This window comes from Triticum aestivum, chromosome 7B, assembly GCF_018294505.1.
Source record: "Triticum aestivum cultivar Chinese Spring chromosome 7B, IWGSC CS RefSeq v2.1, whole genome shotgun sequence".
NCBI lineage: Eukaryota > Viridiplantae > Streptophyta > Magnoliopsida > Poales > Poaceae > Triticum > Triticum aestivum.
Window position 1 is genome coordinate 432819312 of NC_057813.1, and position 72089 is coordinate 432891400.

The 72089-nt window shown below is 44.2% G+C and overlaps 1 protein-coding gene and 1 long non-coding RNA gene across 2 annotated transcripts; one reads left to right on the top strand and one right to left on the bottom strand.

Annotated features, from left to right (window-relative positions):
- Nucleotides 1-29895: 29895 nt before the first annotated feature.
- LOC123158021 (metal transporter Nramp1) lies at nucleotides 29896-33159 on the top strand. The gene is made up of 11 exons (XM_044576171.1): nucleotides 29896-30196; nucleotides 30557-30744; nucleotides 30837-30877; nucleotides 30981-31059; nucleotides 31164-31268; nucleotides 31355-31464; nucleotides 31555-31736; nucleotides 31841-32084; nucleotides 32182-32418; nucleotides 32520-32615; nucleotides 32723-33159. The coding sequence occupies exons 2-11, from the start codon at nucleotides 30564-30566 to the stop codon at nucleotides 33023-33025; spliced, it is 1578 nt and encodes a 525-aa protein (XP_044432106.1). The 5' UTR covers nucleotides 29896-30196; nucleotides 30557-30563; the 3' UTR covers nucleotides 33026-33159.
- A 34311-nt stretch (nucleotides 33160-67470) lies between these two features.
- Nucleotides 67471-68597, bottom strand: LOC123162305 (uncharacterized). The gene is made up of 2 exons (XR_006481198.1): nucleotides 67716-68597; nucleotides 67471-67505 (listed from the first exon to the last, which is right to left on the bottom strand). It is a non-coding gene; the product is annotated as an uncharacterized lncRNA (long non-coding RNA).
- Between the last annotated feature and the right edge of the window lie 3492 nt (nucleotides 68598-72089).

Here is a 72089-nt window from a genome sequence, read left to right on the forward strand (position 1 = left end):
CACTGTAGGTGGTTTAACTTTTAGAAACTGGTAATCCGTCAGGTACCATTAGCCCTCACTTAAACCGCCAATTTTACCTAAACAGAAGTATCTGGTTTAACGTGCACATATGCTCTGATTGAATCTTCCGGTTTGACACCGTTGTACACATATCAATCTTGAACCGTGAATCGGCATTCTGAACTTATTTTACAGCTTGTCATCCACAATGGCCAAACAGTTCTCCTCTTGCAACTGGGTTTGTTCCCGGGTCACCAAAGAGCAGCTGACTGGGTACGTTGTGACTGGCGCTTTAGCAAAAGAGGAAACCATTCATTGGAGGGTCACAGGTACTGAATGTCCTCCTGAACCTCAAGACGGAGAGGTAATTGTGTTTGTACATCATCTGGACCGAGGGTTTAGCCCTCCCGGATCAAAGTTTTTCCGTGATGTACTTGCCAGCTTTCAACTCCACCCTAAAGATATTGGACCGAACTCTGTGTCCAACCTCTGCAACTTTCAAGTGTTTTGTGAGGTTTACCTGCAAGAAGAATTGACTGTTGAGTTGTTCATAGATTTCTTTCACTTGAACCACCATACTGAGTTCATTGACGGCCCCAATACTGAACTTGGCGGGGTATCAATTCAAAAGAGGAAAGAAGTCAATTTTCCTCATGCCAAAACATCACAGCCACCCCAAGGATTGGAACCAAACTTGGTTCTATTGTCGAGACACTGCTCCTGAAGATGAAAATCCTCTGCCGGGTTATCGTGCTCACTGACTCAGCAATGAACACCCACTGCTTCGACGGCTGACTGCTAAGGAGCGAATGAAGTATGCCATGCAGATCTCTAAGATCCGGGCTTTTATGGCCAACGGTCTAACCGGTGTCGATCTTGTCCGCTGCTGGGTTTCATGGAGTATCTTGCCTTTAAGTCGTCGTACCGGTTTAATGTGCGAGTACACAGGAGATTTGAAAGACCCCCAACGTTATATTGACATTCAATTGACTGATGACGAGATTACTAAATCCGTCAAGAAGATGTTGGATGAACCGGTAGCTGAATGCAGCAAAACTGGGCTTCGTCCATTTTGTGCTCTCAACAAACCGCCAGCTGTGAGAATTGCCTTTTTCCGTTTTAATCTGCCCTCTTTGACATTTGCTGATAGCCTTTCTATTTATCTTTGCGGAGCAATGATCCGTTTTGGAAGAGGAAATCGCAGGACAAACCGGCCAAACCATAAGACAAACCGGTGAGAGCACCTCAGGCTAAGTCCAAGATCATCAAGAGGCCTGCTAAAAAGAGAACCGCCGAGTCCTCTGATCCGCCCAAAGATGTTGATGATTCGGAACCAGAGGTAGAACTTGACTCCCTTGGTTCATTTTTCATGCATATTATTGACAACGATCATTATCAGGATGATGCGGAAGCCAGCCGCGCTGACCATGTAGAGGTAATCTCCCTTTCCTCCAATTCAGATCATGTGCCAATACAAAAACTTCGCCGTGTAGTCCGGAAAGTAAAACACTCACATCCTCTTGCTCATTTGGATCCATACTTTTCTTTGAAGACACAGCAACATGAAGCTTGTCGCACAACCCGGCATAGCGGCCAACAGGTTACTTCCTCCGGTTTACCAAATACCCCAGTTCGAAAACGCCGTCCAAAGGTCCCTTGTACTTCTAATATATCTTATCCCTTGGCGGGTTACTTCCGACACCCTCTTAATCCGTCTGATTCAAATTATCAGGGAACTTCCAACTCGTCTTTTGGCGATTCATCAACCACCCAGATGCCTCCACTCAAGACCGTTCCTGGGTAAGCACAGTAGACTTGCTTTTGTATGTTGTCCGGTTTACTATACTAATCTCTTGTACTTTACTCTTTTCAGTGACAACGCCAGGCTTAGCAAGAAAGCCAAATAGACTGTCCCAACTGATGATAACCAGAACTCTGAACAGGAGAAGACCCCTGAACCTCATGACCCGAATGCTGATGGTGTCCGAGAAGACCCAGTACCTCCGGTTCAGGATACTTTTACTGAACCGGACAAAACAAACATCTTGAATCAGTCTGCTGATCTGCCAAGCCCTGCCAAGGATGAAGATAATCCACCAAGCCCAGCCAGGGATACTAACATTCCGCCAAGCCCAGCCAAAGGTGGTGATGATGATGTTGTCATTACTGGCACTGGTCATACTGCTCCTGGCAATCCGGTTGCCTTATCAAAGCATACTGCCAAAGAAGAATTTGCTGCTATGGGTAAAAGCAAGTGGAAGATAGATTTAGCCACCTATGCTAATCTCAATGCTCACGAACTCCACTCTAGATTTCTAAACCGCCCGTACACAAGTCGTGACTGTGAAGCCAGTTTAGTCAACTTGATGAAGGAGCAATATGAGGTAAGTCTTGCTCGAACCGTCTTATAGAACTCTTACTTTGCTTCATATCAACTCCATTGTAGCCTCCAAGGACCGGTTTATCTTATGAAGATGAACCGGTACTTTAATATGAAAAACTTCAACTGTGTAGCCCCCAAGGGTCGGTTTATCTTCTTGAAGATGAACCGGTACTTTAACATGAAAAACATCAAATGTGTAGCCCCCAAGGGTCGGTTTATCTTCTTGTAGATGAACCAGTACTTCATATTGTAAAGCTTATCCTTGTTGAATTTCTTCACATCCAGTTTATCTGATCAAATAAGCATTAGCCCCCCAAGTGCCAAGATGAATACTTGTATTGAGCCTTGGGACTTAAAAAATAGCAGTTTAAGAAGAAGAAATTCTGCATTAGAAACCAAGTGCCAAGTGTATAACTTGTTATGTGCTTGGGACTTTGAAAGGATATTACCAACTTATTATCTATCTCTTACAGGCTGACTTAACCAGCAAGGATTCCCAAATCGCCGACCTCCGGGAAAACATTAAGTCCCAGCAAGCCGAAACTTTCAAAGCCAAAGATGAACTAAAGGGCGCTTCAACATCCATGGAGCAACTGAAGGATAGCTTCAAGAACGAGCGGGCAGGCTGGGAAACTGAAAAAGCCACTTTGCTGAAACGGGCTGAAGATGCTGAAGCGGCACTTAAACCGGTAGCAGAAGAGCTGAGTGGCTTAAAGCGGCAAATCAATGCGACGACTTCTGCTATCTTTGGTAGGTACTTCTTCTTTAGCTTTTTAGGAAACATCTTTGACACTGCCGGTTTAACAATAATTTCTTAAACCGTTGCAGGGAGTCGTGTTGCTCATCTTGGCTCAGATATGCGCATGAAGTTGAAGGCTGCCTACACCTTGGTAGAGCAGTTGTATACCGGCACTCAACGAGTCATCTGCGCAGCTTCTTACAACAAACCGGCCCCCACTTTGAGCAAGGACACATTGGCCAAGTTATCTATGACTCTTGCTCAACTAGAAGAGATGAAGAGATCTGCTGCAAGGGCTGGCGCTTTATCTGCACTGGCTCGGGCCAAGGCTTGGATAGTTGATCTTGATCCGGTAGACATTGGAGATGGCTATCCTAGCCAACAATAAGACGGGTCAGAATTTGACAATGAAGCCCTCAAAGCCTTGACCAAGGAGATGCGCCCGCTTGCCAGCAAGTTGGCGGATGAAGTTGACTTATCCGTCTACCGGTCCAACTATGACGCGGATAATAAGCGGATTGAGGCATCTGTCAATGAAGTGCAGAATCTTATCCCGCCAATCCATAAGCACACTTATGCCCCTGACATTGAACCGTCAGATCTTATAAGTGAAGAAGCTGTCTTCCGAGCTTTGTCTGGAATTGACTGGGCCAACATTGACTTCCAGCCAGTGGATGGGGAGGAGGAGGGTGAACCGGCGCAAGAAGATCCATCAACTTGACATCAACCTGGTGACGAGTCGTGATCCGTTAGCCGGCTTAATTTCCATAGATTGCGTTCTTTGCAACAAACAATCATTATTTTGGGCATCAAAGCGCCTTGCAATAGGCTAGTTGAGATACTTTGATATGTTGCCATCGTGCACTGCTACATGACACTGTTTGATCCGCCATGATTATTGCTATGCTTGCTGATATATCTTGGTAATTTCATGCAATCCTTGTGTCTGCATAAAAAAAATGCCCTGGCGGTTTACCACCGGACGGGTCATAATGCCCAATACAAAGCCTGGTTTATAACCAAGGCTGCAAGAATATCAAATATGAAATAGATCATACCTGTGATATGAAATCATATTGTTGGTTTACCAACTGGATTGTAGTAAGGGTGGGAACCCAAATCTTGAGTGTTGATAACTCCCACCATGCTGTGCTGGTGTATAATAAGTCATGCCGGGTTATGATAAACTCCAGATGATCATCCTGGCGACGTATAGTCAATGCCAGACCGGGTGAATAATCACCGGTTTAAAATTGAATGTGGTCTGTCAACTTGTAGTTGAAAGCCAAGCCGGGTTAACAAACACCGAGTTATGACTTATAGTCATGCCGGGTCAATAGATGCCGGTTCAACATAAAATTTTATCCAAGATTTTTTTTTGACAAAGGCAAATAAAACCGTGTAGTCGAGGCTTTTCAAGGGCTGCCAGGCCCAAATTCGAGGCTTTTCATGGGCTGCCAGGTTGCTGAGTTAAACCATTTTGCAAAGCCTTTCAAGATGGGCCTCCAACTAACCAATCGTCGTTTTAACTTTGACAAGTTCAGGGTCTGTATAGGATTGACTTGTCAAACGTTCGGCGGGTCATGCCAGGATTACCTGGATAGGAGTGGCTTACTTGATGAAGGCAGGTTAACCCGGGGTTTTAGGTGAATACACCAGGCTTCCAAGCCATGCTTGATAGCATATTACAAAGGTCCTTTCAAACTCTTTGTTGCATTGCACAAAGAGCCCCCAAGTAACTTTGTGAGCTGTGCTCAATGGGTGCCTATGTTTGAGCTGTGCATAGCAACGAGACTCTCTTTGGCCCCTTGGGTGTGAATCTCCCAAGCTATAGTGTGGCGTGATAGCCGGATTAATGAACAAAACTCCGGTTTGTCAGCTGAAGCCCCCATATAACCAAGAGATATTGGAAAAAAACAGCAGACGCCCTGCTTATAGCAAGGATGCTGGTTTATTATATTGATCATAATATATACATTGTCAAAATATGTACATAAGAGTAGCCTATGGCTCAAGTGTAGTAAGGCCGAAGGAGAGCTATGTTCCACGGCCGCCGGGTCTCCTCCTCAGATTTGCGTGAGTCTTCATGCTCTCGAACATCGATGAGGTAGTATGATCCGTTGTGCAGATTCTTGCTGACCACAAAGGGTCCTTCCCAAGGTGGGGATAACTTGTGCATATCGGTCTGATCCTGGATAAGCCGAAGCACTAAGTCGCCTTCTTGAAAGGTTCTTGTCTTAACCCGGCGGCTGTGATAACGCCGCAGGTCTTGCTGATAAACCGCCGATCGAGCCAATGCCATGTCCCGTTTTTCATCTACCAGGTCCAGTGCTTCCTGACATGCTTGCTCGTTGTCTGCTTCAACATAATTGGCAACCCGGGGCGAGTCATGACGAATATCACTTGGGAGTACCGCCTCTGCCCCGTAAACCATGAAGAAAGGTGTATACCCCGTTGATCAATTGGGGGTGGTGTTTATGCTCCATAACGCAGAAGGTAATTCTTCCACCCAACAACCCGGCGTCCTTTTCAAAGGAACCATAAGCCAGGGCTTGATACCCTTTAAGATTTCTTGATTAGCTCTCTCAGCCTGACCATTAGGCTGAGGGTGGGCCACTAATGACACATCAAGCCGGATGTGCTCTCCTTGACAGAAATCCTCAATCTCACCTTTGGAAAGGTTCGTGCCATTATCTGTGATGATGTTGTGTGGAAAACCAAAGCGGAAGATCACCTTCTTGATGAATTGAACCGCCGTGGCTGCATCACACTTGCTTACTGGCCATTGTGAATAACCATGGACTTTGAGCGCCGGACTATCTCTCTGGATAGAACTTCATCTTCTGGTAACTCGCCCTAGTTCATATACGCCAAATATGGAACCGTCCAATCCGGAATGACATGTAAAGCGGCCACCAATTGTGCCTCCGGATCAGGAATAGCCAAATCCTCCTTTGTAGGTAACTTAACAGACGGGTTATGCAGAACATCTAGAAAGGTATTGGGCGGCACCGGTTTACGCTGAGACCCCAGCCGGCTTAAAGCATCTGCTGCTTCGTTTTTGCGCTGATCAATGTGCTCAACCTGATAACCCTTGAAGTGACCAGCCACAATATCCACCTCTCGTTTGTAAGCCGCCATGAGTGGATCCTTAGAGTCCCAAGTGCCAGAAACTTGCTGAGCCACCAGATCAGAGTCTCCAAAGCATCATACACGGCTTAAGTTCATTTCCTTAGCCACGCGAAGACCATGGAGCAAGGCCTCGTACTCAGCAGCATTGTTAGTACAAGGAAACATTAAGCGGAGAACATAACGAATTTTATCACCTCGAGGGGAAGTAAGGACAACTCCAGCCCCTGAGCCCTCCAATTGCCTGGACCCGTCGAAGTGGATAGTCCAGTATGTGTTATCTGGTTTGTCTTCCGGTGCCTGCAACTCTGTCCAATCATTGATGAAGTCGACAAGCGCTTGAGACTTGATAGCTGTCCAAGGCATGTATTTCAACCCGTGCGGTCCAAGCTCAATAGCCAACTCTGCAACCTGGCCAGTTGCCTCCCTGTTCTGAATGATATCGCCCAAAGGAGCAGAACTGACCACTGTGATGGGATGGCCCTGAAAGTACTGCTTAAGCTTCCGGCTTGCCATAAAAACCCCATACACCAGCTTCTGCCAATGCGGATATCTTTGCTTTGACTCAATGAGCACTTCACTGATATAGTAAACCGGCCTTTGAACCGAATATTCCTTCCCATCTTCCTTGCGCTCGACCACAATAGCCACGCTGACAGCCCGGGCATTAGCAGCCACATATAATAACAGCGGCTCGTTGCCGACCGGAGCGGCAAGGACCGGCGGTTCAGCCAACTGCCTCTTCAAGTCCTCAAACGCCGCATCAGCAGCATTACTCCAGACAAAAGTGTCTGTTTTCTTCAACATCTGATACAGAGGGATCGCCTTCTCTCCCAAGCGGCTGATAAACCGGCTCAGGGCTGCAATTCGACCCGCCAGACGCTGAACATCATTCATACACGTCGGTTTACCCAGAGACGTAATCGCCTTCATCTTTTCTGGATTAGCCTCAATGCCCCTGTTAGACACTAGGAAACCTAAAAGCTTGCCTGCCGGAACACCGAAGATGCACTTGGCCGGATTGAGCATCATTTTATACACCCGAAGATTGTCAAAGGTCTCCTTGAAGTCTTCAATAAATGTCTCCTTCTTCCTGGACTTGACCACAATATCATCCACATAAGCATGAACATTGCGCCCAATTTGGGTATGAAGACAATTCTGCACACAGCGCTGTAAGTCGACTGGGCACTCTTGAGCCCAAAGGGCATAGAAACATAGCAGAAGGCTCCAAAGGGAGTGACGAAAGCTGTTTTCTCCTGGTCCTTAACCGCCATCTTGATCTGATGATAACCAGAATAAGCATCCAGAAAACTCAAACGCTCACAACCCGTTGTAGCATCAATGATTTGATCAATATGAGGGAGAGCAAAAGGATCCGCTGGACAAGCTTTGTTCAAGTCCGTGTAATCCACACACATGCACCAAGTGCCATTCTTCTTAAGCACTAGCACCAGATTGGCCAGCCACTCTGGATGAAAAACCTCAACGATAAACCCAGCAGCCAATAGCTGGGCTACCTCTTCACCAATGGCCTTGCGCCTTTCTTCGTTGAAACGATGAAGAAACTACTTGATCGGTTTAAACTTGGGATCAATATTGAGATTGTGCTCAGCGAGTTCCCTCGGTACACCTGGCATGTCAAAAGGCTTCCATGCAAAGATATCCCGGTTCTCACGGATGAACTCGATGAGCGCGCTTTCCTATTTCGGATCCAGATTAGTGCTGATACTAAACTGTTTGGATGAATCGCCAGGAACAAAATCAACCAGCTTAGTCTCATCAGCTGGTTTGAACTTCAGGGTTGGGTCATGCTCTGTGGTGGGCTTCTTCATAGGAGTCATATCTACCAGATCAATGTTGTCCTTGTAGAACTTCAACTCTTTTGCCGCACAAACCGACTCAGCATAAGCCGCATCACCCTCTTCACAGTCCAAGGCTATCTTCCGACTCCCATGTACCGTAATGGTCCCCTTATGACCCGGTATTTTGAGCTGCAGATAAACATAACAGGGCCTTGCCATGAACCTTGCATAAGCCGGCCGTCCAAACAGGGCGTGATACATGCTCTGGATTTTTACCACTTCAAAGGTTAAGGTTTCTGACCTGGAATCATGGTCATCTCCAAAGACTACTTCCAAATTTATCTTACCAACTGAACGTGTGCAGAACTCGAAGGTGACATACGTTCGGTACTTGATCGGTGGATCGCGAAGAAAGTTTGACTACATCAACTGTGTTGTGAAATGCTTCCGCTTACGGTCTACGAGGGTACGTAGACACACTCCCCCCTCGTTGCTATGCATCTCCTAGATAGATCTTGCGTGAGTGTAGGATTTTTTTTGAAATTACATGCTATGTTACCCAACAGTTGTATCAGAGTGAGGTCTATGCGTATGATATGCACGAGTAGAACACAAAGTGTTGTGGGCGGTGATTGTCATACTGCTCACCACCAAGGTATTATTTTGATTCAGTGGGATTGTTGGATGAAGCGGCCCAGACCAACCTTACATGACCACGTTCATGAGACCGGGTCCACCAACAGACATGCAACTAGTTTTGCGTAAAGGTGGTTGGCGGGTGTCTATTTCTCCTACTTTAGTTGAGTCGAATTTGACTGTGTCTGGTCCTTGTTGAAGGTTAAAACAACAAACTTGATAAATCTGGTTTTGATGTGTAGATAAGAACGGTTCTTGCTAGAAGCCCGTAGCAGCCACATAAAACTTGCAACAACAAAGTAGAGGACGTCTAACTTGTTTTTGCAGGGCATGTTGTGATGTGATATGGTCAAGACATGATGTGATATACATTATTATATGAGATGATCATGTTTTGTAAAGTTATCGGCAACCGGCAGGAGCCTTATGGTTGTCTCTTTATTGTATGAAATGCAAACGTATGTAATTGCTTTACTTTATCACTATGTGTTAGCGATAGTTGTAGAAGCAATAGTTAGCGAGACGACCACGACGTAATGATGGAGATCAAGGTGTCGAGGCGGTGACGATGGAGATCATGACGATGCTTTGGAGATGGAGATCAAAAGCACGAGATGATGATGGCCATATCATGTCACATATTTTGATTGCATGTGATGTTTATCTTTTATGCATCTTATTTTGCTTAGTACGGCGGTAGCATTATAAGATGATCCCTTCACTAGATTTCAAGGTAAAAGTGTTCTCCCTGAGTATGCACTGTTCCTACAGTTCGTCGTGTTGAGACACCACGTGATGATCGGGTGTGATAGACTCTACGTTCACATACAACAGGTGCAAGACAGTTTTGCACATGCGGAATACTTGGGTTAAACTTGACGGGCCTAGCATGTACAGACATGGCCTCGAAACACTGGAGACCAAAAGGTCAAACGTGAATCATATAGTAGATATGATCAACATGGAGATGTTCACCATTGATGACTACCCCATCTCATGTGATGATCGGACATGGGTTAGTTGATTTGAATAACGTATCACTTAGATAGCTTGAGGGATGTTTATTTAAGTGGAAGTCAATTAGTAATTTAATTAATTGAACTTTAATTTATCATGAACTTAGTCCTGATAGTATTTGCAAATTATGGTGTAGATCAATAGCTCGCGATGTAGCTCCCCATTTATTTTTGATATATTCCTAGAGAAAAATAAAGTTGAAAGATGATAGTAGCAATGATGCGGACTGGGTCCGTGATATGAGGATTATCCTCATTGCTGCACAGAAGAATTATGTCCTTGATGTACCGCTAGGTGACAGACCTACTGCAGGAGCAAATGCAGACGGTATGAACATTTGGCAAGCTCGATATGATGACTACTTGATAGTTTAGTGCGCCATGCTTTACGGCTTAGATCGGGGCTTCAAAGATGTTTTGAATGCCATGGAGCATATGAGATGTTCCAAGAGCTTAAATTGGTATTTCAGACTCATGCCCGTGTCGAGAGGTATGAGACCTCTGACAAGTACTTTGCCTACAAGATGGAGGAGAATAGCTCAGCTAGTGAGCATGTTCTCAGAATGTCTGGGCACTACAATCGCTTGAATCAAGTGGGAGTTAATCTTCCAGATAAGATAGTCATTGACAGAGTTCTCTAGTCACTATCACCAAGCTACTAGACCTTCGTGATGAACTATAATGTGCAAGGTATAACGAAAGATTCTCGAGCTCTTCACGATGCTGAAATCAGCGAAGGTAGAAATCAAGAAAGAGCATCAAGTGTTGATGGTTAACAAGACCACTAGTTTCAAGAAAAAGGCCAAAGGAAAAGAAAGGGAACTTGAAGAAGAATGACAAGCAAGTTTCCACTCCCGTGATGAAGCCCAAAGCTAGACCTAAGCCTGAAACTAAGTGCTTCTACTGCAAAGGAAATGGTTACTAGAAGTGGAACTGCCCCAAATACTTGGCGGATAAGAAGGATGGCAAAGTGAGCAAAGGTATATTTGATATACATGTTATTGATGTGTATTTTACTAGTGTTCATAGTAACCCCTAGGTATTTGATACCGGTTCAGTTGCTAAGATTAGTAACTTGAAACAGGAGTTGCAGAGACTAGTTAAAAGCAAGGTGACGACGTGTGTCGGAAATGATTCCAAGGTTGATATGATCGCCATCGCACACTCCCCCTACCTTTGGGATTAGTGTTGAACCTATATAAATGTTATTTGGTGTTTGTGTTGAGCATGAATATGATTAGATCATGTTAATTGCAATACAATTATTCATTTAAGTTAGAGAATAATTGTTATTCTGTTTACATGAATAAAACCTTCTATGGTCATACACCCAATGTGAATGGTTTATTGAATCTCGATCATAGTGATACACATATTCATAATATTGATGCCAAATGATGCAAAGTTGATAATGATAGTGCAACGTACTTGTGGCACTGCCGTTTAGGTCATATTTGTGTAAAGCGCATGAACAAATTCCATTCAGATGGACTTTTGGAATCATTTGATTATGAATCATTTGATACTTGCGAACCATGCCTCATGGGCAAGATGACTAAACCTCCGTTCTCCGGAACAATGGAGCGAGCCAATGACTTATTGGAAATAATACATACGGATGTATGCAGTCCGATGAGTGTTGAGGCACATGGCGGGTATCGTTATTTTCTGACCTTCACAGATGATTTGAGCAGATATGGGTATATCTACTTAATGAAACACAAGTCTGAAACATTTGAAAAGTTCAAAGAATTTCAGAGTGAAGTGGAGAATTATCGTAACAAGAAAATAAAGTTTCTATGATCTGATCGCGGAGATGGATATTTGAGTTACGAGTTTGGCCTTCATTTAAAACAATGTGGAAAAGTTTCACAACTCACGCCACCTGGAACACCACAACGTAATAGTGTGTCCGAACGTCGTAACCGTACTTTATTAGATATGGTGCGGTATATGATGTCTCTTACGGATTTACCACTATCGTTTTGGGGTTATGCATTGGAGACAACTGTATTCACGTTAAAAAGGGCACCGTCTGAATCTGTTGAGACGACACCGTATGAACTGTGGTTTGGCAAGAAACCTAAGCTGTCGTTTCTTAACAGTTTGTGGTTGCAACACTTATGTCAAAAGGCTAAAGGCTGATAAGCTTGAACCCAAATCGGAGAAGTGCGTCTTCATAGGATACCCTAAGGAAATTATTGGCTACACCTTCTACCATAGATCCGAAGGCAAGATCTTTGTTGCTAAGAATGGGACCTTTCTAGAGAAGGAGTTTCTCTCAAAAGAAGTGAGTGGAAGGAAAGTAGAACTTGATGAAGTAATCGTACCTTCTATCGAACTGGGAAGTAGATCATCACAGAAAACCATTCCCGTGATGCCTACACCAACTAGAGAGGAAGCTAATGATAATGAAACTTCAGATAAAGTTACTACTAAACCTCGTAGATCAACGAGAGCACGATCCGCAACAGAGTGGTATGGTAATCTTGTCCTGGAGGTCATGTTACTAGACCATGGTGAACCTACGAACTATGAAGAAGCTATGACGAGCCCAGATTCTGACAGATGGCTTGAGGCCATGAAAGTGCTAGTTATCGACTAGAGGGGGGGCGAATAGGTGATTTTTATGAAAGTCTTCAAAAGGTGGAAGTTTCGAAGACAAATGATAGAAAGGACCTAATTGATATGCAGCGGAAGATAAACTACAACAAGCAAGCCATAGTCAAGTATGCAATAATGTGAAAGTACAAAGACTAATAGCGGCTTAGTAGTGAGGATCAGGATGGAAGATAGTATGAAGCCAATCAGAACAAGTAGTCACACAGTGAAGTCAAACAGGCATGGTAATCAGGCAATGACTTCACACGAAGACTAACAGTAAGTAAGGAGAGTAAGAGATAGAACCAGTCACTTGTTGAAGACACAGGATTTGTTGGACCAGTTCCAGTTGCTGTGACAACTGTACGTCTGGTTAGGGAGGCTAAGATTCAACTCAGAAGACCGCGTCTTCACCTTATTCCCCTTGAGCTAAGGACACACAATCCTCGCCCAATCACTCTGGTAAGTCTTCAAGGTAGACTTCCGAACCTTCACAGACTTCGTTCACCGGCAATCCACAATGACTCTTGGATGCTCAGAACGCGACGCCTAACCGGCTGGAGGATTCACAGTCCTCAAGTGTAATAAGTCTTTAGGTCACACAGACAGAAAGACTTCAGTGATGCCTAACACTCTTTGGCTCTGGGTGTTTGGGCTTGGTCCTCGCAAGGATTTCTCTCTCTCAAAGGCTTCGAGGTGGGTTGCTCTCAAACGACAAAAGCCGTGCACTAACTCTGAGCAGCCACCAATATGGTGTAGGGGGTGGGCTATTTATAGCCACAAGGCAACCCGACCTTATATGTCCGAAATGACCCTGGGTCACTAAGGAACTGACACGTGTTCCAACAGTCAGATTTCAAACACACACGACAACTTTGCTTGGGCTACAAGAAAAGCTGACTCATCCAACTCTAGATAAGATTTGCTCTCATTGTCTTTGCTCGAAGACATAGGATTTGGGTTGAGCATCACTTCAGTCATCCGGACTTAGTTCACTTGGACCCCACTTAACAGTATGGTGGTTCCTATGACTCAACAAAGAAGAAAAAGGAAACAGCGAGACGACACAGTCTTCGTGCTCCATAGCCTTCACTCAATGTCTTGTCACGTCATAGTCTTCAATATGAATATCTTCACATACCACCATTGTCGTCAATGTCTTCATACATTTTTAGGGGTCATCTCCGGTAGGTAAACCGAATCAATGAGGGACACTACCTGCGTTATCCTGCAATTCTCACAAACGCATTAGTCCCTCAACCAACTTTGTCGTCAATACTCCAAAACCAACTAGGGGTGGCACTAGATGCACTTATAGGCCATGAAATCTAAGATATGATCCATTTATGAAAACAAAGTGTTGAATTGCCTGATAATCGGCAAGCCTTAGAGAATAAATGGATTTTCAAGAAGAAGACTGACACTGATGGTAATGTTACTGCCTACAAAGCTTGACTTGCCACAAAAAGGTTTTCGACAAGTTCAAGGAGTTTACTACGATGAGACTTTCTCACCCGTAGCGATTCTTAAGTCTGTCCAAATCATGTTAGCAATTGCCGCATTTTATGATTATGAAATATGGAAAATGGATGTCAAAAACCGCATTCCTTAATGGATTTCTGAAAGAAGAGTTGTATATGATGCAACCAGCAGGTTTTGTCGATCTAAGGGTGCTAACAAAGTGTGCAAGCTCCAGCAATCCATCTATAGACTAGTGCAAGCATCTCGGAGTTGGAATATACGCTTTGATGAGGTGATCAAAGCATATGATTTTATACAGACTTACGGTGAAGCCTGTATTTACAAGAAAGTGAATGGGAGCCCTGTAGCATTTCTGATATTATATGTGGTTGACATATTATTGATTGGAAATGATATAGAATTTTTGGATAGCATAAAAGGATACTTGAATAAGAATTTTTCAATAAAAGACCTCGGTAAAGCTACTTATGTATTGAGCATCAAGATCTTTAGAGATAGACCGAGACGCTTAATAGGACTTTCACAAAGCACACACCTTGACAAGATTTTGAAGGAGTTCAAAATGGACTAGTCAAAGAAGGAGTTCTAGCCTGTATTGTAAAATGTGAAGTTGAGTAAGACTCAAAGCCCGACAATGGTAGAAGATAGAGAGATGTAGGATCGAAAGTATGTCTAGAGGGGGGTGACTAGACTACTTGACCAAATAAAAATCTAGCCTTTTCCCAATTTTAGTTCTTGGCAGATTTTAGCAACTTAGCACAAGTCAAGAAATCAACCTACACATGCAATTCTAAGAGTATAGCAGCAGAATGTAAAACAATTGCATATGAAGGTAAAGGGGAGGAGTTCGAGGAGGCAAATGCAATTGGAGACACAGATGTTTTTGTCGTGGTTCCGATAGGTGGTGCTAGCGTACATCCACGTTGATGGAGACTTCTTCACGAAGTAGGCGATCTCCTTGCCCTTACAAACTCCTTGGTTCAACTCCACAATCTTGTCGGAGGCTCCCAACTGACACCTAGCCAATCTAGGAGACACCACTCTCCAAGAAGTAACAAATGGTGTGTTGATGATGAACTCCTTGCTCTTGTGCTTCAAATGATAGTCTCCCCAACACTCAACTCTCTCTCACAGGATTTGGATTTGGTGGAAAGAAGATCTGAGTGGAAAGCAACTTGGGGAAGGTTAGAGATCAAGATTCATATGGTAGGAATGGAATATCTTGACCTCAACACAAGTATAGGTGGTTCTCTCTCAGAAAATGTATGTTGGAAGTGTAGGCATGTTCTGATGGCTCTCTCCACGAATGAAGAGTGGGTGGAGGGGTATATATAGCCTCCACACAAAATCTAACCGTTACACACAACTTACCAATCTCAGCAGGACCGAATCGTGAAACTCGGTCGGACCGATTTAGCAAATAATGTGACCGTTAGGATTTTCGGTGGGACCGACATGTCAACTCGATGGGACCGACATGGTTAGGGTTAGGGCATAACGTAATCTCGGTGAGACCGATTACACAAACTCGGTGAGACCGATTTTAGTAATAAGCTAACCAGCGAGTTGGTCAGGCAAACTCGATGGGACCGATTCGCTCATCTCGGTTAGACCGAAACGTTACGAAAGGGAAACAGAAAGTTTGCATTGCAATCTCGGTAGGACCGATCGCTCATGTCGGTTGGACCAAAATGTTATGAAGGGAAGCAGAGAGATTACAATCCCATCTCGGTGAGACCAAGATCCCTATCGGTCAGACCGATTTGAATAGGGTTTGTGGCAGTGGCTATGACATTTGAACTCAGTGGCGCCGGATAGACAGTTTCGGTGGGGCCGAGTTTGACTTTTGTTTTGGGACATATGTGGATGTGAGAAAGTAGTTGAGGGCTTTGGAGCATATCACTAAGCATTTTGAGCAAGAAACTCATTAAGAAACACCTCATCCCTCCTTGATAGTATTGGCTTTTCCTATAGACTCAATGTGATCTTGGATCACTAAAATAGAAAATGTAGAGTCTTGTGCTTTGAGCTTGAGCCAATCCTTTTGTCCTTAGCATTTTGAGGGATCCACTTTTCTCATCCATGCCATGCCAATCATTGAGCTTTCCTGAAATATTTATCTTGAAATAGCATTAGCTCAATGAGCTATATGTTGTTAGGAATTACCAAAACCACCCTGGGATAGTTGCACTTTCAATCTCCCCCTTTTTGGTAATTGATGACAACATATAGATCCAAGCTTCGACAAATGATAATAAGATTGAAAAACATCGTTGCTTTGAGAAGTATGTGAAAAGCAAGAGCTCCCCCTAAATTTGTGCATTATTTAAAAATTTGCTTTGGACTGCAAATGCACAATGTGTTAGGATCATGGGTCACTCTTCCATGTCACATACATCTTGGTGGAGCGCTCAAAATGATAATAATTAAGCACATGCACTCATCACCAAGCAAAGTGAATGATCATATGAGGATATAAGAGATAATATCATCCAACAAGCATTAATGTAGCATAGCATATGATCAAACACATGATCATCCAAGTATCTCACAAAAGGCATAATGTATCAAGCAAACACACAAAATAAAGAAGTTCAACCACCAAAGACAAGAGAGATCAAAGCAACACTCTCTCTCGAAGCCTATGGTCTATACATTTTTCTCCCCCTTTGGCAACAAGTTACCAAAAAGTTCACAAAAATTCATAGTGCTAAATGACTCTTAGGCTTGGTCTTCATGAGGTGGTGTAGAGATGACTCCAAGGATGAAAGCATCAGTTGATGTAGCTGGAGCTGGTGGAGTGGCTGCTGGAGCTGGTGGCACTGAAGCTGTAGCTGGTGCAGATGATGTAGCTCTGGTGTCTGGAGCAGGCACTGCAGTAGATCTCTGTCCTCTAGGCACTCTAGCAAATGCATTTGTAGTAGACTTGCCCTTCTTCTCCTCCACATCCTCCTGAAGTTGCTCAACTGCAGTTTGGATCTTAGTGACTTTCACATCAAGAGCTTAAAATTTCTACTCTATGATTCTCTCCAAACTCTCCTGGTTTTGAGTTAGGGTGGCCAAGCCCTTCTCAATCCTCAAGGTGGAGGCAATCAAGTAGCCAAGCTGATCTTGCTTGCTCTTCAGAAACACTTGAAATGACTCTTCTGCAGTTGGCATCTTTGCAGCTTTCTTAGCCCTTGTTTTCTCTCTCTTTTCATGTGATTGCACAGATGATGGTTCCTCCTCATTCATCTCAATAGTGTTATCTTCAAATTCAGGGTATAAGGGTAGTTGCTCCTTATCCAAAAGATATGTGCATGTGCCCATCTTTGAGTTAATGAGCTCCTGAATGTGTGGAGCATACCCACAACTCCTCTTCTGATCAACAGCAGTCCTTTTGATTGTTTCCACAATCAGACTCATGACCTTAAACTTTTGAGGTATGTCAAACAAGTGCAGCAAGTTTATAGCATGACCTCTGATCATCTTGTGATCTCCTGACTTTGGCAGCAATGTGTTCCTAAGGATCCAATTGATTGTAGGCAGACCAGACAACAAGAAGTGTATAGATCCAAGCTTGTGTGTTTCCAAAGCTGTATCTGGGATCTCTCTGTACATGTGAGCCATAGTGTTGTGGTCTTTCTTCTTCTTGGCATAGACATCCAAGTCATCCTCATTTTCTTCTGGGGCATTGATCAACTGAGCCCATTCTTCCACAGAGGATTGGTACCTAGTATCTTCAGACATCCAGACAATCTTCCCATCTGGGTAGAAGTGAGTTGTGGAGTAAAACTGCATGATGAGCTCATCATTCCACTTGGTGAGCTTCTGGGCAACAAAGTCATCAACTCCACAAGACTTGAAGCTGTCATATACACCTGGGAAGTGCTCTTCATTCTTCTTGATGTATTCCCAGTCGATCCATCTCATGTCACACACAATGGGCTTCTTGTCAAGCAAAATTGTTTCATAAAAATCCTATTGCTCCTTTGTGTGAAATCTGTAGTCAACTGTTGTCCTTCTCCTCACATCATAAGGATCTGACTGTCTCCACAATCTCAGTCCAGCATCCTTTCTGATATGCATGTCTTCTGCAACTGGATGAGCATCATTATGGTTAGGAATCTTGGGCTTCAACTTTCTCAGAACAAGATAATCATCATCTTCTTCAGCTTCAGGCACTGGGGCCTTGTTCTTCTCTGATGCAGGAATACTTCTGGTGTTCCTCTTGGGTGCAGTCTTTTGAGTTGGAGCTTTGGGAGCAGACTTGGGCTTTGATGGAGTAGCCCCTGATTTGATAGCATCTCCCATGAGCTTTTGAGCTTTAGGTGCAGGTGCTGCATCCTCTTCCTCTTCTTCTTCATCAGAATCTCTCCTCATAGAGGGCTTGCCAATAACTCTGGCAATGGTTTTCTTGACCCTTTCTTTCCTCTTCTTGCCATCTCCAGTTTCCTTGGGTTCAAGAGTGAACTCCATTGTTGACATAGAAGCATCTGCAGTTGAGGCTCTGGCTTTTGACATTGCCACCCTTCTTGCTGGAGCCTTTGTTCTCATTCCAGGCTTTGTTGCAACAGCTATGGCATACTCCTTTTTCAGCACTTTCTTCTTAGAAGTGGCCTCATCTTCAACAGCCACATAGTCCTCATCTTTAGAGTCTGAGTTCTTCCTTGTCCTGCTGGTTGCTTTTGGCAAATTGCTGGGTGTGCTCCTGCTACCCTCATCTGAGGTACTGGAGGGACTAGTGCCCTCACTTAACTGTCCTGGCTGCTCAGATCTGTTTTGGCTATCACTTTGATCAGAAATTTTGCAAACTCACTGACAGCAGACCCAGTGAATAGATATAGATGAGGTAGAGTAGATGAACATCACAAAGCACAGAGTTTTTTGCAAAACAATTGAGTCAAAAACTTAGTTTTTGTTTTCCACAGAAAGCATTTCGGAGCTACCGATTTGTAAACTCGGTGATACCGAAGCAGCTTTTGGAGCCTAAACTAGTGAACTCGGCCAGACCGAGTCACAGTTCGGTGGCACCTACTCTGCTAGGGTTTCACAAAGAATCGATCTCGGTCACACCGATTTGCAATTTTCGGTCGGACCGAAAACCACATGTGCAATGGCCTCAGCCAAATCGGTGAGACCGATTTCTACAACTCGGTTGGTCCGAGATGAATTCGGCGGAAACCTAACCCTAAATTTTCAAATCTAATCTAATCTACAGAGTGCTTTCGCTGGATAGAATGATTTCAAACGTGGCAAGATTCATGGCAATGCAATGTGCTAGGAATCGTAGTTAAGGATAGCACAAAGTTTCAAGTCCATACCCTAATGCGGCGAACTTGCTACGGCGGCAATGGTGGGGCAGAATGCCTTTGACGATGGCAGAGACTAGTAGCGGGATGTCGCTGGCGACAAGGAGGATGACCCGGAGACCTGAAGAGGCAGAGCAGGCTGTGCGCGGGCAAAGAGTTTCCGAAATTTTTCCAAAATTTGACCCCTGAGTATATATAGCCTGACCCTGTCGGTGTGTCCGAGTGGAACAACTCGGTGGCACCAAGATCCAAAACTGCAAGCAGTTACTGCAACTCCGTGTGACCGAAAAGTTCTAATCGGTTGCACCGAGGTTGAAAACCTAGATCAACTTAGTGATCTCGGTATGACCGAAAAGAGTGAATCGGTCAGACCGAAACGCACAAAGAGGTTTTGGAAGTTTATGTCTATGATGAATCGGGGACTTCGAGTGCTCCTCACACAGAGTGGTTCGAATCTGAGTTGATCAAACTTTGTGATGTAGCATGAATAGAGTTTGAGACAAGAAAAGCATAGATAGCTAGAGAAGGTTCTTAGGCATTCTTGTCCATCCACTTGGCAAAAGAAAAGAAACCAAACAATCAAAACAACAAGTGGATGTCCTCGAATGAGTAAAATATGCAACCAACATGCTCACACAATAAAATGGCAAATGAAATATGTGGCAAAGCATGCACAAACAATTCTAGCATCTATCAAACAATTGGCGATAACTAGGTCATCTATATATGAGTATATTGACTTAGGAGTCAAATGAGAACATTTGATCGTAGGTCATACTCATCGTTTAAGCACAAGTGGGGTTACCACTTTTACATAAAGCATTGTTGTGCTCACACCATTAGAGTTGCTTTAGCTCAATTCTTAGAGTAAAGCTCCCCCTAGATGTGAGATCCCCCCTAAGAGGGATGAACTAACCTTGGGTTTTGTTGATGATGACTTCATGTAGATGTTGAAGATGTGGATGCTCATTGTTAATGTAGATCATTTGGAGCAATCCGTTGGAGTGATTTGCACTTTCAATACCTACATGGGTTAGTCCCACAAGGAACAAACAAGGAAATGCATAGACATAGAGTGATGCACACACAAGATGATGTCCATGAAAGCATTAGGTTACCTTGTCCCTTGTCTTACCAACAAGAGGGTTTGTGACTCCTTGAACTAGTGCAAGACGTGGAAGTTGTTTGCACCTGTCCTCGCCAAAATGATAAGAGTGAAGTATGTTGGCGGAGTCACCCTCAAGAACTCTCTAGTTCTTATTATTTGGGATCCACATCATCTTGATGGGAATCCTTGGAGTTGTAGTCGTACTTGATGAAGTAGAACTTGATGTAGTCTTGGGAACCCACTTGACCAAGGCCTTAGGAGCTTCTTCAAATGCATCAATCTCCTCTTGAAGCTTGTCCTTGCCTTTTTTGCTTGTGGTCTTGTGGTGGAAGATCATCTTGAGCTTGTGTCCCTTTGAAAGAAGTAGGATCATACTTATCTTGTTGAGGAACAAACTTCGTCTTGGGGTATTGATCTTCTTTCCACTCAACTCCATTGGCATTGAACTTTCGTTCAAAACCAACACCTTGATTCTTTCGGTGCCTTCCTTGCTTGTGTACAATTTCCTCGAATTGCTTACTCCCGGCAAGGCTCTTGTAAACACCTTTCTCTATAATTCCCTTCAATAAGCTATTTTCTTGCTCAAGTGTAACTTGGCTAAGAGAATCATTAGTGGAATCAAGAGAACTACTAGAAGCAACAACATTGGATTTAGCATGATTATTGTTACTACTAGAAGAAGAATATTTCTTGTTCTTATTACTAGACTTGACTTGAGGCATGTAAGTAGATAAGAGTAAACGCTTGGCAATGTAAGAAGAACTTTTCTTGCGAAGATCATCATTGATTACCTTTAAAAACTCATGCTCTTGCTCAAGTTTGAGCTTTTCAAAGCGTAACTTCTCATGAGTCCTTAAAATTTCCCAATGATCTCCTAAGATAGTTTCATGAGCTAACTTAAGAGTGTTTAGTTCTTTAGTTAGGATCTCAATCTTCTCCTTATCATTGTCATTCGTTTTATCTTGATTAGCATGATTATTTGATGTTTCATCATAGTATTCATCACTAGAGTTGTCAATAAGTAAATCATCATCACCTAACAAGTCATCTTCATCACTATTGAAATCAACATACTCGGGGTGTGATAACTTTGGGCCTTTAGCCATGAAGCATCTTCCAATTCCTTCATTTGGTGAGTCAAATATGTCATAGGAGTTGGTTGACACAAGTGCTAGACCGACAACACCTTCATCTTGAGTATATTCGGAGTCGGAGTGATAGCTTCTCTCGGAGTGATTGTCGGAGTCAGAGTCGGATACCCATTCACCAACATGAGCTTGATGTCTTCGTTCTGTGTAGCTCTTTGATGACTTTTCCTTCCTTTCCGAATCCTTGCTTCTCCGGGATGTTCTTCGTTCATAACGATCATCTCTTCTCCTTCTTTCTCTTGATGGTGAGTCTTCTCTTCTACTTCTTCTTTTTGGAGAATCTTCTCTTCTTTCGTAGGGAGCCGTACAATCATTGGAATAGTGTCCGGGTCTTCCACAATTGTAGCAATTATGCTCACGACTAGAAGATCTTTTGTCATTGTAGGACCTTGACTTGGAACTTCTTTCCTTGCTTCTACTCTTGTAGAACTTGTTGAAGTTCTTCACCATTAGGCTTAATTCTTCATTGAAGGTTTGTTTCCCAGTTGATGATGTGGGAGCTTCACATGAGGCTTTGTAAACATCACTTGACTTGTTGTGGAGCTCCTTCTTATCCTTGAGTGACATCTCATGAGCAACAATTCTTCCAATGACTTCTGTTGGCTTGAGATCTTTGTAATTGGGCATCATTTGGATCAATGTGCACACAGTATCATACTTTCCATCCAAGGCTCTTAGGATCTTCTTGATGATGAATTTTTCGGTCACTCTTCACTTCCTAAGACGGTAATCTCATTTGTGATGAGGGCAAGCCTAGAGTACATTTCAGCGACACCTTCACTATCCTTCATCTTGAACTTGTCAAGTTGACTTTGAAGCACATCCAACTTGGATTCCTTGACAGAGTCGGTACCTTCGTGCATGTCAATCAAAGTATCCCAAATTTCCTTTGCATTCTCAAGACGGCTGATTTTGTTGAATTCTTCGGGGCACAATCCGTTGAAGAGGATATCACAAGCTTGAGCATTGTATTGCAGCATCTTCAACTCTTCCGCGGTAGCCTCACGGTTCGATTCTCTCCCATCAAAGAATTCAGCTGGCAAGCCAATACACACAATAGCCCAAACGGTGGGGTTATGTCCAAGAATATGCATTTTCATCTTATGCTTCCAACTAGCAAAATTAGTACCATCAAAGTAAGGACCTCTACGGTGGTAATTTCCCTCGCTAGATGCCATACTCTCCTAGGTTGTGAAACCAAGGCTGTGACCACCAAAATCTATGAAAATCAAAGCAAATTGAGACCAAAGCTCTGATACCACTTGTAGGATCGAAAGTATGTCTAGACGGAGGGGGTGATTAGACTACTTGACAAAATAAAAATCTAGCCTTTTCCCAATTTTAGTTCTTGGCAGATTTTAGCAACTTAGCACAAGTCAAGCAATCAACCTACAAAAGCAATTCTAAGAGTATAGCAGCGGAATGTAAAACAATTGCATATGAAGGTAAAGGGGAGGAGTTTGAGGAGGCAAACACAATTGGAGACACGGATGTTTTTGTCGTGGTTCCAATAGGTGGTGCTATCGTACATCCATGTTGATGGAGACTTCAACCCACGAAGGGTAACGGCTGCGTGAGTCCACGGAGGGCTCCACCCACGAAGAGTCCACGAAGAAGCAACCTTGTCTATCCCACCATGGCCGTCGCCCACGAAGGACTTGCCTCACTAGGGTAAATCTTCACGAAGTGGGCGATCTCCTTGCCCTTACAAACTCCTTGGTTCAACTCCACAATCTTGTCGAAGGCTCCCAAGTGACACCTAGCCAATCTAGGAGATACCACTCTCCAAGAAGTAACAAATGGTGTGTTGATGATGAACTCCTTGCTCTTGTGCTTCAAATGATAGTCCCCCCAACACTCAACTCTCTCTCACAGGATTTGGATTTGGTGGAAAGAAGATTTGAGTGGAAAGCAACTTGGGGAAGGCTAGAGATAAATATTCATATGGTAGGAATGGAATATCTTGACCTCAACACAAGTGTAGGTGGTTCTCTCTCAGAAAATGTATGTTGGAAGTGTAGGCATGTTCTGATGGCTCTCTCCACGAATGAAGAGTGGGTGGAGGGGTATATTAGCCTCCACACAAAATCTAACCGTTACACACAACTTACCAATCTCGGTGGGACCGAATCGTGAAACTCGGTCGAACCGATTTGGCAAATAATGTGACCGTTAGGATTTTCGGTGGGACCGACATGTCAACTCGGTGGGACCGATATGGTTAGGGTTAGGGCATAATGTAATCTCGGTGAGACTGATCACACAAACTCGGTGAGACCGATTTTGGTAATAAGCTAACCAGAGAGTTGGTCAGGCAAACTCGGTGGGACCGATTCGCTCATCTCGGTTAGACCGAAACATTACGAAAGGGAAACAGAAAGTTTGCATTGCAATCTTGATGGGACCGATCGCTCATCTCGGAAACAGATAGATTACAATCCCATCTCGGTGAGACCGAGATCCCTATCGGTGAGACCGATTTGATTAGGGTTTGTGGAAGTGGTGATGACATCTGAACTCGGTGGCGCCGGATAGACAGTTTCAGTGGGGCCGAGTGACTTTTGGTTTGGGACATATGTGGATGTGAGAAAGTAGTTGAGGGCTTTGGAGCTATCACTAAGCATTTTGAGCAAGAAACTCATTAAGCAACACCTCATCCCTCCTTGATAGTATTGGCTTTTCCTATAGACTCAATGTGATATTGGATCACTAAAATACAAAATGTAGAGTCTTGTCCTTTGAGCTTGAGCCAATCCTTTTGTCCTTAGCATTTTGAGGATCCACTTTTCTCATCCATGCCATGCCAATCATTGAGCTCTCCTGAAATATTTATCTTGAAATAGCAATAGCTCAATGAGCTATATGTTGTTAGGAATTACCAAAACCACCCAGGGATAGTTGCACTTTTAAGAGAGCATGAAAGTCGTTCCCTATGCCTCAGCCATAGGTTCTATAAAGTATGCCATGTTGTGTACCAGACTTGTTATGTGCCTTGCCATGATTTTGGCAAGGGGGTACAATAGTGATCCATGAGTAGATCACTGGACATCGGTCAAAATCATCCTTAGGTACCTAAAGAGGATTAAGGAAATGTTTCTCGGTTATGGAGGTGGTAAAGAGTTTGTCATAAAGAGTTACATCGACGCAAGCTTTGACACCGATCCGGATGACTCCGAGTATCGATTTGGATACATATTGAAAGTGGGAGCAATTAGCTAGAGTAGCTCCATGCAGAGCATTGTAGACTTGCAAAATACATACAGATCTAAATATGACTAAACCTCTCTCACAAGCAGAACATGATCACTCCTTAGTACTCTTTGGGTGTTAATCACATGTTGATGTGAACTAGATTATTGACTCTAGTAAACTCTCTGGGTGTTGGTCACATGGCGATGTGAACTATGGGTGTTAAATCACATGGTGATGTGAACTAGATTATTGACTCTAGTGCAAGTGTGAGACTGAAGGAAATATGCCCTAGAGGCAATAATAAAGTTGTTATTTTATATTTCCTTATTCATGATAAAGGTTTACTATTCATGCTAGAATTGTATTGATCGGAAACCTTGATACATGTGTGAATACATAAACAAACACCATGTCCCTAATGAACCTCTACTAGACTAGCTTGTTAATCAAAGATAGTTAAGGTTTCCTAACCATGGACATGAGTTGTCATTTGATAATGGGATCACATTATTAGGATAATGATGTGATGGACAAGACCCATCCGTTAGCTTAGCATAATGATCGTTTAGTTTTATTGCTATTGCTTTCTTCATGTCAAATACATATTCCTTTGACTATGAGATTACGCAACTCCCGGATACCAGAGGAGTGCCTTGTGTGTTATCAAACTTTAGTAACTGGGTGATTATAAAGATGCTCTACAGGTATCTCCGAAGGTGTTTGTTGAGTTGGCATAGATCAAGATTAGGATTTGTTACTCCGAGTATCGGAGAGGTATCTCTGGGCCCTCTCGGTAATACACATCATAAGCTTGCAAGAAAACGTCTAAGGAGTTAGTCACGAGGTGATGTACTGCAAAACGAGTAAAGATACTTGCTGATAACGAGATTGAAATAGGTATAAAGATACCGACAATCGAATCTCGGGCAAGTAACATACCGATGGACAAAGGGAATTACGTATGTTGTCATAACGGTTCGACCGATAAAGATCTTCGTAGAATATGTAGGAGCCAATATGAGCATCCAGGTTCTGCTATTGGTTATTGACCGGAGGGTTGTCTTGGTCATGTCTACATAGTTCTCGAACCCATAGGGTCCGCACGCTTAACGTTCGTTGACGATATAGTATTATATGAGTTATGTGATTTTTTGACCGAATGTTGTTCGTAGTTCCGGATGAGATCATGGACATGACGAGGAGTCTCCAAATGGTCTAGAGGTAAATACTGATATATAGGATGATGGTATTCGGACATCGGAAGTGTTCTGGAGGGCACCATGTACATATCAGATCACCGGAAGGGGTTCCAGGCACCCCCAACAAAAGATATGGGCCTTATGGGCCAAGTGGGGAAACATACCAGCCACAAGGGGCTGGTGCACCCCCATATGGGCCGACTTAGGAAGGGAAGGAAAGATGGGAAGGGAAGGGAAAGAGTGGAATAGAATTCCCCTTCCTTCCCTCACCTCCTCTCCCTCCTTCCCCTCCGACTAAATATGGCAGGACGGGGGCGCCACTTGGGAGGAGCCCAAGTAGGACTCGGCCTACTTAGGGCGCCTCCTGGCAGCCTCCCCTCTCACTCCCACACACATATATATATATATATGGGGGGGGGCCCTAGCACACCCAGACATTATCTTAGTCGTGTGCGGCGCCCCCCCCCCTCCATAGTTTACGCCTCCGGTCATAACTTCGTAGTGCTTAGGCGAAGCCCTGCGGAGATCACTTCATCATCACTGTCACCATGCTGTCGTGCTGACGGAACTCATCTACTACCTCGACATATTGCTGGATCAAGAAGGCGAGGGATGTCACCGAGCTAAACGTGTGCAGAACTCGGAGGTGTCGTACGTTCGGTACACGATCGGTGGATTGCAAAGAAAGTTCGACTACATCAACCGTGTTGTGAAATTCTTCCTCTTACGGTCTACGAGGATACGTATACACACTCCCCCCTTGTTGCTATGCATCTCCTAGATAGATCTTGCGTGAGCGTAGGATTTTTTTTGAAATTACGTGCTATGTTACCCAACAAAAAAACCATGGGCCGAAGCCACGCAAATCCTCTTCCACTATTATCAAATATGGGATACAATAAGTTCTTCTCTAGACAACACTAGCCGATCTCATACATCAAGATTTCTGAATCTTGGATGAACACAACAAGATTTGGGGCTCAAGAGGTGGGGACTGGAACAATCTCACCAAAGACGGTGGAACCGAAGCTTGAAGGAGACAATGTAGCGGATATGGACCATCATAACCTTTGGGAGGAGCTCCCTTTGCTTCTTCCTTCAATCTTCCTCTTCTTCCCTTACTCTATTGGTTTTCTCTCTTCTCCCTTGAAGGATGAACTGATTTTTGTCACACTTGGTGGTGGCTGCTAGATGGAGGGTAAAGCATTCCCATCCACTCGCATGGAATGTGCAAAATGACCCTAGGTCATAACCCTAATGGGTAGTGGGCTTCTGCACCTCTTTGGGCTGCCTAAAAGGCTTCAAATGGCCATCTCCTCACAGCTCAGATGAGGAGGATATCCCAACAAAAAGCGGGGAGGAAGATTAGAGATTAAAGGGGTGGCTTGAAAGTTGGTGTGGAAAGACCTTTGAACTCAACACATGGAGTGGTAGCTCTCTCTCTCTCACTCACTCTCTCTCTGTCTCTCTCAAAATGGGATTTGAATGCAGTAGCTTCAAATGAGCTCATGGAATAAGTGGAGTATATATAGGATACACTCAAAAAATCTAACAGTTACAAGCGGCGGCAAGCGTCACAAGAAAAAGTAAATGATGATTAGATATGATCGTTTATCCTAGTTAATTATGCTCGTAATTGTTTACTTTGGTGTGTGCAAATGTTATATGTGTACTAGTCACTTATGTAATCTTGGCTCATCGCATCGCACACAGACTATACTAGTGAACCTGTCGGTGATGATTTCATCAATCGCTGACAAATTATAAACCAACAACCATTTACCCATAACACACGCGGCTTGTTAGCAGGAATCGTCCGCGTTGTTATCGGTCTTCCCACACACTTCTGACTACTGACATATTTGCCGTGTATCACACACATCTTGTTACATTAAACCGTTTATGTTGTTTTGGCTCATCACAAACAGTTCATGCAAGTGAAATGTATGCCGTGTATCGCACACACCTTAATTTGGCTGACCGTTTTTGTTGTGTTCCCTAATCGCAAACAATTCATACGAGTGAACTGTATGTCGTATATCGCACACACCTTGATATGGTTGACCATTTCTGTTGTTCTGGCTCATCGCAAATAGTTTGTACGGATCAGCTGTATGCCACATATCGCACACGCAACTATAATCTGAATCATGTTTGATGAGTCCACCATTGCAGATAGTTCATATTATTTGGGAAGGTTTTATTAGGACACCATTTGCGATTTATGCATCACACACAGCTTCGTAGAAGGGTCTCTGATTGTAGTTTCGCGTTAGCAGCATCCTACAGTAGTGTTCTTCAGACTTGACACCGGTAGGTTTGGAATTATCCGAAGAAACAAAAGAACAAACTAAAATTACTATATAGAGAAATAACTAAAAAAATAGAAAATGAGAAAAATAGTAAATTAAAGTCAAGCACACCATGACATGACGGTTGAGATTATAAGAACTAAGCATGTCCACAAAAGGAGAACACAATATTTAGTTGTAATTGAATAGACAACGTGACATGAAAAATAACTGCCAATAATTGAGATTGACCCCACAAGTGTAAAAACAGGTGCCGACAAGGTCCCTTTCAGATTCACTCATATCCTTGTGGGTACAAAAATAGGTTCCAACACAAGCAAAAAAGTCACATGAAACATATCAGCTATGCTAATAATTGTGGTAAAAATGGTCTAAAAACAAAAGAAAACCAACAACTTAGGGTAAAGGGAGCAACAAATCATCACCACAATAAAAATCAACACCAAACAACATTCCATAGTGCTCAAGTCTAATCGTCATTGTATCACGACAAGTCGACAACAGACACCATAACGAGTGACTAGTTCATCCCAGGTAGGACCATGGAATTTGCTGTTGACCTCACCATGTCTGAACACAACCCCATATAACACACCCTCGTTATAGTTTGAAGAGTAAGTTCAGCATCCTTGCCCCCCCTCCGAATGGCTAAAGCCTGCAATGCTCAATGTACCGAGCAAGACGAGCTCTAACATTACACGGAACATACTGAAAAAACTGTCGCCAACATTAAACAAGACATATAATTCTAACTCTTCGAAACAACATAAACAAACTAGAAATAACTATGGTAGCACCACCAATTCTTACCAAAAAATTTCACCAACAATTTTAACCAAAGAAAATTGCTGAACTTAGAACACGCCTCCGACACCACCTATCCAGCGCCATAGTGAACTGATCTGGAGAAGTATCACCAGGGGCGCAAAGGCCACTTGGCATATGGCAAGAAGGGCAAGACATGGCTGCAATGAACATACAAAAAGTTAACAAGTGATTCAATAAATATATTGTATGATCAAGGTGAAAGCTGTCATTTGATAGTGTTGAAAGCCTCCATTCGTAAGTACCCACAAAACTCCGTTACCCAGTAATTTGATGGAAAAAACAAAAATGAAAAAAAATGAACACAGACGACTCTAACGAACCGAGAACACAGTCGTCACCATATAGTAAATGATAAGGCTGTCATCGAAGGGACGGAGGTGGGGGAACAACAGCCGGAGAAGCCAGCGCTGACACGAGGAGCGACGCCGGAGAAAACAAGCTAGACGGCGACGACGAGACAGGAAGATGGATAGGAGGAACGGAAAAACAGTCATATTACAAAACCAAAAAATTTGAAAGACTAAAGTGTAAAAAAACCAGAAAACAGGGAGTGAAAACAGGAAACAAAAAACAAGCATGGTCGCCTCCCCACACAACAAGAGTCGAACGCGAAGCGCTGTACAAAATCTCCTGGGCCAGATGACGCGACACTTGTCCCGCGAGGACGCAACTTCATGTGATCTTTACAGGGGTACCCCATAATTAATGATTGTGATATACAGCTCCCCTGCGGATTAACCATGTCACGCCTGCTGCACCAAGCTGTCCCTAACGAAGCTTTTAGTGGGCTATCGCGAACTTCCTTACGGTCTTCATGGCCCGCTTGGCTTTCCTCAGGAAGGTTTTTTCTTTTCTGAGGGACTTTCCTCAGGAAGGTTGTGACAAAAGGACACGTCATGCCGTGATAAAAAAGGACACCGTGCCATTCTCATGCAACGCATGCACCTGGCCCGATCGAACGCCTGCGACGCGACGCCCATATATCACGGCACGCGGCCACCCGCGTGTCGTCACGTGCGCGTGGCATCGCCTTCGACATGTCATCGTCTCACGGTTCCCGAGGCGCGTGCCGCCCACGCGCCGGCCATGGGCGCGCCCGCGGCGGCGCGAGCCCGGGGTATCCGCCCCAGTCCCCCACAAAACCGTTGCGCGGCGACTGTACGGCGGCGCCTAGCGACATGCTATATAAGTCGCAGTCGCGGCGAACCAGCGATCCATCGACGAGTTGGATCTGAGGTGTTTCCCAACAGACTACCATCGATCGAGCAAGCACCACGACAAGACCTCGCGCCCTCCACTCTTCCACCTCCGCCTCCACCGGCCATTGGTGAGTTTTGTTCCTTAGATCGGAGTTCCGCCGGCCTGTACCCTCGCTCGCTTATTCCTGGCCTTTTAACGCGTCACGCGGCCGGCCGGAGTATAGGGCGTCAATCGTCGATACTTCTCCGGCCTCCTGCACTTGCCTCTCTGTTCGCGCGCTCCCCTGCTCCTGTTCGTCGCCAAGCGCCGCCGCCTCTATCAGTGGCGCCGCGCATTGCCGTCCACTAGTTCAGACTTCACTGCTTTAGCTGTTCGTGCGTAGATTTTCTTTTCGTAAATCAAGTCCTACCTTTCTGTATCATCCAGATTTGATCTAGAACGATTTTGAAGTAACCTTCTTTTAATCCAATGCAATGCAATTTTGCAGCTAGAAAATGGAACATAACAGAGAGACGCCGGCGGTCTCCGGCAAGGAAGAAGTCGACATCGAGGCCGTCGCGGGCCTGAGAGGAGATGGTTCTGGTGTCAGCTCGCAGGATCCTGCATGGAAACGGTTTCTGCGCCACATTGGACCAGGCTTCATGGTCTCCTTGGCCTACCTCGATCCTGGAAACTGTAATGCTCTCTTCTCCATAAATCTCTCTCAATTACAACACACGCAGTATGATTCCAGTACATATCTGCTCACGCGTTCCGAACTGAAACAGTGGAAACGGATCTCCAAGCCGGCGCCAACCACAGATACGAGGTACGTGCTGAGCATTTGTTCGTTCCGCATTGCACTTTGCTCGCCGGTCAGTCACCGTCGAAACTAATTTTTTTGCTTCCTTCCCTGTTTCGATCGCATGCAGCTCCTTTGGGTGATTCTAATCGGCCTAATCTTCGCGCTAATTATACAGTCGCTATCAGCTAATCTTGGCGTGGTGACAGGTAAGTAAGAGGCATATATATATAGTATATGTGACACTCGTTTTGTCATGCACATGATACACCAAACTAATTAGATTTGTGTCGGTGGACATCAACTAAAACAGGGAGACACCTCGCCGAGCTGTGCAAGTCAGAGTATCCCGTATGGGTCAAGATCTGCTTATGGTTACTTGCAGAGGTGGCTGTGATTGCTGCAGACATCCCAGAAGGTTTGAACCGCTGCATTATACTCCAAAGTATAAACAACAGAAACAAATCTGCGTTTAACTGTGATGTTTATATTTGTGATTTGCAGTGATAGGAACGGCATTCGCTTTCAACCTCTTGTTCAATATCCCGGTATGGATCGGTGTTCTCATTGCTGGCTCTAGCACGCTGCTTCTTCTCGGCCTTCAAAGATACGGGGTAACCAGCTACACATACTGTCATCCCTTGAGTGAAATGAAATGATTTTTCTAGAATGAGCCCCATGATATGTCTTCTGTGTGTTACTAGGTACGGAAGCTGGAGTTCTTGGTTGCGCTGCTGGTGTTCGTCATGGCGGCATGTTTCTTCGTGGAGATGAGCATCGTGAAACCTCCGGCAAAGGAGGTGCTGAAGGGGCTATTCATCCCCAGGCTCAACGGGTCCAGTGCCACCGCCGACGCCATTGCGCTCCTCGGGGCTCTTGTAATGCCGTAAGTCCTACAGAATTTAACTGCCATTTGCCATACCTGTTTTTTTTTGTTAGCTGCTGCATCTTACATGTGAACATTAATTCACGGTAATGGATTTATTCCAGGCACAACCTATTCCTGCACTCTGCCCTGGTGCTGTCTAGGGACACGCCCGCATCAGTAAGAGGAATGAACGACGCATGCAGGTTCTTCCTCTTTGAGAGCGGCATTGCGCTGTTCGTGGCTCTTCTCGTCAACATTGCAATCATCTCTGTCTCTGGGACTGTCTGTAACGCCGGCAACCTCTCGCCAGAGAACGCCGCCAAGTGTGGTGACCTCACACTGGACTCGTCTTCCTTCCTACTCAAGGTTTGTGAAATGTGTTGACCACTGACTTCGTTTTTTGAACTGTACATGGTCGATGGTGGTTTATGAAAGATTGATTGTTATTGTTGTTGTGTTCTAGAACGTGCTGGGCAGGTCGAGCGCGATCGTGTACGGTGTGGCGCTCCTGGCCTCTGGGCAGAGCTCGAGTATCACTGGCACCTACGCCGGGCAATATATCATGCAGGGGTTCCTGGACATCAAGATGAAGAAGTGGGTGCGGAACCTGATGACCCGCAGCATCGCCATCGTCCCCAGCTTGGTTGTCTCCATTATCGGAGGCTCCAGTGGCGCCGGTCGTCTCATTATCATTGCATCGGTAGGTACACCGTTTTCACCACAGCACAGAATCGTTAAACATCCTGAATACTGCATGATGCATGACATATATTGGCCTCGGGTTATCGTCCATGCAAGCAGATGATACTATCCTTTGAGCTACCGTTCGCTCTCATCCCTCTTCTCAAGTTCAGCAGCAGCAGGAACAAGATGGGCCAGTGCAACAACTCCACCTATGTAAGCAAGCTTACGAACTACCAATCAATATATTTTATTGTTTATATTTTTGGCTGTGGAAGTGTGGAATTTGTTTGCTGAATCCATCCATGTACCTATGTACACAGATTGTAGGGTTCTCATGGACGCTAGGATTCATAATCATCGGGATAAACGTCTACTTCCTCAGCTCGAAATTGATAGGCTGGATCCTCCACAACTCGCTGCCGACCTATGCAAACGTCCTCGTCGGCATCACCTTGTTCCCGCTGATGCTGCTCTACGTCGCTGCTGTCGTCTACCTCACCTTCAGGAAGGACGCAGTCAAGTTCATGTCTCGCCGCGAGCTGCAGGACATTGACGACACAGAGAAAGCGAAGGTTGCCAACGAGGGCGGCAGCGAGGACGACAGAGTTGTACAATCAAACTGATGCTTGTTTACCGCCCTCATTAATCCTAGATAGAAATATTTTGTTAGCTAGGCATATTGATTGAATTGATTAGTTTTTGTAGATCGTGTTAGTGCGGTCTTCTGCCAATGATAAATAGGCTTTGCAAGTGTTCACGGCTTTGCTGCAATTGTTGTGGTGATGTTTTTTTTTCTCTTCTCTCAATGCCCTCTCTTTTTTTGACCGCAAACTGCCGGAGCTCTGCCTTTTCAATTAAGAAGGGGGAGAAACCGCACAATGGGCTGAGAAATTCAGCTTACAGAGGAAAAAAACACGGTCACAAAAAAGACAGGAGGGAGACACAAACTATGCACATCTCCAGAGCCTGTCAAGACACTAACAGTTACTTACTCTCGAAAGCCTCCCTCTAGAGGGTCACAGCTCTTGTCTTCAAAGTTCTTTGGTTTCTTTCCAACGAAACGTGCCATGCAATGCATGAGGCAACCGAGCCCAAATCTTTTCGCTCCCTCGTTGTAGAGATTGTTCCGACGATGTTTGGGTTCTCATAAGAGGATCTGAATAAGCCCCATACATGCTTAGAGAAGGATCAGTCCCGGATGATGTGCACATCAGTCTCCGGTTCTTGGTCACATAAACAACAGAGAGGATATTTCAGCCAGCCTCTCTTTTGTAACCCATCCGCTAGAAAGAATTTCACCTTGCCTTCGGCCTTACCTTCCAAGCAAGGTTTACCTGTGGCATAGGGTTGTGACCAATGAATTGCACATCATAAGCAGCCTTGGCCGAATATGTGGCCCGAGCAGTGAGCATCGATGTCGGAAAGGTTAACTTGCTGAATTCTTTCCCAGAGCAACACAAACTAGCCAATAGCTTCAATATAATTAATTCTGTGCAGTCCCGTCATCCAAGTGTTGCTCGCAAAGCCTTCCTTGACAGAAACCAGTCTTTTCCTCGAGGTTTTGGCAAGCACGGGAGCAATCTCAGCAGGCTCCTGACCATCTATCCATCTTTCCCTAGAAACTAGTCCTGGCGCCATCTCCCAGGGTGATTTTTGTGCAGGCATACAATAGTTGCAGATCAGTACTGCAACAGGGCACATGGGATCCTTTGCAAGGTCCATCAATGATGTCGCAGACAAACCATGACCATCGTACCCTATGGGCTCTGCCGAAACATTTCAGATCTTTTAACACAAATCTCCAAACTTCTTGGGCATACAGACTTTGCTCCAGCTAACCAGACTTACACGGTTGATGCAGGCTTGATGAAGTGAACGCACGGCGATGCCGGTGTGCCCGCCCCGTGTAACCCATGGGGAGACGATGTCGGTGATGATTTAGCTTCCGCGATGCCGAACTCTTGGTCAGCTCGTTGGGGTGATGATCCAATGAGGTTGACATGAGCTCGACGAAGTGACAACCTGTCTAACGCAGGTCGACAGCCGTGGAGCAACATTGCCGGGCTGGTTTCACACCAACGCGATGGCAAAGATTACCTCGGAAAAGGCTTTAAAATTTACAGGCATGTGTTTGAAATCAAAACACAATACTCTATGAAAATTTCCTTCAAAAAGGAAGTCCGATAACCCGTTCAACAACAAGATGAACTTGGGTCGGATTCGATTTCGTGCAAAAAACATATTCAAAAATTGAGGCACTCAGACGTTTCTCGGAGTTAAAACGGTCGGATCGAGCTGAAATTTGGATGGGCTGTAGTTATGGGAATTCCGCAGCCGATGAATAGTTGGATCTTCCAAAAGATGTCTGAGCTGGACGCTGGACTCCTCGCCCCAAAGTCGTGTAGATTCCCGTACAGATTCGACAGGGCTCGGGTATATCAGAGATTGCCTAAGATTCCTACATCGGAACGCGATAAAATTTTACAGTGTTGTTGTACACTCAATTCTGCACAATTCCACCGAAGCAATCATCAAAGAGACGCTCGAGGAGGAGGGGGCGGCGAACATGAATCCACTATCGAGAAAAAACTGCATGATCGCACGAGGGCAATGTCGATGTTGAGCCCCCAAGCTCCATGGACGATTCGTCCATGATTCGGTTTGAGATTTGAGTTGATGATGTAGGCACTCATCCGATCTTGACGTCTGACGTGGAGAATAGACCGCGGTCCAGCCAAGGTGAAAGATCGTGGATGTCGCCTAGAGGGGGGGGGGGGTGAATAGGCGTTTTAAAATAATTACGGTAGAGGCTTGAACAAATGCGGAATAAACCTAACGGTTAATTTGTCAAGCACAAAACCTACAACAACTAGGCTCACCTATGTGCACCAACAACTTATGCTAAGCAAGATAAGAAACTATGTGATAGCAAGATATATGACAAAGAACAATATGGCTATCACAAAGTAAAGTGCATAAGTAAAGGGCTCAGGTCAGAGATAACCGAGGCACTCGAAGACGACGATGTATCCCGAAGTTCACACCCTTGCGGATGCTAATCTCCGTTTGGAGCGGTGTGGAGGCACAATGCTCCCCAAGAAGCCACTAGGGCCACCGTAATCTCCTCACGCCCTCGCACAATGCAAGATGCCGTGATTCCACTAAGGGACCCTTGAGGGCGGTCACCGAACCCGTACAAATGGCGACCCTTGGGGGCGGTCACCGAACCCGTACACTTTGGCAACCCTTGGGGGCGGTCACCGGTACCCGTCAAATTGTTCGGGGCGATCTCCACAACCTAATTGGAGACCCCGACGCTTGCCCGGAGCTTTACACCACAATGATTGAGCTCTGAACACCACCAACCGTCTAGAGCGCCCAAGCACCCAAGAGGAACAAGCTCAAGGGTACCAAGCACCCAAGAGTAATAAGCTTCTCAACTTGTAACTTCCACGTATCACCGTGGAGAACTCAAACCGATGCACAAATGCAATGGCAGGGGCACACAGAATACCCAAGTCCTTCTCTCTCAAATCCCACCAAAGCAACTAATATTAGGGAGGAAAGTAAGAGGAAGAACAAGAAGGAGAACACAAAGAACTCCAAGATCTAGATCCAAGGGGTTCCCCTCACATAGAGGAGAAAGTGATTGGTGGAAGTGTGGATCTAGATCTCCTCTCTCTTTTCCCTCAAAAACTAGCAAGAATCCATGGAGGGATTGAGAGTTAGCAAGCTCAAAGAAGGTCAACAATGGGGGCAAGAACGAGCTCAAGAGATGGGGAACCATTGGGGAAGAAGACCCCCTTAAATAGGTCCCCACGAATCTGCCCGTTATGTGCAGAAAACTGTAGGACCTGTACAACCGGTGCATGAACCGGTACGACCGGCCAAAGCAGAGGAAAAACCAACCTGGGAAAAGCTCTAAGTGGTACAACAGCCTGGGGAACCGGTAGTACCGGTTAAACCGGTAAAACCGGTCAACAACCGCCCAAGAACCGCTCCAAAACAGAAACTAGTCCGGTGGTACAGCGGTACATGGCCGGTACAACCTCTGGACCAATTCTGGAGCGGTACAACCGCTCCAAACACCGGTTGTACCGGTCAACCGGTACAACCTCTCTACGGGGCGTACAACCTCTCTATGTAAAACAGGCAATATCAAAACAGCCACAACTTTGGCATACGAGCTCCGAATTCGATGAAACCAAGTTTGTTGGAAAGCTAACAACATGGGCTAACACAATCTTGATAGAAATATCAATAAGAAGCAAATGAGAAAAGGCCCATAAGAAAAAGGTGAGAACCCTTCCTTGGAAAAGACCGGTAAAACCTCCAACACCGAAAACATCATAGAAGACGCATGCGAACTCCGTTTTCGATGAACTCAAGCTTGTCATCAAGATGATCATAAGCTCTAAGACTCACAAAGAGAACCAAACAAGAACCAAGAAACATGATGCAAGGATGCAATGGTTTGAGCTCTTTACTAACGATACGATCAAGCTACCAACTTGAGAGCCCCCCTTGATAGTACAGCAAATGATCCTATAACCCGGTCTCCCAACTACCACCACGAGACCGGTAAAATAGAAAACCTATCAAGGGCAAACCTTTGCCTTGCACATGGTCCACTTGAGCTAGATGATGACGATCTTGACTCCCTCAATTTGGACCACCTTTCTTGATTGTGTTGGCTCAATGAAGACTAGATGATTGCTCCCCCATAGTCCACTATGGGTGAGCGACTCTTTGGCACATCTTCACAAGTCCATTGACACCACAATGGATGGCAATATTCAAGCTTGATTGCTCCCCATACTCCATTATGGGTGAGCCACTCTTCGTGTTGCTCCACTTGAACTTGCACACTGCAAACTTGATGACGATCACCACTTGATGTCATCCTCCATGGGTTGTATGGGATCTTCCTCTTGACGCAAGACCATGGAAACATACCTAACCCCACAAAGAACTCTCACGTAGACCATGGGTTAGTATACAAAGTGCAATGGACAATGCTTACCATACCATGGGAACACTTGGTCCCTCTCGGTACAACTTGTGCGCTTTGTGTGTTGATCAACTTGAATCACTCTCTGTACTTAGTCTAGATCAACCTTGAATCTTTCCAACTCTCTTCATTAGGATGCTGTCTTGAAGGTAAACATGAATGATCACACAATCTTCTTCTTCAAGACATGCTTGCAATAAGCTCAACACTCACATGACCAATCTTTGGATAATTCCTTAATAGCACCTTGGTCAACTCATAAACTCCTTGAAACCAACATATGGACTTCAAGAAAAGCCTATGGACAAAACCTTCAAATATAACTCAAGGCAACCATTAATCCATAGAGATTGTCATCAATTACCAAAACCAAACATGGGGGCATCGCATGTTCTTTCAATCTCCCCCATTTTGGTAATTGATGACAATCACTTTCAAGAGAGTTTATATTAGGAATTATGCAGCACCATGCAATGCAACAACCAATAGTGCATGCGAATGAGATGCAAATGCTAAGGAACAAAACCAAAGGAAGAGGAGACAACTCTCTAAACTTCTCCACAAAACTCTCTGAAACTTCTCCCCCATTGGCATCGATTGCCAAAATGGGCTAAAAGCTTAGAAAGCCAATATAAAATGTGTTACTCCATAAATTGTGTATTTCTCAGCAAGAGAGTGGAATGCAATACACATATCCAATGGTAAATACTTGGAGGAAGACAAACTATATTTAGGCCCAAAGATTGCAAAAGGAAGATATGCCACAAAGACATAATCAAAGAGAGAAGCAAGCAATCAAGCAACCAAAAGATACCAATTGAAGCAAGCTATCAAAAGATACCAATTGAACCAACTAGGCCAATTATCCTACGAGCCACGTGAATAAAGGATATTATGATAAGAGCGGAGCAGTGTTCTAAAGAAACCAGAGAAGATCCCCATGATTTATGCACATCAAGAATTTTTGTATTTGGATACAAAGTGCACAAAATAGAATCATAGCTCCCCAAAATCAACAGAAACTCATATCCAGTGCAAGTGAACATATAGGAAACAAAGCCTAGCACTTGCAACAAGCACATGGTTGAGCAACATGTAAAAGAGGCAACTTAAGAATAGGCTCAACCAAAAATATGTGTGTGAGTCATGGCGAAGCACTTGAGAAGACTAAAATTAGGATGAGCATTAGGCATCAACATAGTCTTGAAAGAATGAGGAACACGGTGCAAGGCCTATCATTCCCACACACAACTGGCAAATGGGTTCACAAGCTTACTAATACGCAAAGGAGAACCTATGCTTGTGACAATCCGTGGTGAAGATACACGATGAAAGCCTCATCAAGACGAGGGATACCAAAGATGGCAAAAGTGATGTAGGGTGGAACCCTATAGCGACGATCTTTCACGTTTGGAGTGGGATCCCTCGAAGAACACGATGAACACGGGGAAGAACGGGGAGAAATCACAAGGGGAGACACTCAAGAACAAGTCCAAATCACACATCCACTAGACAATCAAACACACAAGATCACAAGGTACATGAACAACAAAGGGAAAGATACAAGGTAAGGTTCATCTCCAAGAGGAGGTCTTGATGATATCCTAGATGGATCTTCCCACAAGGCGGTCTTGATGATATCCCGCAGGATCTTCTCACATGGAGGTCTTGAACTCCATGGGAGTGGTAGTCTCTCTCTCTCAAGAGTAGAGGTAGGAGCAAAGCTCACCTAAGAATGAGCTATCATATTTGCTAACCCTAGAAAGGAGGTGGAGGAGGTCTATTTATAGTCTAGTGGGCGAAGGGGTAAGTGAGGGGGCGAATGGGTACATGGGCCTCGGCCCGAAGCGTTGCACGCAGGCAAGGCCCGGATGATCCGGATGATCCGGCCGTCGTCCGGATGATCCAGGAGGTGGCCCGGATGATCCGGCTTCAGGAGAAACCTTCGGGTATCCTCAGCGCGGTTATCCGGATGATCCGGAGGGGGACCCGGATGATCCGGCTGGGTCCGGATGATCCGGACGGCGGTCCGGATGTCCGGGCTAGCTTCAGCCGCTGCTCCGTCTTCTTCTCCTTTCTTCCGTCTTCTCTTCCATGCTTCCCTCGCGGATGGTGTAGACGTACACTTGCGCTCGCACTCCTCCTCGACATCCGTGATGTTCCGACAATACCTATGCATGCACACGTAAGGAGTGTCAAGTAGTATACCATCCTCGAGAGTGTCAAGTGAGCACGTGTAAAGGAGATGATTCACCTTTGTGTATGTGAAGTAGATGTCGCACGTGTCACTTGCCAAATGGACTCTTGACATGGTGATGTCCATAGGATGCTCCGCATCATCTCCTCCCCCTTGGGAAAGATCCGACCTCGGATCAAAAACCAAATCACCATGGGAAAGAGATGGCGTTGCCATGTATAAGTGGTCGATCACCAAGTTCTCGTCATTTTGAAGCTCTAAATGGGTACTCTCCAATGTCGCACCGTCTTGTAGTTCCTTCAAAAGTAGCAAAGATAACAAGCACTTGGAAAAACAAATGTGGGTGTCGTAAGAGCAAAACCAAGCATTCAAGAGGTGATTCACCCAACAAGTGTTGTCATCAAGCATAGCATATGGTTTGACAAAGAAGTGTGACATTTGGACATATAAATTGAGCACAATCAAGTACATCATGGGAACAAGCATGTAAATGGGAGGTCAAGATGCAAATATATGTGATAAGTGAACAAGCATCTACCTCAAGGTCATAGCAAGCATGCATAAAGAGCTCAATGAATGGTCTATGGTAGGCATAAGAGTCATTCACAACACCAAATATAGTGAAATGTCTAAACACATGGGGCAAGTGCAAGACAATCCAAGCATAACGTGCATAGGGTGTAGTGAAGATATCGTGGCACTCAACATAATGGAAAGAGAAATTGTTCAACATGTGTGAGGCAATCAAGTCAAGCATGTGATAAGCAAAGGGACATGGCATATGTGAAGAACTAGATGCAACACACAAGGCATATATGTCATGGGGCATGGCAATGTGGTAATGAGAAGTCGAAGCAACATCGCTAGCATGTGTGCAAAGTGTCGTGGAGCAAACAACACATGAAGTATGATCCACAATATGCATGCTCATGGTTTGGGTGTTCTCGAGATAGAAGGATATCACCTCGAAAGCATGTCCTTGTGCGTTCTTCACAATGTCAAAGTGGTAGGAAGTATGGTGTAGAAGCGTGTCGCGATCGATTGTATGAGGCTCGCTCTCAAGAGCTCGAATGGTCAACTCACGTGAAGTGGAAGTCGACACGAAGTCCAAGTATCCTACACATGCACAAAACAAAACAAAGTACGTATGCACATGGTAGAGAAACACATCATCCAGCATGATGGTTCTCATCTTTTGCACATAACCATTAGAAGCACAAGTGCATGAGTAATATGATGCAACAATGGCGATATTCACGGCACTAGGTATATGGTGCAAAGAGATAATACAAGCATGCTTCACAAGGAATATGTCAAAATCTCCAAACATGTGTGAGAATGCTATGGGGGCAATCTCATGAGCAAGACTATAAGCATTGTTGCACTCAATACTTGGCAAATCATCTAGCATGAGAGAGGCAACACATGGAGATATATGACACGAAGCAATATGAATCATGTGCAAAGCATATAGATGGTTGTCATCAACCGCATGAGATGAGCACTTATAACACAAGAGACAATGATCAAGATATATCATGTGAGAGGCGTGAGTATATATGTCATCAACCCAAGAAAGCAAGTAGTGGAACATGGGTGATGCAACATAGCGAGCATTCATAGCTATCAAATCAAGCAAGCTAGTAGTGTGAAGATGCAACATACTAGGAGGAATCATGGCAAACATATCATTGGTGCAAATAGTGGGCATGAATAATTCACAAGTCATAGCACAAGCATGAAAGCAAGATATGAGTACAATATCATGAATGTATTGGCGAGAGGCCATATGTGAATAGCAATGGGTCATCATGACTCTCCCAACACAACAAGCATCAATAGAATGGGGCACATGATAAACATGGCAAAAGGAACAAGGATCTCCACCAAGCATGCAAATACACATAGGAATATCATAATGGAGAATCATGGGTAGATGCAAAAAAGGGTCACAATTGCATGGAAAAGGCATAGAAGCAAGCATAGCATGCAAAGTGAACACGGTAAAATGAGCATAATGTGAGAAGTGGTAAATGGCCCATAGCCGTGTGAGAGCCAAGTAGAGGAGTTGCGCGTAGTCCTTGCGTGAAGGGAACGGTGGTAGGATAGTCCACGGGATCCCAAATCGTCATTGCTCTCAAGAGCTCATTTTGTCAACTCGTGGGATTGCGAAGTTGACAAGTATTCATGGGTACCTACACAAAAGAGACACAAATGAAAGAAATTGTGTGTGTGGTAAATGTACACATCATTCATCATGATGTGTATGTGCACGTGTGAGTTAGCACAAGATAAACATCGCTCAAAGAAATTTGATGCATGGTATAAGAACATGTCATCCATCATGAAAGAATAGTTATTATGTATGACACGATGGGGACACAAATTGAGCAAACAAGTATATGGCACATCAAAAGCATGTTTATTCATGGGGAGCATATGGTGCACACAATTATTGGGATCATGCAATGGATGGGATGGATCAAAATCTCCTAAAATGTATGAGGAAACTATGGGGGTCTCCTCATGAGCAATATGGGAAACATCATATGGAGAAAATGGACAACATCCAAAACAATGCATATCCGAAGCTAGGTGGTCATGGCATGGCATATGAGATAAATGATGCAAAGGGAGCATATCAATATCATCACAAGAGAAACAAATGCCAATAACCATGGGCTTGTCATATATGCCATATGTGCAAATTGGGTTTATTTTAATGGCATATGCATAGTCACTATGAAGAGATTGCAATTAAGACATATGGTTGATCTCATGCATAGCATATGACAAGTCAAGCGGATTATCAAACATGATGTGACCTAAAGAATTGTCACAAGAAATCCTATGTAACATGGCATCACAACTAATAGACTCCACAATAGAATCATCATACTCATCATAAATGGGCCAATCATCGCATGGGGAAATCATACTAGCATGAAGCATGGCAATAGGTGGATCAACATCATGCAAGCAATCAATGTCAAGAATGTCCACTAGTGGGACTAGAGCATCACCTTCACCTATGTTACCTTTGTCATTCCACTCAAGTGGTGTAGGTAAGGTGGGAAATACCAAATGGTGGTCATCATCATCATCTTGATGGAACCATGTGGGCGGTGCATCGTAATCCACCATGGCCATCGTCTTGTCCAAAGGGAGGACGAAGTCGTCGAGGATCGGCGCGTCATCATAAATGGGACCTAGCACCAAACGAGAAGACACAATAGAGGTAGAGGTCAAGTTGTTAGAAATGCAAATGGCCTCACGAGACCTATCAACTATCTCACTCTCTCTATGTGGTGGTTCACTCACTCCCTCAAAATAGGTGCACTCAAACTCACGTATGGTGGAGTCACTCATCTCACTCAAGTGGTGGGGGTTGTGGCTCTCCTCACATGGGAATTGTGGCAACTCATCATATATGGGCTAGTGGTGAAGTCACTCTCACTCTCAATATGGTGGCAAAAGTCACTCAAGTCATCATACGTCGCCGTGGTCGAAGGGAGAATCCCATGCTCAACCATCTTGTCGTTGTCGCCGTGGATGAAGGCCGAAGATGGCACATCATCACTCTCCTCCATGACCGAAGGGAAAATCCCATGCTCGATCATCTCGTCACCGTCGCCATGGATGAAGGCCGAAGATGGCACATCATCACTCTCACCTCCAAAGATGGAAGCATCATCTTTGCTCGCCACCTTGTCGCTCGCCTCGAAAGCTTGGTCCTTGAGGGTCTCCGTAGTCGTACTCGTCGCCGCACCGTCTTGAAAAAGAGTCAAAGTAGACTCGGCACCATCAATGCCACAAAGAGGGATGGTGGTGAAGTCAAACTTGGGAGCATCCTCTTGGAGCTCGTCGGGCTTGGACATCTTGGTGGTACTAGCCTCATGCTTGTCGTAGAGCTTGGTCGCCGCGAAGTTTGCTTGGGGTGGAGAAGCCTTGGCCTTCATGAGTTCTTGTTCCGCCTTGAGAGCACCAATGTAGTAGTCGTCGATGGACTTGTAGTTCTTGAGGAAGATGGTCTTGGAGATGTCATTGTGCAATCCCATCATGAAGTGGAACTTCATCGAAATGGGGTCGTCCACGCTGGCTCGTCGCAAGGCAATCATCATCTCCTTGAAGTACTTGTCGATGGACTTGGATCCTTGGGTGGTGTTCTCCAATTGATGTCGAAGTTGTTCCGTGTAGGTTGGAGGCACAAACTCTCGCCGTAAAGCTCTCTTCATCTTGGGCCAACTCATCTCGTAGCTCTCCAAAGGTTTGTGAAGCCACCATATCGAGGAGGTAGTCGTGGAAGTTTCTTGTGGCGCACTTCACTTGATCTTCGGGACGAACTTGATGTAGCTTGAGGTAGTCGTCCATCAAACGCTCCCACTCGAGGTACTCCTCGGGTTCTTGAGTCCCATAGAAAGGAATCGCGTGGTCGATGTCGAGGTCGTAGTAGCTCGTGGAAGTCGCGGGCTTGAGCTTGGGGAGCTTCTCTTGAGCGTAGTCTTGGGGTTCTTGTTGGCGAAGATGCCGTATGTCCGTAGGCGAAGATGCCTTGAAGTCGCTTGGCGAAGATGCCAAGGGAGATGGTGAAGTCATTGAGTGGTTGTTGATGTAGAGCTCTTGACCTTCACGTTCTTGTTGGTGATGGTGTCGATGCCGATGTGATCTTGCCGGAGATGGTAGCTCAGAAGCATGTGCTCTTGAGCGTCTTCTCGAAGATGAGGAAGATCGCTTGTAGGACTTGATGAGGGCTTTGATCTCCTCCATTTTAGCTTGCATCTTGGCGTCGGAGTTGTTGTTCATGGCATCGAACACGTCGTTGTTGTTGTAGACCGAAGATGAAATGCCTTGCCTATCCATCACAAGACTCGAGTAGAGGTGAGTAGGAAATGAGATAAACAATACCAAGTTACCTTTTCCCAAAGTTGAGGATGTATCCCGTGTCACTCAATGTGAGATGAAAGAATAGTGGAATTGGTACCGGACTTGTTCACTCACACCTATCAAGTAAAAGCTTATGGTAGAGCTTGGTGAGGATAGTGGCACAAAAATTTAATGCAAAATGTTAGCAAGAGTCAATAATGTTGAAAGAGATTCACAAATTCGCAAGTGAAACAAATGGACCAATAGCAAAGAATGGCACACGGAAACACACACACGGATAGATAAATGGGGTCGTGCAACCAAGGAGTGAGCACAAAATGTGGAATCCACGGAAAACGCTCGTGTTGCACAACTCAAGAGAGACGCTAGCACGATTTCTCAATAGGCGGATACGACACTTGTGCACAACCTATAAGATGCAAAATGGATATTCTTCTATCCCAAGTATGCTATGTATGTATGTTTCCCGGTGTTTCTCACACAATGATCCAAGATGATCAAATATGATACCGTATGATATATTGTGATGCTATGGCTATTGCTTACAAGCTCTTTGCTCTCTTTCTTTTGCTTAAAAGCTTTATTCTCTCTTTTTTTTCTATGGCCACTTTTGCACAATGCACAAACCAAGATAGCAATTGTGTATATGCGGGAACAAACTTGAGGCACAATGGATGATATGATACCAAGATGATATGGTATGTATGCAATGGATGGTGTAGACCACTAATGTGCACAAGTCACGTTGCCGGCAATACTCAAATGGCTAGTCTCGATAGGCAAGTAACGCAAAATGGGCTAGGGGTTAACAATGCAATTGCAAGGGAATATACAAAGGTGTCGTTGAGGTTACCGTCCTTTGCGATGATGAGTGGCGGTGTTCTTGGTGTAGATACCAAGATGATGGAGACTCGTCCCTAAGTAGCCGAAACACCTTAGGAAACGGAAAAACCGCGAACTCAAAATCTCAAATGACAAATGTCAAATGGTGGTAGCGGAAAGCGGTGGTGGTGTTGCACTAGGCAATGCGTAAGTGGAATGATGGGCTATACACGAGTCGGAGTTGAAGTTGCCGTCCCTAAGTAGCCGAAACACCTTAGGAGACACAAGCCACAACTCAAACAAAATTGGATTAAGTTGGGGTGGAATTGTATGGTGGGCAAGGTTATGCGGAAGTGGTGGTGGTGGTTGATGAAGAAGCAATTGTCCCTAAGTAGCCAAAACACCTTAGGAGACTCTAATCACAACTCAAACAACCACATATGCAATGGGGAACAAAATGGGTTAGGTTGCGGAAGTCGGTGGTGGTAATGCGGATGATATGGTGGAGGGCCTAGGCAAATTTGCCACATTTCAGAAAATATGATGGAGTCAAATTATGTTGGTGGTATTTTTGTGGGATAGGGGATGTCAATAGCTTCAAAACGAGCTAAAGAACGTCAAAAATGGAGTTCGGATGAATTAGTTATGACCAAAACAAAATTTCAGCCGAGTCAGTGTCAGGGTTAACCGGACATCCGGGAGGAGGTCCAGATCCGGGCTAGGTCCGGATGATCCGGGTGTACATCCGGATGATCCGGGTTCGTCAGCTCCGGTTCTGTTTTCTGGGTGCGTGGGGTATCGGGACGTTCGGGGGGGGGGGGGCGTCCAGCTGATCCGGGGGATGTCCGGATGATCCGGGAGAAGGTTCGGATGATCCGGGCAAGTCAATCCGCTCGGGATTTGCTCGTGGAGTCCGTTTTCGGGGCGGAAATGGAGGATTTTCGGGGAAAATTTGAGGAGATTTCGTGGATGGAAGGTGGGGAAACTTGGGGAAATGCTAGATCCACTTGAAACCAAGCAAATCCACGGATCAAAATCAACAAAACATCATCAAACCAACAAATCACAAAAAAATTTGGGGCTATTTTTGGTGGGGATTTTCGGATTTAGGACGAAAACAACAAAATCAAGCTAGAAAACAAGGGGTAGGGGCTCCAAAAACGTGATCAACGTGGCTCATGATACCATATGATGTAGGGTGGAACCCTATAGCGACGATCTTTCACGTTTGGAGTGGGGTCCCTCGAAGAACACGATGAACACGGGGAAGAACGGGGAGAAATCACAAGGGGAGACACTCAAGAACAAGTCCAAATCACACATCCACTAGACAATCAAACACACAAGATCACAAGGTACATGAACAACAAAGGGAAAGATACAAGGTAAGGTTCATCTCCAAGAGGAGGTCTTGATGATATCCTAGATGGATCTTCCCGCAAGGGGGTCTTGATGATATCCCGCAGGATCTTCTCACATGGAGGTCTTGAACTCCATGGGAGTGGTAGTCTCTCTCTCTCAAGAGTAGAGGTAGGAGCAAAGCTCACCTAAGAATGAGCTATCATATTTGCTAACCCTAGAAAGGAGGTGGAGGAGGTCTATTTATAGTCTAGTGGGCGAAGGGGTAAGTAAGGGGGCGAATGGGTACATGGGCCTCGGCCCGAAGCGTTGCACGCAGGCAAGGCCCGGATGATCCGGATGGGGGTCCGGATGATCCGGCCGTCGTCCGGATGATCCGGGAGGTGGCCCGGATGATCCGGCTTCAGGAGAAACCTTTGGGCATCCTCAGCGCGGTTATCCAGATGATCCGGAGGGGGACCCGGATGATCCGGCTGGGTCCGGATGATCCGGACGGCGGTCCGGATGTCCGGGCTAGCTTCAGCCGCTGCTCCGTCTTCTTCTCCTTTCTTCCGTCTTCTCTTCCATGCTTCCCTCGCGGATGGTGTAGACGTACACTTGCGCTCGCACTCCTCCTCGACATCCGTGATGTTCCGACAATACCTATGCATGCACACGTAAGGAGTGTCAAGTAGTATACCATCCTCGAGAGTGTCAAGTGAGCACGTGTAAAGGAGATGATTCACCTTTGTGTATGTGAAGTAGATGTCGCACGTGTCACTTGTCAAATGGACTCTTGACATGGTGATGTCCATAGGATGCTCCGCATCAAAAAGCCTCGTAAAGACAAGCATGAGGAAAATAATCTTCACCACAAGAGAGTGCATGAAGATGCAACGAGATAAGACACGCACTCAAGGCAAAAGCTTTCACAGAGCCACCAAAGAAATAACATAAGAAAGACAAGGTGGACGTGAAAGAAAGGATATCTAGAGTTGTAATTTCTCTCAAGTGTATAAGGTTCTAGATAGACGAAATCATGATGATATATATCTACAAAGGAGGATGTACACCCGAAATAGTTACAACACGAAGGAACAAGATATCCAAAAGGAAGTCAGGCATATACCAATAAGATATTTGCTTGGAAGCATATCACATGGCTACATATGGTCTTATTGTATATAAATGAATTCCTACCACACAACCATTAAAGACATCACCACTAGCAACATGAGATCATCATTGAGATGCTTAGAGAAAGGAAACAAATATCACAAGAAAGAAAGAACAACATGCCATGATACAATCTACACACGATTGATGCAATAATGTGTGCATGTAGTAGATGATGATACTTGTTACCGAGATAGCATTGGAAGGATGTAGTAGATACCAATTGTAGGTAGAAAGTAGTTCGTTGATCATCCTAGCTTGACTCCAATAATCACATGGTGACAACACCTTCCTTTTGAATGAGCCGAGTATCCAATGCATCTCCAATTGTTCCTAGAACAACAACACAAACAAAATGGTACCCAAACTCATTGGGACCAAAGAGTTAGAGAACCAACAATACATAGGACAAACTCCACATAGATGTGTGCATATAGATATGAAAATGAATCTCATGCACATCCCATCCAATTTGAGACTTGGTGGAGTTTCCCCTATATATTGGGTCAAAGAAAGAAAACATGCCAAAGGAACTACATGAAGTTAAAATGCATGCTCAAGACTTTCAAGAATCGATACCAAAATACAAAGAAATGCCAAGTGAAAAGGATACCAAATGGAGAAATCATCACTTGGAAAATATCATTAAAGATACAACAAGGAATGAGATATCCATTGATACACACTAAATTAAAGATGTCAAACTCCCAAAGAGAGGATGGTTCCAAACAAACCAAGCTCTCAACAAAGTTTCATGATGGCACAAGGTACCAAAAGAAAATGGCTTGCCTTCCACCAACACACACTTGATAAGGATCACAAGAAGAGTGTTCTAAAGAAAATAGGATAGCTCCCCCGCGAGTTGTGCACTATAGAGAATTTGCTTTTGAATACAAAATGCACAAGGTGGGATCACCACTTTCACTATATCTAGAAAACACTAGACAAGAACAAGAAATTAACACGATCCACAAGTGGTATGGAAGACAACGGGAGTTGACACAATTCTTGGCAAGAGAAAAGGCAAATAAAAACAAAAGACAATGTAAAGATGATCAATAAATTCTACCACACATAAGTGACTACCAATTGTCAAAAGACAAGAAGTATTTGGAAATAATTCCCGGTGGTAGATAACAAGGATATCCAACATCATCTTTACAACAAACACAGGCAAATTGCCACTTGTAGAGCTAACATGTCACCTCGGAACAATATAATTTACAATATCAATTCTAGGAGACAATATCTCAAATGTACACATTTTCTTGGTTTGTAATATGCACATAGCATATTACTCCCCCATAGTGTGATACCAATAAGAACTTAACAAGAGGCAATAAGAGGATCCAATACAAGATAATCAATGGAAATTTTAGAATTTGAATTTCTCATGAGAGATGTACCACCTAGCGACTAGATAATCTTGTAATATCAATACTAGATGGTATTCCTCATGTACACACATTTATAGGATTGTGAGGTGCACAAAGCACATCACTCCCCCAAAATGGGATGTTCCATTAATCTCTCACATGAGCCAACTAGGATACAAACAAGAAGCAAAAAGGCTCAACGCACGACGCACACGTACATGATGTGCAAACCAACACACACATAGTTGATTGCTCAAGATAAGCAAGTTGGAAGCATAACATATACAAACACATGCAAGGAACAAAACCAAAACATGCAAAGGGGCAAGTAACTTTCAATGTAAACAATTTAAGTACAAGTTACCGCAAGGAGGCACATTGGATATAAGATAGAAACTTGACAACCCAATTGACTTGCCTTGAGACAACAAGAATGATGAAGTCCCCTTGATTCTTCATAATGTAGCCAAGTCTCCAATGACCTCCAACAACACCTATTGATCAAGTTTGAGCTTGTTGGTCCCCAACCAAGTTGGATCCTAAGAGGTTAGTCACAATAGGCTTGGCTACCCAAATGGTTCTTTTCTTGACACCACTTTGAGTACCAACAAACTTGGCAAACACATTGCCAACCTTATCCTTCCCAAGAGAATAGATATCATCAATAATAATTGGGTTGGATAAGTTACCACTAGTGCATGAAGAAGCGACGTGGCCTTTCTCACGACATAAGTAGCAACGTCTACTCTTCACTTTCTTCTCACTTGATTTCTCAACAAGAGAAGCATTAACTTGAGTCTTCTTGGGAAGAGGCCTTTCTTCAACTTGAGGTTGAGCATGAGATTGAACTTGTGCCCTCTTCCCTTGTTGCTTGACACTAATGGCCTTCTTCTTCAATGGGCAAGATCTAACATGATGCCCTTCTACTTTGCACTTGAAGCAAACAATCTTGGCCGAATTCTTGACTTGTTCTTGGCCCTTCCTTTTGTTCATCTTGGACTTCTTCTTCTTATTGGAGTTGAATCCAAGTCCACCTTTGTCATTGGGGGATTTATGCACACTCAAGATATTGTTGAGTGTGGATTTCCCTTGATGACTCTTTTCCAAGTCTTTCTTCAAAGAAGTGACTTGGGCCTTGAGCTCTTTGATTTCCTCTACATGGTTAGTCTCGACACAAGTACTAGAGGAAGTATAAGCTTCATCGTTAGAGAAACAAGGCAATGAAAGCAATTCATCACAAGATGTACCAACATTGTGAGTAGATGAATTACAAGGACTAGCACATGGCAATATAGTATTTTGACTAGAAGTAGTGCTAGTATCCACATGAGGCTCACTAGATGTTACCTTAGCAATCATGGCCTCATGAGCTACCTTTAGCACATTATGGGATACTAGTAGATCATCATGAGAGCTTGAGAGCTTTTCATGGCTTTCTTCCAATTTCCCATAATTGCTAGATAGCACCTCAAGTTGAGCCCGTAGCTCAACATTCTCCTTCAAAATGGATGCTTCACAAGTAATAGAAATAGTAGCACAAGCATCATCATTAACAGCAAGAGGAGAAGGCAACTTGGCAAGCTCTTTTAAATAAGAAGCTTCAAGTTGAGCATGAGACTCGGTGAGTTTGATGAGCTCACCCTTGATGACCCTTGAGCCATTTTCGAGGTGCTCAAAATCCTCAAGGAGTCTAGCATGAGCAACTTCAAGCTTAACATTTTTAGTTTCAAAAACATTGGCCATCTCAAGAGCTCTATCATTAGATTCCTTCACTCTAGATAATTCTAGAGCAAAAGTCTCCTCAAGAGATTCCTTGGTGGTTTGTTCAAGTTCAAGAGCTTGAGATAGCTCCGCGATCTCATTTGCATAATCACGCCCATGAGCTTCCATTTTCTCAATGGTGGCCTCATGCTCCTCTAGATGAGATTCCAACTCCTCAATGTATTTATTGCCATCAATGGCAATGGACATTATTTCCATGAAGTTGGAACGAGCAATTTTATTTTTATGAAGAGCTTTAAAAATCATTTCCCCCTTAGTTTTTAAGGAGGCAACATTATCATTCTCTTCATCATTATCCTCATTTTCATTAGCATCAACATCATCATCAAGAGACATATTGGGGTACAAAGTAGGAGATACCTTTGACGCCTTAGCCATAAGGCAAAAAGCAATAGATGATGATGTAGGATCCCTTGAGGCACCATTAAACACCACATCTTGTTCCATGGAGTGTTCAGTTTCCTCTACATTGTTAGCACAACAATTCAAGGAAATAGATGCATTTTTATCATGGCAACAAGACATAGCAAGCATATCATCATGAGATTTAGTCAAGCAATTTCTACATGATATGCAAGGACTATCAACACAAGCGTGTGAAACATTTGGAGTGCTTGAAGTGTTAAAGCCCAAAGAGGGAGCATTGCAATAAGATAGTGATGAAGGATCATCCACAATAAGCATACTATCATCATTCCAATGATCAACACTACTCACCATATCATTACCTTGTGGCAAACCACATGTAGGTGAAGTAGAAGAAGTTGAGAAGACTATATGACCGGAGGTGGAGGGAGAACAATCATCCCCACAAATATTGGACACACCATATTTATCTCGAAGCTTTGTCCACAACTCATGAGCATCCCGGAACGACATGAGTTAAAAAATAACTACATTGCTCAAAGCATCAAAAAGCACATTAGAAGCTTGAGCATTGAGATAAGAGTTTTTATCATCCTCTAAAGATAATCTTTGGGGATCCTTTGGAGGAGAAAAACCCATATCTACAATTCGCTCTAAATTTGGGTCCATGACCCTAAAGAGATTAAGCATGTGAATTACCCAAACATCAAAATTTGTGCCATCAAAACTAAGAGTGTCAGAGAATCCTAACCCCCTAGTCAACATCTTTACTTTCTAGGCGGTTAAGCCCAACAAAGAGAGACGAGGCTCTGATACCAATTGAAAGATCGTGGATGTTGCCTAGAGGGGGGGGGGTGAATAGGCGTTTCAAAATAATTACGGTAGAGGCTTGAACAAATGCGGAATAAACCTAACGGTTAATTTGTCAAGCACAAAACCTACAACAACTAGGCTCACCTATGTGCACCAACAACTTATGCTAAGCAAGATAAGAAACTATGTGATAGCAAGATATATGACAAAGAACAATATGGCTATCACAAAGTAAAGTGCATAAGTAAAGAGCTCGGGTCAGAGATAACCGAGGCACTCGGAGACGACGATGTATCCCGAAGTTCACACCCTTGCGGATGCTAATCTCCGTTTGGAGCGGTGTGGAGGCACAATGCTCCCCAAGAAGCCACTAGGGCCACCGTAATCTCCTCACGCCCTCGCACAATGCAAGATGCCGTGATTCCACTAAGGGACCCTTGAGGGCGGTCACCGAACCCGTACAAATGGCGACCCTTGGGGGCGGTCACCGAACCCGTACACTTTGGCAACCCTTGGGGGCGGTCACCGGTACCCGTCAAATTGCTCGGGGCGATCTCCACAACCTAATTGGAGACCCCGACGCTTGCCTGGAGCTTTACACCACAATGATTGAGCTCCGAACACCACCAACCGTCTAGGGCGCCCAAGCACCCAAGAGGAACAAGCTCAAGGGTACCAAGCACCCAAGAGTAATAAGCTTCTCAACTTGTAACTTCCACGTATCACCGTGGAGAACTCAAACCGATGCATAAATGCAATGGTAAGGGCACACAGAGTACCCAAGTCCTTCTCTCTCAAATCCCACCAAAGCAACTAATGTTAGGGAGGAAAGTAAGAGGAAGAACAAGAAGGAGAACACAAAGAACTCCAAGATCTAGATCCAAGGGGTTCCCCTCACATAGAGGAGAAAGTGATTAGTGGAAGTGTGTATCTAGATCTCCTCTCTCTTTTCCCTCAAAAACTAGCAAGAATCCATGGAGGGATTCAGAGTTAGCAAGCTCAAAGAAGGTCAACAATGGGGGAAAAAACGAGCTCAAGAGATGGGGAACCATTGGGGAAGAAGACCCCCTTAAATAGGTCCCCACGAATCTGCCCGTTATGTGCAGAAAACTGTAGGACCGGTACAACCGGTGCATGAACTGGTACAACCGGCCAAAGCAGAGGAAAAACCAACCTGGGAAAAAGCTCTAAGTGGTACAACAGCCTGGGGAACCGGTAGTACCGGTTAAACTGGTAAAACCGGTCAACAACCGCCCAAGAACCGCTCCAAAACAGAAACTAGTCCGGTGGTAGAGCGGTACATGGCCGGTACAACCTCCGGACCAATTCTGGAGCGGTACAACCGCTCCAAACACCGGTTGTACCGGTCAACCGGTACAACCTCTCTACGGGGCGTACAACCTCTCTATGTAAAACAGGCAATATCAAAACAGCCACAACTTTCGCATACGAGCTCCGAATTCGATGAAACCAAGTTTGTTGGAAAGCTAGCAACAAGGGCTAACACAATCTTGATAGAAATATCAATAAGAAGCAAATGAGAAAAGGCCCATAAGAAAATGGTGAGAACCCTTCCTTGGATAAGACCGGTAAAACCTCCAACACCGAAAACATCATAGAAGACGCATGCGAACTCCGTTTTCGATGAACTCAAGCTTGTCATAAAGATAACCATAAGCTCTAAGACTCACAAAGAGAACCAAACAAGAACCAAGAAACATGATGCAAGGATGCAATGGTTTGAGCTCTCTACTAACGATACGATCAAGCTACCAACTTGAGAGCCCCCCTTGATAGTACAACAAACGATCCTATAACCCGGTCTCCCAACTACCACCACGAGACCGGTAAAATAGAAAACCTATCAAGGGCAAACTTTTGCCTTGCACATGGTCCACTTGAGCTAGATGATGACGATCTTGACTCCCTCAAGTTGGACCACCTTTCTTGATTGTGTTGGCTCAATGAAGACTAGATGATTGCTCCCGCATTGTCCACTATGGGTGAGCGACTCTTCGGCACATCTTCACAAGTCCATTGACACTACAATGGATGGCAAGATTCAAGCTTGATTGCTCCCCCATACTCCATTATGGGTGAGGCACTCTTCGTGTTGCTCCACTTGAACTTGCACACTGCAAACTTGATGACGATCACCACTTGATGTCATCCTCCATGGGTTGTATGGGATCTTCCTCTTGACGCAAGACCATGGAAACATACCTAACCCCACAAAGAACTCTCACGTAGACCATGGGTTAGTACACAAAGCGTAATGGACAATGCTTACCATACCATGGGAACACTTGGTCCCTCTCGGTACAACTTGTGCGCTTTGTGTGTTGATCAACTTGAATCACTCTCTGTACTTAGTCTAGATCAACCTTGAATCTTTCCAACTCTCTTCATTAGGATGATGTCTTGAAGGTAAACATGAATGATCACACAATCTTCTTCTTCAAGACATGCTTGCAATAAGCTCAACACTCACATGACCAATCTTTGGATAATTCCTTAATAGCACCTTGGTCAACTCATAAACTCCTTGAAACCAACACATGGACTTCAAGAAAAGCCTATGGACAAAACCTTCAAATATAACTCAAGGCAACCATTAGTCCATAGAGATTGTCATCAATTACCAAAACCAAACATGGGGGCATCGCATGTTCTTTCACAAGGTGACCAGTCAAGCCGGCGACGAAGATGCCGACGTCGATGATAAAGTTTGGTTCCAACATGTACATCGCGTCGGAGCCGATCTGAATTCCCATCGCATCGTAACGACTGCCAGTGGGGACCTGTATGGGACATCAATGTCGGTGCTAAATCCGGCATACTCGAGGTAGGGGTTCTAAGCTAGGCATCTTGGAGTGATGGTAACATGGACACGGGATTTTACCCAGGTCCGGGCTCTCTTGAAGAGATAATACCCTATGTCCTGCTTTTGATTGTATTGATATGGGATATAGTACAGAGTACATGTATCTACCACGAGATTGTTGATGTAAGTTGTAATGTCATGATCTATTGACTAGCCTGGTCTCGGTTTACATAATGCATCAAAGGCCTAGGATAACAGGAGCCCTTGCCTTGTGCGCCAAGTCTTGTAGAAAGCTCCTTTCATATGTCATGGGCTGCCTGAAGTCGCCCGTTAATGAACCAACACGGGGGTCCTCGGCACTGGCCCTCCTGGCCGGGAGACAACACGGTGAGTATCCCATACTGTAGGACACCATCACCTCCCTGGTTCCATCACTGTCGATAATGTCATTGCAATTTCTCCGGACCCCTCCTCCTACGCTGAAAACATTTAGAATGTAACTGAGTTTGTATTTTAGTTCAATGGAGATTTTTGGAGTAGAGTAAGTTTACGTCTTAGTATGTTGTATGTTTATGGGCCATGTTTAGTTGAATGCAAATGTGATGAAGTGGTTTACATCAGATGCCTTGTGATCGGCGTCACTCTGCGATTTATGAATTTCTCCACTTCTCCACACATTCAGATTATGGCTCACACAGAGAGGAGAGAGGCAAGCCAGAGAGAGTTCACATTCCTTCATCTTTTTGTCCTCGATCTCCACAACCTGATCTTTCATTTGAAAGCTATCAACAACCTTCCCCCTTCCCATCCTATTTAGTCACCCCTCCTACCATCAGCATGAGCACACCTCCAACAATGCCTAGAGAAATGGTGCCTCTAGTTCACATCCCGAATAGGCCCTACTTGACCACCTTGTACTGTCAAAAGTGATGACACACCACACCGCCGTCCCCATAGAGAACACACTACACATGTCGTTTTTCTCCAGAAGGTGGAAGAGATGGAATATGGCAATGGACTTCCTCTACTCTGGGTATAGGAACAAGCCGCGTAGGTTTAGTTTGTGGCTTGGTGCATATCGGGTCATCATTGCATAGTTTAACAACCCCTAGATGTGGTGCTCCCTGCTAATTGTGCTAACTATTGTGGTTAGGATTTCATCGCATTCTACCTCTTCAACATCTTCTCCCATTTTGAACAAGATTTCAGTCGTCCCTCATTGGATCAGACAAGAGTCATCTCTTGCAGTTTCAGGAACAGGGTGACCAGGGCTGAGCACCAACAGTAGTAGGAGGAGGTGCTCAAGTGTCAAAGTACAAGTTCCAATCATGTTTTCTTTTGTATTTCATTTTTTCTTAATGTTTGCGTCATTGCAATGTAATAAACTATTTGTTCGTGTTTTCTTCCTTGCAATGTGATCGACACAACCGATTGTTCATTCTTGTGGATTGTATTTGTACCATGGTTTTCCTCTCTTTTTTGTGTGCTCCGCAAAATAGAAACAAACTAGAAAGACTCGTCGATGATCATTAAAGAGTTCACAAACGAGAAAGACAAGTCGATCACAAACGAATACTGATATCACTAAAAAGCATCAACATAATACATCGCTAGTTATTGCACATCACAAAGTAGTTCTTTGCTGCCTGTGAGCCGTTCTTTGTGGTGTGGTTGGAGTAAATAGGGTTGGGGCCACCGGGACACCAGGCACGGGTATTAATCCGAAATCCATGGCTTTGGCTGCTCATCGACGCATGTATTCGGTTCTACAAGGTAGTTCCAATGTGTCGATCGTTCACCACTCTCCGTCGGCGCCCACTTTACAATATCCCATGAGTTCTCCCTGAATACAGTGAGCGGCGGTTCAACTACTTAACCCTGGATTGGGGAACCTCACGACATGGAAACATGAGTTGTCGTTCCTCCGACGTCACCTCGTCATAAACCTGACCCGCAAAAACAACCCTCATATTAGTGGTCTCACTTGGCATCCAGCGAACACACTCCTCACACATTGTTGAAGCAAACCGCGATACATGCCTCGCAAAAGTTCATTCATCTTGTGCTGCAACCATGCTCACATCTTGTGCTTGTGGGTGTCGTTCCCCTCCTTGGAGGTGTCGGTGTGTTGGCTGTTGGGAAGCGTTGCATGGAAAACAAAGATTTTTCTACGCACATACAAGATCTATCCATGGAGATGCATAGCAACGAGAAGGGGAGAGTGTGTCTACGTACCCTCGTACACCGTAAGCAGAAGCATTTGACAACGCGGTTGATGTAGTCGAACTTTCTTTGCGATCCAACCAATCGAGTATCGAACGCACAACACCTCCGCATTCAGCACACGTTCAGCTCGGTGTCATCCACGCACTAGTAGAAAAAGGGTCTAATGTGCAGCTCATTAGTCCTGGTTTGAAATTGAGCCGGCACTAATGTGACCATTAGTGCCGGTTCCAACGGCTAGGTAGGCCGCTCTCTTTAGTACCGGTTCGTGCGGAACCTTTAGCACCGGTTCGTGCCACAAACCGGTACTAAAGGGTGTGGTGGCAGGATATTGTCAGACTGGGGCTCGTCTAGCACCTTTAGTACCGGTTCTTGCCACGAACCGGTACTATAGGTCATCCTGCATATAAACCCTTCGTCCAACTCGCTCTGTTCTTCCCCCTTTCCCCTCTCCCCCTCTCTGTTCTTCCTCTTCTCCCCTCGAGCTCATCACACATTTTGCCCAAATTTTGTCAAGATTTGAAGGCCCCCATCCATTCAAGTGATCACAAAGGTTAGCAACTTTGTCCTTTCATCTCTCATTGCTAGATTAGCTCTTGCAATGCTTTATATAGTGATTAGTTTGTGGGTTTTAGTAATTTGGGAGGAATTATATGTGGTAGTTTATTTGATTTATATGCAATTTGAGCTTAAAATAACTTTAGTTTGCATATGTAGGTGTGGTTTACTTAGTGCCTTCCTGTTTCTATCGTAACCACCGTCGATCGTCCGCACCGACCCGTCGCCGGCACCACCTTGTGGTGAGCCTCTTGTTCTTATCTCTTTTATGTAAAAAAATCATGTTTGTGTGATTTAGATATATAGTTACTTGTATAATTATCTTACCCGTACGTTGTTTGTTATACAAAGTGCCATGGTTTTGATATCCGTCCCCATCGGCCCTCGTCCGTGTTATGATTCGGATGTGGCATATTCTCTTTTAAAACTATTTGTTGCATTTCGTGTTTATGACAAATTGTGCCCATCAAGTTGACATAGATATTTTTTATCTAGGAGGTATGTGAACCGGAAATTCCAACCGACCCTATTGTCGAGAAGTTAAATTTAGTTGAAAGAGAGAACGAGTATCTGAAAGAAAAATTGAAAAGAATTGAGGGGGAGAAGATGGAATTGGAGTTGCATGTTGCCGATGTCGTCGATGATCACAAGATCAAGATGGAGAAAATTCGGTTGAAGATTAGAAAGATTAGAAAATATGCCATTGATAGTGTGGCTTGGTATCATTATGCTGTTGGATCAATTGTTACTTGAGTTGTGATCTTGATCGCATTTGTTGTTGCATTTAAATTCTTTAGCTAGAGAGTTATTTGTATGTTGCATTTAAGTGTTGTATGAACTTTCTGTATGAACTTCTATTAATTTGGTCTATTCGGTGGTGTGTAATGAAGATGCGCCGGCAATGGATGTACGATGACCGATGCTCTCCCCAGTTCATTGATGGCGTGCATACTTTTCTGATTGCGGCTCAGGCAAACAAGCGGGCGGATGGTTTTATGCCTTGTCCATGTGCTGGCTGTAAGAATGGTCACAATTACTCTAACTCAAGAACCATTCACGTCCACCTGTTTGAGTCCGGTTTCATGCCCCACTATAATGTTTGGACCAAGCACGGAGAAAGAGGGGCTATGACGGAAGACAATGAAGAAGAAGAGGACGACGATAGCTATCCTGGCCATGGGTTCCTTGAATACGATGATACAACAATGGGGGAAGAAGCTGAGCCGGCCATGCGGGAAGAAGCTGAAGAAGAGGCATCAGATGAGCCCCCTAATGATCTAGGTCGGGCCATTGCCGATGCAAAGTGAAACTGCGCAAGTGAAAAGGAGAAGAAGAAGTTGCAGCGCATGTTAGAGGATCACAAGAAATTGTTGTACCCGAATTGCGAAGGTGACAAGAAAAAGCTGGGCACCACACTGGAATTGCTGCAATGGAAGGCAGAGAATGGTGTATCTGACAAGGGATTTGGAAAGTTGCTGGTAATGATAAAGAATATGCTTCCAAAGGACAACGAATTGCCCGAGAGTACATACAAAGCGAAGAAGGTTGTCTGCCCTCTAGGTTTAGAGGTGCAGAAGATACATGCATGCCCTAATGACTGCATCCTCTACCACAGGGAGTACAAGGATTTGAACACGCGCCCGATATGCGGTGCATTGCGCTATAAGATCAACCGCGATGACCCTGGTGATTTCGAGGGTGAGCGGCCCAGGAAGAAGATTCCTACGAAGGTGATGTGGTATGCTCCTATAATACCACGGTTGAAACGTTTGTTCCAAAAAAAGAGCATGCCAAGGCGATGCGATGGCACTGAGAAGACCGTAAGAAAGACGAAAAGTTGAGAGTACCCGCTGACGGGTCGCAGTGGAGAAAAATCGAGAGAAAGTACAGGGAGGAGTTTGCAGGTGACCCAAGGAACGTATTGTTTGGTCTAAGCGCAAATGGCATTAATCTTTTTGGGGAGCAGAGCAGCAACCATAGCACGTGGCCTGTGACTCTATGTTTGTATAACCTTCCTCCTTGGTTGTGCATGAAGCGGAAGTTCATTATGATGCCAGTGCTCATCCAAGGCCCTAAGCAACCCGGCAACAACATTGATGTGTACCTAAGGCCATTAGTTGAAGAACTATTACAGCTGTGGAATGGAAAAGGTGTACGTGCGTGGGATGAGCACAAACAGGAAGAATTTTACCTAAAGGCGTTGCTGTTCGTGACCATCAATGAATGGCTTGCTCCCAGTAACCTTTCAGGATAGACAAACAAGGGATACCGTGGATGCACGCACTGTTTGGATGATACCGACAGTATATATTTGGATAGTTGTAGGAAGAATGTGTACCTAGGACATCGTCAATTTCCTCCGAGCAGGCATCCCATAAGAAAGAAAGGCAAGCATTTCAAAGGTGAGGCGGATCACCGGACGAAGTCTCGGTGCTGATGTACATGATATGGTCAAGGATTTGAAGGTAATCTTTGGAAAGGTCCTGGCGGACAACCTGTTTCGAAGAACGCTTACGGACGCGCACCCATGTGGAAGAAGAAATCTATATTTTGGGACTTGTCCTATTGGAAAGACCTAGAGGCCCGCTCCGCAATCGACGTGATGCACGTGACAAAGAATCTTTGCGCAACCCTGCTTGGCTTCTTGGGCGTGTATGGGAAGACAAAAGATACACCGGAGGCATGGGAGGACCAGCAACATATACACGGAAAAGACGGCATACATCAGGGTTAGGCCAACTACGCTCTTACCAAAGAAGAGAAGGAAATCTTCTTTGAATGCCTGCTCAGTATGAAGGTACCGTCTGGCTTCTCGTCGAATATAAAGGGAATAATAAATATGCCAGAGAAAAAGTTCCAGAACCTAAAGTCTCATGACTGCCACATGATTATGACGCAACTGCTTCCGGTTGCATTGAGGGGGGCTTCTACTCGAACACGTTCGATTGGCCATTGTGAAGCTATGTGCATTCCTTAATGCAATCTCTCAGAAGGTAATCGATCCAGAAATCATACCAAGGTTACAGAATGATTTGGTGCAATGTCTTGTCAGTTTCGAGTTGGTGTTCCCACCATCCTTCTTCAACATCATGACGCACGTCCTAGTTCACCTTTGCAAAGAGATTAACGTTTTGGGTCCTGTATTTCTACACAATATGTCCCCCTTTGAGAGGTTCATGGGAGTCTTGAAGAAATATGTTCATAACTATGCTAGGCCAGAAGGAAGCATCTTGAAGGGCCATGAAAATGAGGAGGTCATTGAGTTTTGTATTGACTTTATTCCTGACCTTAAGCCGATTGGTGTTCCTGAATCGCGGCATAAGAGCAGACTGGATGGAAAAGGCATGCTAGGAGGGGATCAAATAATATGTATGGACGTGCATTCTCTCGCTGAAGCACACTACACAGTTCTATAGAATTCCGCCTTGGTGGCTCAGTATATGGAGGAACACAAGAATTTTCTACACTCCAAACACCCGGAGCAGTCTGACGACTGGATTACACGTGAACAAACAAGGACTTTTGCCGGTTGGTTGCAGACACGTGCCATGCATGATGGCGATATTGAAGATGACCTGTACTTGCTGTCCCAGTTACTATCTTTGAATATAATGACTTTCAAAGGGTACAAGATAATTGGGAATACATTTTACACGATCGACCAAGATAAGAAGAGCACCAACCAAAATAGTGGCGTCCGCTTTGATGCAACATCCAACACGGGAAAGGAAACATATTATGGTTACATAGAGGACATATGGGAACTTAACTATGGAGGTGGTTTGAAGGTCCCTTTGTTTCAGTGCAAATGTGTCAATATGACACGAGGCGGGGTAACGGAAGACCCGTAGTATGGAATTACAACAGTGGATTTCAACAATCTTGCGTATGCAGATGAACCATTCGTCCTAGCCAATGATGTGGCACATGTTTTCTATGTGAAAGACATGTCTACCAGGCCGAGAAAAAGAAAAGATAAGGAAGCGAATGGATCATACGATGAGCCAAAGCGCCACATAGTTCTTTCAGGGAAAAGAAACATCGTGGGAGTGGATGACAAGACAGACATGTCAGAAGATTATGAAAAGTTTGATGAAATTGTGCTATTCACAGTGAATATTGATCCGAGCATCCAGTTAAATGATGAAGATTGTCCATGGTTACGACGCAAAGGGACACACGCAAAGAAAAAGTTTCGCACCCAAAGATCCCACAGTGGCATGTGATAGGCTTCACCGTCATCACTTTCTTCTGTAGTGACTTTCCAGACTTATATTTCTGGAAAGTGTCGCTTCGAGTAAACCAGAGGGAATCTTTGTAATAGTTAGGATACTTATGTGTTTTGGTATTTGAAACGTGAAGAAATTTTATGTGCAAAAACTGGATGCACCTCGTCTACAAATTAGTTCATCAAATAATTCAGATTTGAAAACTACTGGCACTAACAGAAAGTTTGTAATTTTTTGTAAATATAGAAAAAATATTCAGAAATAAATAAATGAAAATAAATAAAGTAGAAAAGAAAGAAAAAACTAAATTTTTGTTGAGACAAAAACTAAATAAAAAAATTTAAACTATTCAAATTTGAAAAGTACTCGCACTAACAGAAAGTTTGTAATTTTTTGTACCTAAAGAAAAAATATTCAGAAATAAATAAAGTAGAAAAAAAAACTAAATTTTTGTTGAGACAAAATCTAAATAAAAAAGCCCACCTACTGGGTCACGGCGGCTTGCATACGACTAGTAACCCAACCTGTAGTTGGGCCAGGATGCAGGCCCACAGGGCCCAGTAGGCCCATAGAGCTAAGAGGCAGAGTTAGGCCCAGAAGCCTGCTATAGAGAGGAGTTCGATATAGCAGCCACACCGGGGCTTTTAAACAGGTGCAGGGCGCCCTCGGCTAGCAAGGTGGGACTAAACTTGCCCGCACCGCACCTGCACCAGCGCACCCCCTTTAGTATCGGGTGGTGGCTACAACCGGTACTAAAGGAGGGCCTTTAGTACCGGTTGTAGCCACCACCCGGTACTAAAGGGGTGCGCTTCCCGCCGCTTCGCCTGGCCAAAACAGACCTTTAGTACCGGTCAGTGGCTCCAACCGGTACTAAAGGTAGGTTCTATATAGGAAATCACTTCAAAAAAATTCATCAGTTCTCCCTGTGCTTCTTCTCCTCTGCCCCGTCGCCGCCGCCCCTCTCATCGCCGCTCCCGTCCCGCGCCATCACCACCCCCGCCCCGCACCATCGCCGTCCCCGTCGCGCCGTCGCCCCGTCCCACGCCATCGTCCTCCGGCCCCTCGCGTCGCTGTCGCCGCCGCCTTGGATCAACCTCGCCTCGCCGTCGCCATCGCCTGGACCTCGCCATCGTCGTCGCCTCGACCTCGCCCGCGCACGCTGTGAGCCCCTCCCCCGCCTCTCCTCCCTCCAATCCACCGTGCCGCCCCCGGCGCCGGTCGCGCGCACACACACACACACACACACTACACGCGCACAGACACACTCACACTACACGCGCGCGCACACACACACAATTTTTCTGTTTTTAGTTTTTAGTTTTTTCTGTTTTTCTGTTTTTCATACAAAGTTTTAGATGAATTAATTAATTAGATTAGATTAATGTCAAATAGTATATACAAATGTTAGAAATGTTATAGAAATGTCAGAAATTTTAGAAATGTTAGTTTTAGCTAGATGAAATAGATTAATTTTAAATTGTTTTAGAAATGTTAGTTTTTAGTTTCTTATAATTTTAGTTATACAAATTTAGAATTTGCATATAAGAAATCACAATCCAATCATTTTACAAATGTCACTTTTGAGGCGTATAGTATTTGTTCTTGACGATGCCCGGCCCGCATCCTCGCCGTCGACCCGTTCGCGACGACGTCCTACTTCAAAGGACCCATGTCCGGGACTGGGCTCCGCCGGGCTGACACTGGGAGGTGCTACCTTCAGGGGCTCGCCGCTTGGTGAGGAACCCGGGTCCCGTCATCGACCCTGAGTCCCTTTGGTGGCGTTCCCGTGGGCCACTTTCGATGCGGAGGGAGCCGGCCCCGCCGGAGGTGGTGCATCGCCGTGTCAGGGAGGAGGACAAGCACGTCCATCGCTACATGGCTGCTATGGACGTCAAGTTTTCCAATACCTGGCAGGGTCTTTGGGGAGATGACCAGAGCTATGATCCTGTGATGGTTCCTTCTCCTTGGGTGTCCACCGCCCGCGCCTTAGGAACCGCGAGTGGCCTAGATTATTCTGTAGTATTCGATCTTTATTAGCTAGCCAGCTAGTGATGTATTCGATATATAATATTCGAGACGATGTATTCGAGATTATATATTATTCGAGACGATGCATATTATGTACTATGATTCATGATTTCCTCTTATTGATTGCATGCATGCATGTTGTAATTTGAATACTAAATTGGTTTATATTTCTTTTGGATTTGTTAAATAAAAGCTATGGCGGACAATACCGGCAGAGAGGGAGAAGAGGCCTTGTTCGAGATCATACGCTCCCCTCGCGCGCCAGATAATCGAAATGAAGAAGATGACGGCTCCCAATATCTAAACAATACCGGGGAGGGTGATGATACGATATTCGATCGCGACGACCGAATTGATGAAGTCATGGATTATGATGGCGAAGAAATTAATGATTATGATGGCGAAGAAATTAATTATTATGATGGCGAAGAAAATGTTGAACTTGATAAAACAGAGACTGGCGAGAAATATTTATATAAGCAGGCATCTGGTGATCATCACATGTTTTAAATGATTTGAAGATATATTAACGGATCGATCTTTCTTCTTTTCAGCCCTCCGTATCGAGCAAATCTTCTACATGCAGAGTGCGAGGCCCAAGAAAAAGTTGAAGCAGGGCGTAAAGTACAACATCGATGCCATCAAAACTAATGGCGAACCAATAGCGCCTAAGAACATTGCGAACAAGTTCGTTCGTCAGTGCGGAGTTCCTGTGAAGGATAAACTCCTGACCTCCCTTCAAGAATTGAAAGAGCCATCAAAGCCCCGTCTAGATCTTAGTTTTGTCGATGACAGAGCAAAAACGCGCTTTGGGAAGATCTCATGGAACATTTCACCCTACCAGATCATTTCACAACTGCAGATGTGGAGAAAGTCAAGGACGCTGCTCTTAGGAAGATGGCAATTGCATTTAACAACCACAAGAAAACTGTATGGAATAACTACGTCAAAGCAGGAAAGAAGACTCCAGAATTCAAGGGAACACTAGAGAACCAAAGAGAATGCTGGGACAATTTCGTGAAATTCGAGGAATTAGAATTATCTAAGGAACGGTCTGCTATGTCTTGAGCTTGCGTTGGTTTTCCTTGAAAAGGAAAGGGTGATGCAGTAATAGTAGCGTAAGTATTTCCCTCAGTTTTTGAGAACCAAGGTATCAATCCAGTAGGAGACTCCTCAAAAGTCCCACACACCTACACAAAAAAACAAGAACTCGCAACCAACGCAATAAAGGGGTTGTCAATCCCTTCACAGCCACTTGCAAAAGTGAGATCTGATAGAGATAATATGATAAGATAAATATACTTTTGGTATTTTATAATATAGATTGGAAAAGTAAAGATGCAAATAAAAGTAGATTGAAAGCTTATATGATAAGAGATAGAACCGGGGCCATAGGTTTCACTAGTGGCTTCTCTCAAGATAGCATAACTATTACGGTGGGTGAACAAAATACTGTCGACCAATTGATAGAGATTACTAGTAAGATGCATGTGCTTACGCTACGGAATCACAAAAGAGGGTGGGAATTGTTTACTGAAGGGTGAAGAGCCTACTAAACAATTAAATATGTACCAAGACATCTATCAAAAAGATGCCATATTGTTGATAAGTACACATCAAGCAAATCGACTGATGAACCTCCTTATCCAAGCCAAACATTTCTTCTCAATTTTCACTTTGCAGAAGACTTATGTTGTTCCTGCCCAGCTTTCTCCTTCTTGTCCCATATCGAGGGGGCCTGAGAGCATGCAACAAATACAAAAATCCATCCAGACACATTTGGCAACTGCAACCACCCCAACCAGCTTTGGGTTAACACATGATCCACCTCCAGTCCGCATCCCATTAACTGCTACAAGAATCTACCACGCAAAAAAGAACTGCTACACGAATCTACATACGCTGCCACCATGAAGAGAAGCAATATTTTACACCCATTCATGCTTAGTTACATACCTTAGGCATCTATGAGGCCATGGAATCATTAGCCAAGCAAAGTATACCCTTCTTTTAGTCATTTACTCAAAACATATGTGCGAACAATATTAGCCCTCGAGTTCGTGCTCATCTACCTTCTCAGAAAAATGGTATGTAGTATATATAACAATCTGTACATACAAAAATATTACTATTGGACTATTTGTAACTTTATTACATCAACCAGGTTTATGCAAAGATAATGTTGATAAGAAACAGCCAGGAAACAAATATTCGGGATGTGGCTTGAAAAATTGGATGTTTCTCCATATATGCGCAATCTGAAGTCAACGCCAAGAAATTAACATAGAGAACAATAAAAATAACAAATGCAAACTAACACTTTATCAGAAAGGAAGGAAATGCAGAATTGACAAGACAAACACCGCAGCCACAACATTTTGCAAAGATAATTTGCTACCTACATTTGTCAATGACGAAAATGATAGAATAGGCATACGGCACAACTACAGTCTGACACATAGGGGCAAATACTAATTATTCTCTCTGTAGGGCATAGGCCAACAACCATGAACGACAATAGAGCTGTTGTACTTCCGTGCTCGCAATGAAATTATATCAGCTATTGGCAGCAAAGACACAGATAAATAGAACTGGCTGAAGTGCATCACTTGTAACAGGATTTAAAACAGCGACCATCCAACTAAATACCGATAGTGCAGTAAAGCAGCAGCTATGAACTGTTGGAAACACTAATGTACAAAATTTTGAAGCTCACCTTCTAGATAATACGAATCACCTGAGGATATAGTTACTCATGCATGAGCTTTGACATGGTCAAGCATGTCGAGCATACAAGTTTCCTCTAAAGGTATTTGTCCAATTTTGCACTTATATTATCTGGAACTTTGTCTACATGCAAGTGATCGTGTTTGCTTGATTCTAGCCCATGCAAAGTTCTGTAAGCAGATTGCCTAAGGCTCTTCAACAATCGTTCTCCCTGTCTCCCATCAGGTAATTGGCCCAAGTGATTATAAATTATTAAGCTACTGATTAGTCTATATCTCTAGAACAGCTAATCAAATAAATAATACTGGGGATGACATCATATCAACTATTGCAGACCTGAAGTTGATCCAATAATAAGCAAATAACATATGCAGTATTGGGGGCGAAATCTATGTGCGTGCACCTCCCGGCGGATGGAATCACAACGGCGAAGCATGGAGGCAGAACACAGTAGCATCGGCACGGATGATGCGGGGTGCTGTGCCAGTGTGATTGCGCTACTGCTGGCGGCACGTATCCTGGAAGCCGAGAACTGAGACGGGGCAGCTTCGTCACGGTAATATGAACAGTTCAGAGCTTCCAATGCTCCTCAGATTAAACACGAGATATGAACAGTTCGGAGCTTGCAAAAAGGAAAATCATACCAAACCATATAATATGAAGATTGAATGAAGGCCAAACCCAACACCATGTAACAACTTTCATAGAGATGCATCACAGGAATTTTTTTCTTCTCTTTATTTCATCCCCTAAAAAAAGCAGTATAAACAGAGTACTGAATTTCTGAAATGAACGACACCAGTAACTTATTCTTCTCTCTATCTCTTCTCCTAAATCGATTTAAACAAAGAAAGAATAACTTGATAATATTCAGATAGAAACATTCCTTTCTTATCTAAGCCACAGACGCATAATGCAGAACCAATCTGTTTTAGAAGGTGGTGATGGAGAAAGCTCACCGGCTGATATCACCAAAAAGGAGGACCTCCTATGGTGTATGGGGCTTGCATATAATATATCAAGATCAAAGTCTTCTCACCATTGCCGGCTACATTATGTATCTAAGTAGCAGCTGCAACTGCATGGCCACCAGACGCCTACCGCTGTAGCAAGCAGCACCGGTCCCTTGTCACCATGTTTACAAGTACCTAGAAGCAGCATACATATCTACATATCATGAAGCGAGTACCTAGTAGCACCAGTTGTAATCAGTAAGCAAGTAACAGCATGAAGAAAACCAGTAGCAGCATGAGAAAATCGCAGCAGTGCTTTCCTCTATGGTCTCTTTATATATGCAATAGCAGTATATCAGGGCAGATCAGCAAAATTAATAACATTACACTTATCAATCTTGATGCACTCGTCGGCCAGGCCAGCTAGCATCCATCCCAGCGTTCGCGCCCTCCTCCGCGCATAGCCATCCCCAACGTCCATGCCTTCTACCTGACCGTCTTGTTCCTATGCCCCCAAGAACTTCCGCTCAGCTCAAGCTCCACTATGAGCGTGGGGAGAGAGGAAAAGGGAGGAGAAGGGGGGCTCCTGCACGCCGCCCTAGCATTCAGGCGCACGCACACGCACATATAGCACGCGTGCTATCGATCCAATGGCTCCGCCTCGCCCGGGCTGGCATGGGGATGCAACAAAGTAGAGTAGCAGATTAAGAATTTGTCAGTGCTTGGATTGGGACGGCAAGCCGGCGACCGTGGCGGCGGGGATGGGCTCGATCCAGCATCTCGCGATGGTGGGGTGGGGAATGGGGGACGCCCGGGGTAGTGGGAGTGTTCAGACGTGGGGAGAGGATGGTCTCTGGCGGCCAGAGATAGGGCGGCGGCTCTATAGATCTGTTTCTCAAGAGAAGGAGAAACTTCTAGACAACACACCTCAACTCAATCTCAATCTTTGATTCAAGATCAGACGGTTCATATAGCCCGAAGGCAGACACACCATCACCACCGACTCACTTTTTTATAGGAGTAGAGATAGAGATCTAGGCATGCTCATGTATATAGGCATCACGTTTGTGACAAGTAGACCGACTCCTGCCTACATCTACTACTATTACTCCACACATCGACCGTTATCCAGCATGCATCTAGAGTATTAAGTTCATAAAGAACAGAGTAACGCATTAAGAAAGATGACATGATGTAGAAGGATAAACTCATGCAATATGATATAAACCCCATCTTTTTATCCTCAATGGCAACAATACAATACGTGCCTTGCTGCCCCTGCTGTCACTAGGAAAGGACATCGCAAGATTGAACCCAAAGCTAAGCACTTCTCCCATTGCAAGAAAGATCAATCTAGTAGGCCAAACCAAACTGATAATTCAAAGAGACTTGCAAAGATAACTTAATCACACATTAAAAAATTCAAAGGAGATTCAAATATTTCTCATAGATAAACTTGATCATAAACCCACAACTCATCGGATCTCGACAAACACACCGCAAAAAGAGTTACATAGAATAGATCTCCAAGAAGATCAAGTAAAACTACTCACAACTCATCGAAGAGGCCTGTGGTAACTATGGACCTGAAGGTCTGTGGTAAACTACTCACAACTCATCGAAGAGACCTTGGAGATGATGTAGAGGCCCTCCATGGTCGATTCCCCCTCCGGCGGAGCGCCGGCGAAGGCTCCAAGATGGGATCTCACGGATACAGATGGTTACGGCGGTGGAAATAGGTTTTCGTGGTCGCTTCTGATGTTTTCGGGGTACATGGGTATATGTAGGAGGAAGAAGTAGGTCGGTGGACGCTCGAGGGGCCCACCCACCTGTAGGGGGCGCGCCGAGAACCCTCGTGGCCGCCTCCTTTGTTTCTTGGCTTCCACTCCAAGTCCTCTGGATCACGTTTGTTCCAAAAAGATCGCTCCCGAAGGTTTCATTCCATTTGGACTCCGTTTGATATTCCTTTTCTTCAAAACACTGAAATAGAAAAAAAATAGCAATTCGGGCTGGGCCTCCGGTTAGTAGGTTAGTCCCAAAAATGATATAAAAGTGTAAAGTAAAGCCCATAAACATCCAAAACGGGTAACATAATAGCATGAAACAATTAAAAATTATAGATACGTTGGAGACGTATCAAGCATCCCCAAGCTTAATTCCTGCTCATCCTCGAGTAGGTAAATGATAAAAACAGAATTTTTGATGTGGAATGCTACCTAGCACAATTCTCAATGTAATTTTCTTTATTGTGGCATGAATGTTCAGATCCAAATGATTCAAAATAAAAGTTCATATTTACATAAGTAATATTAATACTTCAAGCATACTAATCAAAGTAATCATGTCTTCTGAAAATAACATGGCTAAAGAAAGTTTATCCCTACAAAATCATATAGTTAGGTCATGCTTCATTTTCATCACATAAAAATGCTCCCATCTTGCACACCCCCGATGACAAGCCAAGCAATTGTTTCGTACTTAAATAATCTCAAACTTTTTCAACTTTCACGCAATACATGAGCGTGAGCCATGGATATAGCACTACGGGTGGAATAGAATATGATGATGGAGATTGTGTGGAGAAGACAAAAAAGGAGAAAGTCTCACATTGACGAGGATAATCAACAGGCTATGGAGATGCCCATCAATTGATGTAAACATGAGGAGTAGGGATTGCCATGCAACAGATGCACTAGAGCTATAAATGTATGAAAGCTCAACAAAAGAAACTAGTGTGTGTGCATCCAACTTGCTTGCTCACGAAGACCTAGGGCATTTTGAGGAAGCCCATTGTAGGAATATACAAGCCAAGTTCTATAATGAAAAATTCCCACTAGTATATGAAAGTGACAACATAAAAGACTTTCTATATGAAGAACATGGTGCTACTTTGAAACACAAGTGCAGAAAAAAGATAGTAACATTGCCCCCTTTTTATTATATTTTTTTGGGCCTTTCTTTCTTTTTGGCCTTTCCTTTTTTTATTTGGCCTTTTTTTGGGACAATGCTCTAATAATGATGATCATCACACTTCTATTTATTTACAACTCATGAATTACAACTCAATACTAGAACAAGATATGACTCTATGTGAATGCCTCCGGCGGTGTACCGGGATGGGCAATGAATCAAGAGTGACATGTATGAAAAATTATGCATGGTGGCTTTACCACAAATACGACGTCAACTACATGATCATGCAAGGCAATATGACAATGATGATGTGTGTCATGATGATGAACGGAACGGTGGAAAGTTGCATGGCAATATATCTCGGAATGGCTATGGAAATGCCATAATAGGTAGGTATGGTGGCTTTTTTGAGGAGGATATAAGGAGGTTTATGTGTGATAGAGCGTATTGTATCACGGGGTTTGGATGCACCGGCGAAGTTTGCACCAACTCTCAAGGTGAGAAAGGGCAATGCACGATACCGAAGAGGCTAGCAATGATGGAAGGTGAGAGTGCGTATAATCCATGGACTCAACATTAGTCAAAAAGAACTCATATACTTATTGCAAAAATCTACAAGTCATCAAAAACCATGCACTATGCGCATGCTCCTAGGGGGATAGATTGGTAGGAAAAGACCATCGCTCCTCCCCGACCGCCACTCATAAGGATGACAATCTAAGAACACCTCAGGTTTCAAATTTGTTACACAACTTTTACCATACGTGCATGCTATGGGACTTGCCAACTTCAACACAAACATTCTTTAAATTCATAATCACCCAACTAGCATGACTCTAATATCACTACCTTCATATCTCAATACAATTATCAAGTATCAAATTGATCATAGCATCCAATTCACTTCCTATGATAGTTTTTATTATACCCAACTTGGATGCCCATCATTCTAGGACCAATTTTATAACCATAGCAAATAACATGCTGTTCTAAGAGACTCTCAAAATAATATAAGTGAAGCATGAGAGATTAACAGTTTCTACAAAATTAAGCCACCGCCGTGCTCTAAAAGATATAAGTGAAGCACTAAAGCAAAAACTATCTAGCTCAAAAGATATAAGTGAAGCACATAGAGTATTCTAACAAATTCCAATCAAGTGGGTTTTTCCCAAAAGGTGTGTACAGCAAGGATGATTGTTGTAAACTAAAAAGCAAATACTAATATCATACAAGACTCTCCAAGCAAAACACATATCATGTGGCGAATAAAAATATAGCTTCAAGTAAAGTTACCAATAGACGAAGACGAAAGAGGGGATGCCTTCCGGGGCATCCCCAAGCTTAGGCTTTTGGTTATCCATGAATATCTTGGGGTGCTATGGGCATCCCCAAGCTTAGGCTCTTGCCACTCCTTATTCCATAATCCATCAAATCTTTACCCAAAACTTGAAAACTTCACAACACAAA

Bases quoted from the DNA above. Each gene is read 5' to 3' on its own strand.
- LOC123158021 (XM_044576171.1), top strand. From the start codon at position 30,564: ATGGAACATAACAGAGAGACGCCGGCGGTCTCCGGCAAGGAAGAAGTC. The intron at 30,745-30,836 runs GTAATGCTCTCT...GAACTGAAACAG, and splicing joins CTACCTCGATCCTGGAAACT to TGGAAACGGATCTCCAAGCC. The intron at 31,737-31,840 runs GTAAGTCCTACA...GATTTATTCCAG, and splicing joins CTCGGGGCTCTTGTAATGCC to GCACAACCTATTCCTGCACT.